General features: G+C 33.7%; 2 protein-coding genes across 2 annotated transcripts in view; both read right to left on the minus strand.

Moving 5' to 3' along the window:
- Nucleotides 1-5,009: 5,009 nt before the first annotated feature.
- On the minus strand, nt 5,010-53,848 carry nfatc2a (nuclear factor of activated T cells 2a). The gene is made up of 10 exons (XM_073822936.1): nt 53,565-53,848; nt 48,262-49,183; nt 46,301-46,469; nt 36,079-36,281; nt 35,817-35,989; nt 33,361-33,501; nt 20,706-20,761; nt 20,466-20,598; nt 19,270-19,986; nt 5,010-6,938 (listed from the first exon to the last, which is right to left on the minus strand). The coding sequence occupies exons 1-10, from the start codon at nt 53,686-53,688 to the stop codon at nt 6,883-6,885; spliced, it is 2,694 nt and encodes an 897-aa protein (XP_073679037.1). The 5' UTR covers nt 53,689-53,848; the 3' UTR covers nt 5,010-6,882.
- Nucleotides 53,849-70,998: 17,150 nt separating this feature from the next.
- Nucleotides 70,999-72,089, minus strand: part of atp9a (ATPase phospholipid transporting 9A) — an 80,840-nt gene continuing 79,749 nt past the window's right edge. Inside the window, exon 23 of the mRNA XM_073822752.1 lies at nt 70,999-72,006. Coding sequence (XP_073678853.1) covers nt 71,818-72,006 — 189 coding nt within the window. The 3' untranslated portion in view covers nt 70,999-71,817. The remainder of the gene's footprint in view (nt 72,007-72,089) is intronic.

Here is a 72,089-nt window from a genome sequence, read left to right on the forward strand (position 1 = left end):
CAAATAAATGCTGTTTTTCTGAGCTTTCTATTCAACAAAGAAAGCTGAAAAAAAATTGCTCAGCTGTTTTTAACATAATAATACATGTTTTTTTTTTTTAGCAGCAAATCAATCTTAGAATGATTTCTGAAGGATCATGTGACTGGACTAATGAAGCTAAAAATTCAGCTTTGAAATCACAGGAATAAATTAAATTTTAAAACATATTCAAACAGAAAGTAGTTATTTTAAATAGTAAAAATATTTCAAAATTGTAGTGTTTTTGAAGTACTTTGTGTCAAATAAATGCAGGTGAGGTGAGCAGAAGAGACTTCTTTAAAAAAACATTATAAATCTTACACTAAAAATAATGTACATACAAAAATGGGCAAAACTATACTGAAAAAAATATATTTATATTTTGACCATTTTATATATATTACATCTTTTGAAATATGTGACCCTGGACCACAAAACCAGTCTGGTATATTTGTAGCAATAGCCAAAAATACATTGTATGTATTAAAAATATGGGTGACATGTGAACAAATGTTTTTTGCTTATACTGCATGACAAAGAAAAACAAAATAATATTTTTAAAAAGTATGTTTAGGTAGCTCACCTGTGCTACTCGATGCCATGATAGTTATTGATGCTAAATTGCTATGGTGTTTAAAGTTGGGCTTAGCGCGTTGCTATGCGCTAAATTAACCTTCATAAACCTTTACTAATATTATCGTGTCATTACTTACAAAAGCTAGGATGGTACTACCATGGTATATTTTGGTAGGCCTGCTAGTGCTTTTTTATGCGGCAATGTTTTGAAAATGGCCTTAAATAGTTTGAAATGGTCTGTAACTTACCTCAAGCGTCCTACGAGTCGTTTATCTTGTTGAAATAAGCCGCCTTCGTCAAATTTTCGTCCAGTGGTATTTTGTTCTCTCCGTTCCAGCGCTTCCAGTAACTTTTTTACATCGTGAAATAACTTATTTCAAAACTGCACCAAACGATTCAGCGCGCGAGTGAACTGTGCAAACGATACAGTCAAAGCATCGAGTTGATTACTGAATCGTGAACCGATTTAGACCGTCCATTGAGAGGAACCGACTCACTCGCCGAATCGAACGTCGCACTGATTCTATTTTTGATTGGATGAGACACCTTCGGACCATACATTCAAAATTAAAACTATGACTAATATTACTTGGTAGAAGAATTGTTTACTCTTTACTCTTTAATTCTTATGATACTACATTGAAATACATTGGTGTTTATGTGATCTAGAGCTTGCTGTAACTGTTTTAAATTGTGAAATAAGTTATTTCAAAACTGCGCCAAACGATTCAGTGCTAGAGTGAACTGTCCAAACAATTCATTCAGAGCACCAAGTTGATTACTGAATCGTGAACCGATTCATTGAGAGGAACCAACTCACTGGCAGAATCGAACATTGCACTGATTCTCTGTTTTATTGGATGAGGCATTTTTGGACCGCACATTTGATGTTAAAACCATGACTAATATTACTACTTGCCAAAAGAATTATTTAATTTTCTCTCTTTAATTCTTATGATAATAAATGGAAATAAATTGGCGTTTATGCAATCTACAGCTTGTTGTAACTGTTTGTTACAAAACAGCGGCAAACGATTCAGTGCGCGAGTGAACTGCCCGAGCAATTCAGTCTGAGCACTGTGTTGATTATTGAATCGTGAACCGATGTAGACCATTCTCCCATTTGAATGATTTAACTTACTCAAAGAATTGAACATCATACCTGAGTGATTTAGTCTGAGTGCTGTATTAATTATTGAATCATGAACTGATTCAGACCATTCTCCCATTTGATCGAATTATTAAGAGGAACCAACTTACTTGCCAAACCTAATGTTTCAGTCTGAGTGCTGTGTTGATAATTGAATTGTGACCCGATTCAAATCATTCCCCCATTTGGTGGATTCATTGACCAACTCACTCGCCGAATCGAACATCGCCCCTGAGCGATTCAGTCTGAGCACTGTGTTGATTATTGAATCATGAACCGATTCAGCTTGTTCTCCTGCTTGACCAATTCATTGAGAGGAATTAACTCACTCGCCGAATCGAACATCGCACCTGAGCGATTCAGTCTGAGCACTGTGTTGATTATTGAATCATGAACCGATTCAGCTTGTTCTCCTGCTTGACCAATTCATTGAGAGGAATTAACTCACTCGCCGAATCGAACATCGCACCTGAGCGATTCAGTCTGAGCACTGTGTTGATTATTGAATCATGAACCGATTCAGCTTGTTCTGCTGCTTGACTGTTCGGGAGGCAGACACACTCTGTCAGTTTAAATCTAGATTAAAGACACATCTCTTTAACCTGGCTTACACATAAAATCATTAACACATTTCTATAATTCAAATCCGTTAAAGGATTGTTAGGCTGCATTAATTAGGTCAACCGGAACCAAAAACACCTTCCATAACACCTGATGTACTCGTTGCATCGTAAAAAGAATGGCATCTACGCTAATATTAGTCTGTTTCATTCTTATTCCGAGGTCACCGTAGCCACCAGACCCAGCCTGTATCCAGATCAGATGGTCACTCCAGTCCCCCGGATCCAGTCCGTACCCAGCTTAGATCATGGATCACCACCTGGAGATGACTTCAATAGCCGTGGATGTCAACCAGATGAGCTCCAAGGCGGATCATCAATAAAGACCTCGCCAACCTTGACGGCCATCGGCGCTACACCACAGGATCCTGATGAGTTCTCTACAATCAGACATTGGTACAAACTGTTGTTTGGTCTGGCCAGAGGAGAACTGGTCCCCCGACTGAGCCTGGTTTCTCCCAAGGTTTTTTTCTCCATCTCTGTCACCTGTGGAGTTTTGGTTCCTTGCCGCTGTCGCCTCTGGCTTGCTTAGTTGGGGACGCTTTCCAGCGATATCGTATACTATTTGAACTGAACTGACGATGATATCACTGAATTCATTGATGAACTGCCTTTAACTGAAAATTGATTGTTACAATAATGCGTTACTTACACACTATTGTGCTGTTTAAATACTGTGCAGTTGCTTTGACACAATCTGTATTGTAAAAGGCGCTATATAAATAAAGGTGACTTGACTTGACTTGACCGATTCATTGAGAGGAATTAACTCACTGGTCGAACCGAACATCACACCAGAACGATTCAGTCTGAGCACTGTGTTGATTGTTGAATCATGAACCGATTCAGCTTGTTCTCCTGCTTGACCGATTCATTGAGAGGAATTAACTCACTCGTCAAACCGAACATCGCACCAGAACGATTCAGTCTGAGTGCTGAGTTGATTATTGAATTGTGAACCGATTCAGACCGTTCTCCTGTTTGACCAATTCATTGAGAGGAACCGACTCACTCGCCGAATCGAACATCGCACCCGAGCAATTCAAACTGAGTGCTGTGTTGATTATTGAATCGTGAACCGATTCTGACCGTCTCCCCATTTGGCCGATTCATTGAGAGGAACCGACTTACTTGCCAAATCAAACATCACGCTCGAGCGATTCAGTCTGAGCGCTGTGTTGATTATTGAATCGTGAAACGATTCAGACCATTCTCCTGCTTGACAGATTTATTGAGAGGAACCGAATCAGTCACCGAATCGAACATCACACCCGAGCGATTCAGTCTGAGCGCTGTGTTGATTATTGAATCGTGAATCGATTCAGACCATTCTCCTGCTTGATAGATTTATTGAGAGGAACCGAATCAGTCACCGAATCGAACATCGCACCCGAGCGATTCAGTCTGAGCGCTGTGTTGATTATTGAATCGTATACCGATTCAGACCGTTCTTCTGCTTGACTGATTCATTGAGAGGAACCGACTCACTCGCCGAATCGAACATTGCACCCAAGCGATTCAGTCTGAGTGCTGAGTTGATTATTGAATCGTAAACCGAGTCAGACCGTTCTTCCGTTTGACCGATTCATTGAGAGGAACAGACTCACTCGCCGAATCGAATATCACACCCGAGTGATTCAGTCTGAGTGCTGTGTTGATTATTGAATTGTGAATTGATTCAAACCTTTCTCCTGCTTTACCAATTCATTGAGAGAAACCGACTCACTCGCCGAATAGAACATTGCACCCGAGCGATTCAGTCTGAGCTCTGTGTTAATAATTGAATCGCGAATCGGTTTAGACCATTCTCCCGTTTGACTGATTCATTAAGAGGAACCGACTCACTCGCCGAATCGAACATCGCACCCGAGTGATTCAGTCTGAGCGCTGTGTTAATAATTGAATCGTGAACCAATTTAAACCATTCTCCCGTTTGACTGCTTCATTGAGAGGAACCGACTCACTCGCCGAATCGAACATCGCACTGACTCTATTTTTTAATTGGATGAGACACGTTCGGACGACACATTAATTTTACTTGGCAGAATTGTTTACTCTTCACTCTTTAATTTATGATAATAAATTAAAATACATTGGCGTTTATGCGATCTACAGCTTGCTGTAACTGTTTTACATCGTGAAATAAGTTGTTTTAAAACTGCACCAAATGATTGAATGCGAGAGTGAACTGTCCAAACGATTAATTCGGAGTTTATTGTGTTGCTGCCGTTTAATAAAAGCAAAAAGTCACTCAAATCCATACTTCAGCGGTGGTATTTGTATTTCACAACTGGTGTTTAGAGGTGGACATTTTGAGTCGAGTGACTCGAGTCTTTTCTACCCGTTCACCAAAAGTCATTAATTTACGTTACTAAGCACCTTGTCTTCATCAATAAAAGTTGCATATATATATATAAATATTCTTAGCATTTTCATCACAAATACAGTTTTGCTTTAAACCACAGCTCACTGGTTTCAAAAGAGGAAATGTAAAGACATTATGAATTATTTGATTGCATGTTTTTAACTTTAACTTCATGTTTCAAACTTTATTTTAATATACAAAGACATATTAGGAAGAAGAATCTTGAAGATGAATGTATAAAAATTCACACAAGCAAAAGAGAATCTCTTGAAAGCTTCAGTTTTATTGCTCATGTTCTCAGCTAGTAGGCTTTATTTGACAAACAACATCAACACGTCGGTTAGACATGCTTAAACCAAAACATGAATATGATCATGAAAAGCTAATGAAATAAAAATAGAATTGGTCTCTCTTTTGGCATTGACAGTCTTACATTTATATATATATATACATATATATATATATATATATATATAAATTTTAAATGCGATTTGTCTTTACGCAGCAAAAGCTTTGGCAGTTCAGATATACCCAGAGCCTTGGTTATTATAAGATATTAAATGGCAAGAGAACAACTGATTCAGTTCATATAAATATTCTCTTCCTATTTCGACTATCGGATTCTAAAAAATAAAAATTATAGAAACAGTCTATACACTTTTAAGGCAATCTATTTACAGTAAAAAGAAAACGTTTACATTCTGAATATAGGTGTTTTGTTATGCCCACTGTACACTGAAAAAACAGCTCCATCAAAACATTAGCATCACTCTTTTTACAATGTGCTGCAAAAATAAATGTTAGATACTGTAATACTTAAAATGAATTATTAATTTATACCTCAGCCAAAATTGTAAAGGCATACAAAAATATACTTTTTTTAAGTGGGCAGGATTGCTTCCAAAAATATTTTCAGAAAGACGCTTGTCCAAAATTAGTTTGTTACTTCAATAAATGCACTTTTTGTCAGTTTCTATTAAAATAGGAAAATGAATGAGACACAATGTGTTACGGAAACATGCAAACAGTATCTACTGTAAGTATAAATACAGAAAATGATTTCCACATTTTGAATGTTTTACATTTACACACAAAATCTAAACACATATCATAAAAGCAAAGCAGTTGCGGTTTTAAAAAATCCTCCATGAGAGAGATCTGCAATACAGCTAATCTAAATTTTAATATGGGACAAGTGTTGTATATTCATAAGTAGAACAAATGTAACTGGTACAACCATGAGTATAAAAAAAAAGATAATCATACAGTTTTAGTGCAGGGCACAGGCTCTGACTTGACACAAGGTACATTTTTGGTTCGCTTGTTCTACATTTAGTAGAATGACAGCACTTTTGGAAAAGGCACAGATGTTAAAAACACAAAATCACAAAAAAGAAAATATCACTTCATTGGTTTCTTAGCTGTATTTGCTTAACATCTACATGAAACTTTAAATAAAATATCATTCGCTGACAAGAAGTGCATACGCTGTTTTTAAGAATTCCCTTCATGAACAGTGCATTTGCTTATAGTCACTGAAAATATTAAGGCTTTTTCATTCAGAAAATTTGGATTGATACAAAAACAACTAATTCCTAGTCAAATCTGTCAGCGGTTTGATGTATCCACTTTCCATTCAGAAGTATGTGCAAACCTCTTGTTTTGGAGAATATGACGGACGGTAATGGTTTAGTCTCGCAGATGATGAGGTTATTGCTCCAAATACACTAATCTGAGTGAGTTCATTTATGTGAGTCAAAAGGCTATGGAATAAAAAAACCCACAAGAAGGAAAAAACTGATTTAACTCCACCTGTCCAATCCAAACTGTTTACGAAGGCTCAAGGCTCTGACAACTTTGACATATGAGATCAACATTGGACGGGTTTCAAAAGTCAAATAATAGCAGGGAAATTCAATACCATGTGCACATCAACACGCTGCAGTTCCTGGAGTTGACTGAGATGGATGTTCGGGTAAATGTGGTCCATGATCCAGTTTTTGTCAGGGGTGACACTTGCCTAGGCCAGGGCATCGCTGCTGATGTTGCTGTTGCTGATCTCACATGTGGTGCCGAAGGCTGGGAAACGGTGATACGCAGGGCCACTGTGGACACTCCAGGGGTCCGGCGTGCTTCCCAAATAGGGGTTTCCTCTATGTCTGACCCCTGCCAGGCACTCCTGTCAGATCCTTCCTTATGATCTCGTTCACTACAGAAATGACAGAAAAGAAGAACGTGTTTAGAAATGAAAAGAGAAAACTTTTGTGCAATATTCAATAGTTTATTTAAAGGGATCGTTCACCCAAAAATTAAAATGTGGTGTTTATCTGCTTACCCGCAGGGCATCCAAGATGTAGGTGACTTTGTTTCTTCAGTAGAACACAAATGAAGATTTTTAACTCAAACCGTTGCAGTCTGTCAGTCATATAATGCATGTCAATGGTTACCAAATCTTTAAGAGTAAAAAAAACAATACACAGACAAAACAAAATTAAACCCTGCGACTCGTGACGATACATTGAGGTCTTGAGACATAACGATCAGTCTGTGCAAGAAACTGAATTATTTACCTCTGATCCATCGCAAGGTTCTACTTAGTTTCTAATAATATAAATACTGTTCAGTTTTTTGCACAGACTGCTCGTTAAGACCTCAGTGTATCTTCACAAGCCGCAGGGTTTAATTTGGCTTTGTCTGTGTATGTTTTTTTTTACTCTTAAAGATTCGATAACCATTGAGTGTCATTATATGACTGACAGACTGCAACGGTTTGAGTTAAAAATCTTCATTTGTGTTCTACTGAAGAAACATAGAGGCCTACATCTTGGATGCCCTGGGGGTAAGCAGATAAACATCCAATTTCGAACTATCCCTTTAAGTACATTTATAATTGACACATACTCTACCAGTCAAAAGTTTGTGAATAGTAAGCTTCACAATGTTTTTTAAAAAAGTCTTCTGTATGGAAGCCTGTTTCCACCACTGAATTAAAAAAAAAAGTTCTCACCATTTTGAGATATAAACTCACAATTGCGAGTTAAAAAATCAGAATTGCGTGATATAAAGTCTGAATTGATACAAATGTGCAGTTCTGAGAAATTAAGTCAAAACTGTGTGATATAAACTTGCAATTCTGAAAAATAAAGTTGCAACTGTGAGTTGTAAAGTCAGAATTGCATGATATAAATGTGCAATTCTGAGAAATTAAGTCAGAATTGTGTGAAATAAAGACGCAATTGCAAGTTATAAAGTCAGAATTGCATGATATAACCTCGTAATGAAAGTAGTCAAAATTGTGAGATATAAACTCGCAACTCTGTGAACATCTCAGTCTGTTTTTCTCCTCAGAACTGGACTTTATATCCAGCAATTCTGACTTTAAAATTCGCAATTGTGCATTTATATCTCACAGTTCTGTAAAAAAAAAAGTCAGAATTGCATTTATATGATGCAATTCTGAGATAAAAAGTCAGAATTGTGATATGTAAACTCGCAATTGGGAGAAAAAAAAAGTCAGAATTGTGAGATAAAAAGTCGCAATTACCTTTTTTATTTTTTATTCAGTGGTGGAAATGGGCTTCCATACTTCTGCTCACCAAGTCTGCATTTATTTGATCTAAAGTACAGAAAAAAACAGTACAATTTTGAAAATTTCTTTGATGAACAGAAAGCTCAGAAGCAGCATTTATCTGAAATAAAAGTAACATTATAAATATATGTCTTTATCATCACTCTTGATCAATTTAAAGCATCCTTTCTAAATAAAAGTATTAATTTCGAAAAATAGTGATGCTCTGATTGATCGGCCACCGATCATGATCGGCCGATATTGGCTAAAAATAGCTTGATCGGCGAACCCCAAAAGCGCCGATCAAAAAAGCCGATCACTTGATGTAAATTACTCGCGGGACTTTTTCACAACAGCAGAGCGGAGCTTACCAGGGGCAACATGCAACATGAGTACTAAATTATTTATTAGTTTTGTAAGGGTAGTCTTTTTATTGGGCATGTGACTTGTGCGTGTACAGAGCGCTTACTAGTTTTGGCGGAGAAGTTCAAGTTTACTTTCGGTTTCATTCTCTGCTATCTTCAGTGAGTGGTGAATGTGGGTGCTTGAATGTAAATGAATGTATCTTTCTATACCCGTCATATTGCAATAATGTCACCGCTGTATGTCTGATTGTTGTCATCAGTTCATGTTGGTGCTCGTGTAATTCACGTGCGTATGTTTAACGCCATTTTATCACATCGTAATTCTAATTAACGCACATAGATGTTACTGAGGTGAATGTTTATGTTTCCTATATACAGACGGATTCTGATATATGTTATTTAATTCAGCCTAAACCACATTTTACTACCTTTATCCTAATGACTGCAATGCTGGATAATATAATCCTTATATCATCTTCAAAAGCAGAGATAACAAGCAAAGAACATAGCCTAGACTAATGCGAGGTGCACTTTAATATAAATAAATCTCTTCCCCATGCGGCGCGTTAAGGCGAAGTGGCCACTCTATGCGTGTGTTTATACCACGCAAGTTTCTGAAGCATCCTAGAACCGACTCTCTGCACTGCATCGCTAAAGTTAGGCGCCTTTTTTACGGATAATAATAATAATCGTCTTGCTATCATCAAACCCTGCTGAAAAAAACAGCATATGCTGGTTAGGTATGTTTTGGTGCTGGGATGCTGGTTTTAGCTGGTTTATGCTGGTCCTTTGCTGGTTTATGCTGGTCAAGTTGCTGGTCAAGGACCAGTATAAACCAGCAAAGGACCAGCATTAACCAGCAAAGGACCAGCATAAACCAGCTAAAACCAGCATCCCAGCACCAAAACATACCTAACCAGCATATGCTGTTTTTTTCTGCAGGGAAGGCATCAGCAATTGGCGATATCTCTAACTATCGTCGATACACTATACTATCGTCTACAACCCTAACTTGGTGGTTCTTCAAGATCTTGACTGTAGCCTATTTCTACAGTTTTTTTCAATATAGAGTTAGTTTCATTTCTATAAATGGTGCAAACTCTGCTAGATTATAGATAAAGATTCCAATTCCCCTGCCATTCTGTGATCGGCAATCGGCAGATCATGATCTCGGTGATCGGTAATCGGTGATTGGCCCCAAAAATGCTGATCGGAGCATCTCTACTAAAAAAAAAAAAAAAAAAAGCTTTTAAATGGTATAGTGTATACTGTTACAAAAATGCTGATCTTTGGATCTTTCTATTAATCAAAGAATCCTGAAAAGAAACTCTACTCTTTTAAATATTGATAACAAAAACATATTTTAAAAAAAATGTTTCTTGAACATCAAATCAGCATATTAGAATTATTTCTGGAGTAATGATGATGATGCTTTGCATCACAGGAATGAATTACATTTTAAAATACAAACAGAAAACAGTTATTTTAAATATAGTACAAATATTTCAAAATTTGTACTGTTTTGCTGTACTTCGAATCAAATAAATGCAGGCTTGGTGAGCAAAAGAAACTTCTTTAAAAACATTAAAAATCCTACTGTTCAAAAACTTTTGACTGGTAGTGTATATTTAAATATTTAATATTTAATGAATATATTTATAATATAGATAATATATAATGATATAGAATTTATATGTATATTTAAATTTGATCATATATGGTTAAATGTGTTCATCAATAGTTGATGCAATGTAAATAAACCTAAAAATTAAGCAGTAAGCAATTAGAGGGATCATTAAAAAGAATTAAAAGAGGAAACAGGGGAAAACAATAAAAATCTAAATAATTTATTGTTACTGTGTGAATAATATGTGATCATGCAATCAATAAATAAGTAACTGTCGTCTTATTTTAAAATGCAACTTAATTACAAGTACTTAGTTTTTAGAATATGATTACGTAGTCCAGATTACATCTGCTGTATTCATTTACTACCCAGTTCTCCATCTCTACATACATATGTTACAAAAATGAACTTTTGCACATCGTGTAATAATCACTTTCACATGTTAACCTGCAATGACACTAAACAGTCACTAGGTGGAAGGGAATCATCTGACACAACAGGTTGAGCGAAGCCCTTGCATTGGCCATTACTTCCTGCTGTTACTCTTTTTTTTCTTTTTTCTTTTTTACAGGGGGGCATTAATGGAAACTTTTACTGCCTCTTCATTCTAAGAATAGCAGCAGGGTGCGTGGGGCTGTTAACACAATCACAACACCACCACACATCAACTCAAGTCTAGCCACAACTCAGACATGAACAAAGGTCACAGGTAAGATCAAATCAAATGAATTTGGGAAAACACCTCTAAACTCTGTATGTGTTAAGCGTTGAGCAAAACGATGACAAATTCAGTGATTCAAAATGATGAGAAATTGACAAGAAGTTGGTCTTATAAATGCACGTTTCTTTTTCCCAATCACCACAGTACTGCATGTGCACTGTAGCAGCATGTTCAAATAAGTTGGTTTAGGACAAGAGATTCCATTTATTACATGAAATCTGTTCACCGTTCACCTTTCACTCACTCAGTGAAGTTCAGCTGCTGAACTGCACACCGTCATGCAGACTTTGGTTTAAAAACTCTACAGCATGAAGATAATGTGGTTTAACCTGATTGGCCACATCCTCAGTGTTGTATACTATCAGGACAAGACACTTCGGCCTGGAAACCTAGAGCACAAGTCATCACTACTACAATACACAGTGCCATGCTGTTTGTAATGATGGATGTGCTGGAATAACAGGTGTAGTGTATAGATCCTTACAGTATGTCTTTGAATTAATGATAGCCAGTTTAAAAGGGTTCTATTATGCTTTTTCACTTTTTGAATTTTAGCCGGTGTGTGGTGTGTATGTTCGGGTATAAACGCGATCTACAAAGTTACAAATCTCAAAGTCCACTCCAAAGGGAGATATTTAGTTTTTAAAAAATCCATTTTTAAGAACTACAACGAACAGCTCCTTTGGACTACAGTGTTTATTTTCCAGATGCTATGATGTCACAACACGGTCCGTTAGAATATCATTCAAATAAGTCCCGCCTACAGAAATTTGAATTGTTGATGGGTGGGGGATTTGCCTAACTTTAGCGTTGTACCATGGACAGCCGCTTCTGGGATGTTTCAACGAACCGCAGGGTGGCTCGTATAAACGCAAGCATTGACTAAATGGTCCATGGACTGCTCCGGTAGCTGCGCTGGAGCCACTATGTTAACGTGTGCGGTATGGATGTAAACACAAGCATTGACTAGAGGGACAATCATCGGTTGCCGCGTCAGGCCCGTGCCGTAGACGTATGTAGTGTGTGGCGAGAGATTTATTCATCATACAGTGTAGATAGCTTCACTAGCCTTATGCTGGAGCTGGTTTCGGGCATGTAATAATTAAACAAATGAGCACAATAATGCTAATATCATGTATCGGCGATCTCGCAGGCTGACAATAGGACCAACAGTATTGTAGCGTATTATTTACTCACCCTCCATGCAGCCTCTCGCATCTCCCGGAAATCCGATCAAATTCAACTAATCAGATGACGACTTCAACATTACTGAAGAGTTTCCAGTTAAGTGTACCATATGCATCAGACGTTTAACCAACGTTCCGTGGGCGTGACGTCTGAGGCTGAGACTAAGGTACATATGAATGCAATCGGAAGTTGTATTAAAAATGATCCTGGCACTCTCAACAGCATAGACTAGAGCAGTGGTTTTCAATCCTGGTCCTGGGGACCCACTGCTCTGCACATTTTGTGTGTCTCTCTTATTTAACACACCTGATACAGATCATCAGCTCATTAGGAGAGAGATCCATGTACTTAACTGAGTGTGTCAGATAAGGGATACATACAAAATGTGCAGAGCAATGGGTCCCCAGGACCAGGATTGAAAACCACTGGACTAGAGTTCCACAGTGCTCCAAGTCGATCCATAATAAAAAGTGCCTCACGTGGCTCCGGGGGGTTCAGTAAAAGCCTCCTTTAGCGATCCGATGTGTTTTTGTAAGAAAAATATCCATATTTAAAACGTAAGAATCAATTTAATCTAGCTTGCGCAGTTGTACACGGAACTTGCTGCTTTGGGAAGGGCCTGGATGGACTGAAATGCCATCTAAGCTGTTTGCCAATCGTAACCCAGTGGGACTGCTAACCAATCAGATCACATTTCGTTTTTCGGAAGGTGGACATTCGTCAAACCCAGAACTAATCGAGCCATTTGTGCCAGCCTGGGGAGAAACCTATTGTGATAATGTAAATTATGTGAAAAATTATGCGTTTTTTCGAACCACCAAGCATGAGAGCATGTTCTAGTGCACCCCAAAACAAAATAAAGACTTTGTAAAAGAGCATAATAGGACCCCTTTAAATATTTAGCACACATTTAAATGCATAGTTCACGCAAAAATGAAAATTCTGTCAATAATTATTCACCCTCATGTCGTTGCAAACCCTTAAGACCTTTGTTCATCTTCAGAACATGGATTAAGGGTGTGTTCACACTTGTAGTTCGGTTCGTTTGGTTGATTTGGTCTGGACCAAAAAGGAAAATGACACATTTGATCCTGGTCCACTTAGCATTCACACTGGCATAGCGATATGTTTACAACCTGATTGGTTGGGTTGAATGACGTGCTGAACACTCCAAACAGCAGGAAAATGTGTGTTCAACTTAAACCACTTTAAGAGGAATAAACCTAATATCATCTGCTGGATTAAAGCGCTCATAAAGCTTATTTTCACCACAAAAAGCTCATAAAAGGCACTTTACCTCTTCGTTGCTCCATGTTTGCCCTGTGCTTATTTTTGTTTTGAATACACCGCCTGTTCCCTTTGTGAAATCATGTTGCATAGAGTCGCATCTTGTCACTGTTTTTGGTTCATTTAGAATTATTTGGTCCGTGTTGCATTTATATTTCATTCGAACCACACCAGAGTTTGTTTGAAAGTGGATCGAGACCCATCTTTTAAACGGTCTCTGTCCGCTTGTTTGGTGCGTACCAGGGTTAGGACAGCAGCGTTCACCCTTACTCAAATAAAACGCACTGTGAGCAAATTGAGTTCGTTTTAATCAAAGTGTGAACACACCCTAAGACATTTGTAACCCTGGACCACAATACCGATCATAAGGGTACTTTTTTTTAATTGATTAAATAAGCTTTCCATTGATGTATGGTTGTATTTTTGGCTATTGCTACAAATATACAAAATATATATGAAATCTGAGAGCTTTCAGAGTCTGTAAAAGCAGTTAGGACATAATAAAATAGTTCAAATGACATCAGTGGTTCAACCTTAATCTTATGAGAAGAAATTGCTGAATAAAATCATTTGATATGCTTGGCCAGGGCCTATTTTAACAATGTCCTTACTACCTTCTGTGCCTTGAACCTGGTAGTTGCATTGTTGTCAGGCACAGAAAGCTGTCGGATTTCATCAAAAATATCTTAATTTTTGTTCTGAAGAAGAATAAAGGTCTTACGGGTTTGGAACAACATGAGGGTGAGTAATTAATTACAGAATTGTCATTTTTGGGTGAACTATCTCTTTAATAATGAAACCCAATAAAGCAAGTTGTGCAATGCAATACTATGTAGTAACAAACATGCAACCAACAAGCTATAGTGCTTGGTCTTTGAAGTGCAACACCACAGCAATGTCAAACAGTAAAAATGCACAGGTTTTGGAAAAGGTATGCTTAAGAATTAGATGAAACACTGAAAGATTTTAACAAACAGTATTTGTTGTGGTCATAGCTTGCGTTAGAGGAGAAGGAACTCAACGTTCAAATGATTTCCCTATTTGAAGCTTTGATTGTGTAATACACACAATGCCACAGATATGAAAGTCTAAACTGAAAATAAACAGCTTAAACACAGCATGAAATGTTTAGACCAGCTCAGATACAATAAAGTTTTATGAATCATCTTGAATCACTAAATTTTAAAATAAATAAATACATAATTTTTATAAACAATCAAATATTTAATACAAAAATGCATTATTCAGGAAATTTGTAATTGCCGTGATCAGGCTCAAATTAAAACCGTTTTTCTTTTCAGTAGAATCTATAACAGCGCAATCAAGAAAGCCTTGCGGTTTTAATCGGGAGCTCTACGTGGATGACATCTGTTTTTCCCTCCGAGAGTAATGAAGAACAGACGAGAGGGGAATAAACTGGTGGCAGCGGGATGCTGAGGTGCTTTATCAGCGAGTAAAAAACTGAACACGAGGCCCTGCAGCCATCGCAGACTGCAGATCCGTATATGTAACAGCTTAAAAGAAGCTGGACTTCTTTGATAAGTAACAGCAGTAAGAAACTAGATTTCCTAGGTGCTTCGCTGAGCAATACTTGCTGATGTGGCTTTTAGCACATCGCTGCATGGCCGTTAGGGTGGTTGCTTGATGGTTTCGTAATGATCCGAAAGAAAAATCCCCAAACAATCAAAATCACTTAGAAATATAACACACATCTAAATGAAGTTTTCTTAGACACCCATGCAATGTACAGGACAGAAGGCTTATAGGGAAAGTAATGAAGGGTTGGCACACACTGATGGTTTTAGAGCTCTAAAGGAAGTGTACAGACTGAGCGGTATAATAAGTGAGTGTCTGGCTGGAGAGACCTTGGCCAATCAGAACGCTTGTTTACAAACCAATGTTGGAGGGCAAGACAGAGCATAGTAGATGACTCAGTCTCCACTATGTGTGCGCGCGCATATACTCAGCTATACTTGAGGACACTAAATGTGAAAAGTGTTCTTTTAGGTGTAGCGTTAGGCTGTAGTCATTATTTGCTTTATATAAAAAGAATTAAGTCTAAGGTACTGCATGTAAATGTGGAACAGGCTTTGCCAACATTGTGGGGACCAAATGTCTCAAAGTATAATAAAACCTGTAATCCACCAGTCAAAAGTCCTTATGATGGAAACGGCTCAACGAAAAAGTATGGTTTAGGGCAACAAAATTATAAGTAAATAGAAACTGAGTACCTTTTATGTGACACTGGCCCACAAATCCAGTCATAAGGGTCCTTTTTTGTGATGTATACATCACCCAAAAGCTGAATAAATAAGCTTCCCACTGATGTATGGTTTAGTTAGGATAGGACAATATTTGGCTGAGATACAGCTATTTTAAAATCTGGAATCTAAAGGTGCAAAAAATCTAAATATTGAGAAAGTTGTCCGAATGAAGTTTTTATCAATGTATATTACCACTCAAAGATTAGGTTTGATATATTTACTGTAAGAAATTTACAAAATTTTCAAAAAAAAAAAAAAAACTTTTGAGCCATATAATTGACTATTGCTACAAATATACCTGTGCTACTTACGACTGATTTTGTGGTTTAGGGTCACTTATGTAATTTGTTTAGGTAATACAACCAGGGGCGCAGCTCGCAATTTTGGGCCCTATGACAAAATATGAGGTTGGGCCCCCCCACCACACAAAAGCAGATCTCTGGGGGCCCCTAAAAGGCGTGGGCCCTTAGAATTGTCCTAACTTACAACCCCCCCCCCCCTTTGCGGCGCCCCTGAATAAAACACTGAAAATATGTCTTTCTGGAGACAAAACACTGTTGCCAAAAGATGGCGCCAACCCTGACTAAGGTTTATAGCAGAGCAAAGCAAGAAATGTGATGCATGTTGTAAAAAGTGAACAGTGAACAGACATGCAGCACATGATCTACAAGTTAGTGTGTGTGTGTGTGTGTGTGTGTGGTGGGTACTGACTAGCGCTAAGCGAATAATAAAGCCACAGTGTAAGCGTACAGGACAGGAAGAGTCTACACCACAGGTCTGACTGTTTGCCCTCCAAAACAGACCAGTTTAGAAAGAGCAAAACCAAAAGTCAAACTATCGAGATCTCCTTTCCTTTCAACTCTGCCTTCAGCACCATGTTTAACTCTACAAACTACAGATGCTGCTTATTTCGAACCCCACTTTCAAAGAACAAAGCTACATCTTATCAGGACAGCTTTTTTACAGCCAAAAATCCAATGGCTTGGCGCACACACGGGCCAAAACTGGATGCAAGTGATCTGAAACTAATGTGTACGGCTTACGTGCTCTATCTAAATTATTCCTGCTGCTCTCTCCAGCTGGAAGAACTTCAACTTTGTTGCCTCAGGCTTTGGTTCCAGCCTGGGAAGCCTAAGCTGAGCCAGTTGAACACTGGAAGATTGGCCAGCGTTGTACCCTAAAAAACTCTAGGCCAGCTTGGGTGTTTATATCAAGGGTAACACTTGTTAAGAGCCATGTGGAGATGAGCTAAAATCAACAGTTAAGGAAAACTAGAAAAAACTTGGCAAAAAAGACCAGTTTTGACTGGTGTGCATTTCTAGGTCGGTACCAGCCTAGTTGGTCAAGTTAGTTGACCACTATCGCTAAAACTTTGCCAGCAAAGCTGGTTGAACAAGTCTTGCTGGTTAAGCTTGTAAAGAAGCTGTTGATTACAAAAACTCTAGAATTCACACAAAAGATGTACCTAGCTTCCTTTTCTTGCTATTGAGAAATGCAAAACATGCATGTTCATAATGAAATAGATGAAGGTACAGTTTCTATACAGAAAGCCGACCACAGAAACCCTGATACCCCCTTCAAAAGCCACCATCGAAATTCTGAGTGAGACAGATGTATCTGCATGAGTCATATTACAACCGGTTGTGTGTGAAGGTCTTGGCAGACATCAAACGGTGAAATGATAGTGGGTGGATCGCTACACCTTGACACCTCTGCAAGAAGAAGCAACTGGGACTTTTTGTGGTCGTCGTCCTTCCTGCTCTCAGTGACCCGGACTTTGTCTGTACTACCGGCATCACTTCTTCAAAGCAAAACTGGAGCCCCAGGCTCCTTAACTAACTTAACCAACTAGTTTAAACTGGTTTATAAATCAGGCCAACCAGCTTCATTATAAACACCATGCTGAATGTTGCAGGGTCAATCCCACAGTTACAACTCTTTAGTACAATGAGCACAATGACAAAAACAGCTACCTCACACATTGCTTCTGCTAATAGTTGTGCCACGACAATACACACTACATTTTTAATGATTTTTGGTTGGAGTCATAAAGTGGTAAGTTAGTTACCACTTTACCACTCTTACGCTTTTGTCATTTCACCACTCCAAAACTGTTGCAAGAGCAGTCTGTTCTGTGTGGCCACTGTTATACAGAGGTGTTTACAAATCTCAGCAGTTTCTGCCTTGCTTTAAGGGGCCTTAATGAGGGAATTCACTGGCACCTTTATGGGTTTACCAGAGTGGTGTTAAACTCTAATGGGGCTATCAGAAATTCTCGTACATAAAAAGAGGGGATCAAAGGTTTAAGGTCCCAGGAATCTCATAGTAACTCTCTAATAATGTGTCTACAGTTGCAGCGTTGCTGTTTACTCAGGGAAACCCTATTAGAGTATGCAGAAGAAATTCCATCTTTGGCTCCCGGTCCCATCCGCTTCAGTTTTTCCATCCAACATGGCCCTTTCCCTTTCCTGCGGACTCCCACCCATCACTATCTTGTTCAGATCAGGCTGCTTTTCTGGATAAGTGCAGCAGCTGCAAATAGGAGTTCTGTCCTCCAGATTGGCAAGAGTGCAACCTATGGAAAAAAAAGCAAATCCTCTCGCGGATTCCCCCCGCAGTATTGGGGGGCGCATGGCCAAAAGGAAGCCCTGGCCAAGCATAACAAACAAAGAGGCTTTCCCCAGCTCTCCCAGGCAGCCCATTCCACAGTTTGACAATGGGTTGCCATGGTACATGTTTTGCGAATCATAACACTGTCAACATGTCCAAGAAGTTTTGGAGCTGTGCAGTTTTCTTTTCTTTTTTTTTTATTTGTGAGGTCGAAAAAGCACCCATTTCCTTGTCAGATACAGAGCGTATGGAACCCCCTGCTTGAGACATAATGAATCACAAGAGAAACTCAGACCCCCTGAATTCCCAAATTGCCTTACAGAAGTGACACTGGAATCTTACGCCTTCCTGTGCCAGTATTCTGCCACATCGTGGTTTGGCCATTTTCAAAGTCATTATATCTTGCCTGTGATATTTTGGACAAAATTGAGTAACAAAACAGAGGGTGTGTGTAAGGAAATGTGTAGCCGTATCCATCTAATTCATTCCTATTTCACTCTTCCTGAGTAATGGAAAGTGTATACTCCAAAGCCATGGGCACAAAATAGATCTTTCATTCATTCCACTTTATATAATACACACCGTCTCGTACTGTCCTTGGGTCATATGTTTGAGAAAAACTAAATGTTAAGACAACAAGAGATAGACTTGACAAGCACACTTCCTGCTATTGTTTGAAAGCAGACAAAATGTGCTCAGGGACATTTCTAATGGTGCACTAACATGCTGTCTGTCAAAGAATGGCTCTTCACAATGCATTCCTATGACCACATATTTGAAAGCATGTGTCACTTCAAGCATAGGCATTGACAGAAGCAGATGTAAGAAGCAGTTTAAAGCTTCCCAACCAGTATCCTTACTTTTACGAAATTACGAACGCCCTCCAGAAGAGCAACCTGTAGCTACTCACCATCATCAAGATAGGCTTGGTCCAAGTTCTCCTGCTTGACTGTGACTCGTCCAGGAGCGCTGGTTCTCTGTTCTTCCGCTGAGGAGCATCTCTGGGGCTCTACTTGGATGGGAGGTGACCTGTCTTTGGCCACTCTCTGGAGGAAGGGCTGTTGTTGGATGACCGTGGGGTAATTTTGAGGGTGCTGAGGTGCCTGGGCTGGTGCTGGTGAACGGTTTGCCCCTGGGGCTGGAGGACCATGCTGATTGTAGCCCTCACAATAAATGATGTGTTGATGTTCTGGGGGTGGTGGCGCGGGAGGATCTCCTCCTCCTCTGAGCAGGTGGTGGTTGGTGGGAGAAAACTGGATGATTGAGGAATGCTGGTTAGAAGGATGCTGGCCAGCTAGGTGTGAGGACTGGGCTGGGGAACCTGTGTGGACCAGAACTGATCGATGGGAGTCTGGAATCATAGTGGCCCCCGTCTGAGAGTAAATAGGACTGCTTGACAAGCTCTTTCCAGGACGGGAGTACATAATGGCTGGGCTCTGCTGCTGAAATCTGTGGTCCGGAGGGGAAACGCCCAGGCGAGTCTGCTGACAAGGGACGAGGCCAGGCACCAGGCCACTTTCTGGGGTGATGACACCACGAGGGTTATAATACTGTTGGGGAGACACCATGGAATAACCCATCCGACCAGATTCATATTCATCTACTGGCTCCGTCTTAATAGAGGGGACTAGGAAAGTAAATTGAAAGAATAACCATGATAACTATGGAGTATTCAAGGTGGACTTATCAATTTTAAACCTGGAATTAGCATTAATATCATGGAAAATGCTAACTAAATGTAAACTGAGGTCATGTGACCCTGGACCACAAAACCAGTCATAAGGGTGCAAAAAATCCAAATATTGAGAAAATCACCTTTAAAGCTGTCCAAATGAAGTTCTTAGCCATGCATATTACTAATCAAAAAAGATTTGATATATTTACGGTAGGAAATTTACAAAATATCTTTAACAGAACATGATCTTTACATAATATCCTATTGGTTTTTGGCATTAAAAAGAAAAATCTATAATTTTGACCCATACAATGTATTTTTAGCTATTGCTACAAATATACCCGTGCTACTTAAGACTGGTTTTGTGGTCCAGGGTCACATATAAGCATCTGAAAACCCTATAGATACAGGGGCAAAAATATTCAGCACACCTGGTAGAGGCATGTAGGTAAAATGCTGCGGTTGACTGCGCTTTCGTTTCCCATTTATTACGTAGAAGTTGACTTTGGCAGGATGGCAAATGGATGGGTCTCTATATGGAGGTACCTCAATGAATAGCAAGCTCTGTGAATGAGAGAATTATTTTATTTGATGCATCTATAAACAGTATACAAGAAGAGCACCCAACATAGGAAGTAGAGTTATTCATGTAAAGCAGGCACTGGACTTACCGCCTGACTTTTGTCTTTGTCAACTGTGGCTTCCAATTCCCAAATTTGCTGTCCATCTGGAAATAGAAAGATGAAAAAAAGTTGATTAAATTAGTTAAAATTAGGTTGCCTAAGTAATATCTATCTATCTATCTATCTATCTATCTATCTATCTATCTATCTATCTATCTATCTATCTATCTATCTATCTATCTATCTATCTATCTATCTATCTAGTGCCCTTACTTATATATTGTATTTTTCATTTTTATATATTATGTTTATTTGTATTTATTCATATTTTTTAAATTCTACCTTTGAATTTAATGTTACTTTTTTGTATTTAATGTTACTTTATCTATCTATCTATCTATCTATCTATCTATCTATCTATCTATCTATCTATCTATCTATCTATCTATCTATCTATCTATCTATCTATCTATCTATCTATCTATCAGGGGTGTTTCCTCTGAGAAGGCAAGGGAGGCCTCAAAATATTGGATGAGAAAAAATATACAATAGTACAAATATAAAACAATGCCAATATTACAAAATATAACATTAAAAGTGTATAAATCATTATAGCGGGAGTGAGTTTTAACAGACCAGAGTTTTTAAAAGCATGCTGTGACTTTTTTGGTATGATTATATGATTAGATATACACTATATTGCCAAAAGTATTGGGACACCCCATTCTAATGAACAGGTTTGACTATTGTAGTAATTTCCATGGGTACAAATCCTAATGTTTAAGCATATAATTTTATTCTAAGGTATTGTGTTCTTCTAATTTGATAGCAACAGCTTTGACAGGACCCTTTTCTATTTTAACATGACAATGCCTCTGTGTATAAGGCAAGGTTCAAAAAGAAATGATTAATTCTGTCAGTGTGGAAGAACTTAACTGGTCTGCAGAAAGTCCTAATACCAGCTGAACATCTCTGGAGTAACTTTAAATGCAGCCAAAAACTCATCACCAAACACCAATGACTTAAAACTATGGGTACATTCATTTTTGACACTTCCAAAACGGTTGCAACAGAGATGGAAAAACTATTTAAAAGCACATGAATTGTTTCCATCTTTGCTGCCACAGTTTTGGAAGTGCCTTTTTCTGTTTTAAAGAAGGGGTGTCCCAATACTTTTGTCCATACAGTATGTACAAGTCATTGGTGGTTGATGATGAGTTTTTGACTCAGGGTCTGCATTTAATGTCACACCAGAGGTGTTTAGCTGATATTAGGACTTTGCTTTCTGCAGACCAGTCAATTTCCTTTTTGAACCTTGCCTTATATACAAAGGCATTGTCATGTTAAAATTAAAGAGGGTCCTGTCAAAACTGAAGCTGTGAAATCAGAAGCACACAATCCCCTAGAATATCATTATTAGGGTTGGGAATCGAAGATCGATTCCGATTCTGGAATCGGATACTTAAGATAAAGAATCGGATACTTGTTATAACATTCAAATTTCGATTCCTCGTTTCGATTCCTGGGTGCATTTTTCCATCTGGCAATCTGCCAGGACCGTCCGTGGTAATGTAAACATCAGTCTACTAGATGGATCGCGGGAAGTGCTCAAAAGTGTGGCTGCACTTTGTAAAAACCGAAGACAAAGCTACCGCTGCACGCAAACTTTATTCCCGGATTTTTTATTCCCGCGCCCGCCCGCTCCAGCAGAAATATATGTTATTTCGTCCCACTGTCGCCCACATAAAAGTAAACTATAGCCCCACAGGAAGACAGGTATCTATTTCATCTCTTGGCTGCTATGGCTGCGTGCATGAAACAAACCCTCGCGCTAATGTAAAGGTAATGAAGACCAGAGTAATAGTAACGAACTCGCGTGTGCCTAATGTATTCATTCTTGTAAATCGGACTCGTACATTAGGCACGCATAAGTCCGCTGTTGATTCACAAACTATTCATGATTTCGGGGCTCTGATCCATAGTATTTTTGCGTGAAATTTCTAAATATTTCCATAGTTGTCAAAATGAATGTCTTGTGAGTGTCCTGCTCACCCATAGTGGTGGATCTGGTAAGGGTCAGTAGTGTTTATGCAAATATTAACACCAGCATAAACAGATTTAGAATGTATTCACTGTATTTTTCATTTGTTTGTTTATTTATAATAAATACAAAGAGTAGATATTGAGTCAGTCCAGTTAAAATGGACAGGTTTAGTGAGTGTTTTTTTTTTGGCATCTCCCTGTTGAATGTTTGAGAGGTTCACTTACTTAAGAAAAAGTACTCTGAAGTTGTGAAGAATGTCTGAATTAAAGAATTCAGGAGCTTTAAATCTGCATATGTGTATACATATTAAAACGTTAAAACTGAGCAGAGGGTTTTCTTTTAAAGTCAAAAGTATAGTTTTAATTTAAAGTTTCTTTGAATTTTGAGGGGTTTTTTATAACATGCAGTGGAAAAATAAAAAGGCAAAACAAATGTTTTGGTAATAAAAAAGGTTTAAAAATAAATGCCTTTAGAGGAAATGTCAGGCATAGGGGGCCTTGCAAAATTTACTCAAGAAGGAAGGGGGCACTGGTGTAAAAAATGTTGAGAAACCCTGTAATAAACTAATAGGTTGCAAGCAAGGTGTCACGAGCAACATATCTAAGCATCTGCAGTTGGTTCACCACGTCGAAATAAAAGAAAATAACTTTTGTTTGTTATTTGAGCTGAAACTAATGGCACTGAAAATAAACATGTTTGATATATTAATGTTCGACTTTTGTTGTTGTTTACTACTGGGAATCGAAAAGAATCGGAATCGATAAGTGGAATCGGAATCGATAAAATTCAAATGACCCTAATCATTATATGCTTAAACATTAAGATTTGCACTCATGGAAATGACTAAATTAGTCAAACCTGTTCATTACAATACTTTTGGCAATATAGTGCATGACTCGTTATGATTGGTTCATATGATAAATCCCGCCTCCCACGTTTGCGGATCTGTCTGAATGAGCAATATAATGTCTTTAATAGGAAGTTGTGAAAAAGAAAAAGTGAGTGAACAACTCACACAATTACATAACCACTTTGTTACGTCCAAATAAAGACTTGAAATGGCCTTAAAACTGATCTGCGGGAGTTTTTAAGTGAGTAACCGGGTTGGTGTGATTTAAAGTAAATTTCTGTATCTGTGTGTATTACCAAGCTTTGATAACTGATGATCTGAAGAACTCAAAAATAGTTAAAAGTTTCAATTTGAGAGAAAAAAAAAACGTCTTGCATCACACACAATGCAAGCTTTGAGTCTAAGTTACCCTCTCAGTTGTTTGGGCAAATACAAGTTTGGCCAACCAGATTTATGATGACAATATTTTGACCTTTCTCATTGGCACACACTGGTCCTTCCCCTTGTTTTTGATGACTCAACTCTGTTTTGACAGGTAAAGTGGGTGATGAGCTGCGGGTTCATCTGTCACATCCATAGATCATAGAGTTCTTACATAATTCCTCGCCTACAGACTGGTTCCCATACCATAGAGATTGCATGCGGCACAAATCAGTTAGATTTCTACCCACAGTTTTACCCCCACCCACTTCCTGAGACATAAATGCTGACCTCACGACAAGCTTAGATTGGCACGAGTTCTGATTATGAACACAAACCTCTCTCATCAACTTTATATAAGACCAAATGGTCTGCACAAAGCATCTCTAATCCCGAGGATCTTTCAAAAGAGTAATTATATAACAGCAACATTGCATTTGGTCTTCTGTGTTCAAATTCACTCACAAATGTAAAATGTATATCCATTTCTACACACATCCTCTTTTCTCAGGCATCACTGCTGACCTTATGAAAGTCGAAACACACTACATGTTCAGACTGGTAAAGTTTGCAATCAAGGGTAAATCAAAGACCTCAGTATTAACTCGTTTCTCATCAACTTTATCTGCGACCGAATGATCTTGTGCATCCGAAGGATGTTTTCCAAACAGGAATTACATAACAGCGCACGTTGCATTCCGTCTTCCACGTTTGAATTCATACTCAAATCCAAAAACCATAGTAATAGAAAATAAACATCTGCCAAAAAAATATCTTTAAACCAGAACAGAAAATAGCATTCCTGCCGAGTTAGTCACAAAACCAGGAAAGATTTAGCTCCGTATCACAGCAGCATGTGGGAAACCCCTCGTTGGGCTGCAAATGAGAGACGTGCGGCTCAAATGAGTCAGCACTAGCGAGGGGGATTCCACTTGCAGTGCCAGGACAACGTCTTAAAACTGCTTTATGATCAAACTGCTCCGTTTCACCCGCGACAGGTGATGAGTGCTTCTTCCTTGGCCTTTCTGTTTGTTTGCAGTTTGTTCCAAAGCTCCTTGTTCAGGATCCCATGGGTTTGTTTTTTACGTTTTCGTATAATTAGCCGTAAAAGCTTTGAAAGTGGAAGCCCAGCGAAATCAGCAAGAGCCAGCAAAACTCCAGCCAAAGACAGCTGTCTTCCATTTCAGAGGGATTTCACAGTCATAATGGTTTAGAACGCTCTGTCAAGATGAGAAGCCCTCCACAACAAAAGCAATACTTGTTTTTTACTCTTCTTGTTGACTTTTTAGAATAGAAACAAGGAAATGGTCCCGAAAAGTATTTGGACTTTGGCGAAACGATAAAAAATTCATGTATAAATGTCATCACATTAGATAACAAAACATCAATGCAAGTAGAATCTGCAGGTTTGAATTGTTTTATACAGTTGAGGTCAAAAGTTTATATACCCCTTGGTAATTATTTGACCAAAATAAGAGGAATCATACAAAATGCATGCTATTGTTTATTTAGTACTGACCTGAATAAGATATTTCACGTAAGAGACGTTTACATATAGTCCACAAGAGAAAATAATAATTGAATTTATAAAAAAATGTTCTTCTTAAAAATCCTTCAGGTCCCAAAAATTCTTTGGTTCATAGCATTTTTGTGTATTTGAACCTTTTCCAACCATGACTATATGATCTTGAGATTCATCTTTTCACACTAAGAACAACTGAGGGACTCATGCAACTATTACAAAAGGTGACACTCACTGTTGCTTCAGAAGGAATCACAATGCATTAAAAGCAAGGGGTGAAAACTTTTTGAATTTGAAAATCAGCGTAAATATAACTTATTTTGTCTTCGAGAAAACATATAAGCATCTTCTGTAGCTTCTTCAGTACTAAATAAAAAAAACATGATATTTAGGCAAAATAAGAAAAATGTACACATCTTCATTCTGTTCAAAAGTTTTCACCCTCTTAATGCATTGTGTTTCCTTCTGAAGCATCAGTAAGTGTTTGAACCTTTTGTAATAGTTGCATATGAGCCCTTTAGTTGTCCTCAGTGTGAAAAGATGAATCTCAAAATCATACAGTCATTCTTGGAAGGGGTTAAAATACACAAAAATGCTGAAAAAACGAAGAATCTGTGGGACCTGAAGAACTTTTCTGAAGAACGGCAGGCAGTTTAACTGTTCAGGACGAACAAGGGACTCATAAATAACTATTACTCAACAAAATAACAAAAAACACAGCTGTGGATCATTCAGGTAACAACACCTATTAAGAATCAAGTGTATGTAAACTTTTGAACAGGGTCATTTTTAGAAATTCAACAATTGTTTTTTCTTGTGGACTATATGCAAACGTTTTTATGTGAAATATCTTACTCAAGGCAGTACTAAATAAAAAATAACATGCATTTTGTATGATCCCTCTTATTTTGGTAAAATAATTAACATTTAGCAGATTCTGCATTAGTGTATGTAAACTTTTGACTTCATTTTGTTATCTAATGCATAGGTGAACTGTATAAACTATACTTTTTTATAAATAAAAATAAATATAAAGTTAACATCAGTAAAATAAAATAATAAATATCAATAAAAACGGCTATATAAATTCTAAATATATACAATTTAGTTCTTACAACATTACAAAACTATGTAAAATCTTTCAGATTAATATTTAACAGAACTGTAAAAAAAAACTAATCCTTTCAACGTCAAACTGTTGCTGTGTCATACTCGTCAGGATGTTAAAATAAACAGGAGATCTTGAATTACGTGATTATTTATCCACCCTCCTGCGGCTTTGCATGAATTTAACACGAAAACAATTATGCATGACCTTTAAGTGTTTAAATAATTTAAATCCGTTACAGAGAGAGAGGGGCTAGCTCTTATAAATCAACATCAAAAAGAGCACTTGATGAGTCACGGCTTTTTTCTGACAGACTAAACACTTTGGCTTCTACCAGGCGACTACACCTAAAAGATCAATAAACAGGGCTTTGCATCCTACCAAAACAAACAAAAAGCAGACGACACATTGCGTACATCAATAAAAGAGAATGTAAACAGCAGTAGTGAAGCAAATGTGAACACAATGGGTGAAAAAAACAAAACAAAGTTGAAATAAAAAGCAGCGACGGGAACTTTGAAGGTTGAAGGAGCACTTTCTAATCTCACAGCTGTGACTGGATTTTATTTGCAAAACTGCCGGGTACCACCTGTCCGAGGCAAAAAGCGGCATCAATAAGAGCAAGTAGTCAAAGCACACACACACACACACACACACACACACACACACACACACACACACACACACACACACACACACACACACAATCCATCTGCCGTTTAGCATGCATGAAAGAGCACAGTGTGTGGGAGTGCCATAACAATGACACCTGCAGGCAAAAGGCTCTGCCACCAACACCACAACAACCTCTGAATACACATTTCATACACTAAACACACATCTTATAAGACTTTCTAGTCTTTAAGGACACTAAACTCTATAATGAACACAGAACAACTTTTGCAGCTAATTTTTACTTTTATATTGTGATGGATTTCCCAACCACTGTAGTGGAAATCACTGTAAAGACTGGGGAAAGAAAGAAAAAAATGTATGTAAAAATGGAAACTAATTAGAGCTTAATCTCAACCAGATTAAGGTTGCATACATAACGAAAACTGTTATTAGAAATTATTCTGTTATTGACTGACATTCATGGATAAACGAGAAGTTCTTTGTAAACAGATGGGAAACGGTTAACATTTGAAAAGATTGGATAAAGAAAAGACACAACAGGTGAACAGGGTAAAAAAAAACTGATTTCATTAAGATTTTTTTTTTGCATATGCAAGTTTGCATATTTAAATATTATGTTTAAACATGCAAATGATTTATCTAATTACATATGGACTAGTTTACATACATTTCCAGAGCTGAAATCTGAACACTGACTCAATTTTGAACCAAAGGTTTTTACGGATATTTTGGATATCGTTTTTAACATTTTCACAATTTTTAGGAATAAAGTGTTGTATAAAATCAGGCAAATTATATAATATGAAGAAATCCCTTGGTAAAAACCATTAGAATATAGATAAGAATAAAACTGGTAAGTTTAAGTAAGTACAGCTTTTAATAATATGTTTTGTATTAGAAATCTACAGATGCAAATAGATAAAGTTATGGCTCTATGAAATCCATTTTATTTCTTATCAAATTTCATGTTAATTTTTTTTCTAAATTTTTAATCAATCAAAATTAATAAATTGATTTAATTAAAATCATAAAACATACACAATTTAACAGCAATTTATTAAACATTTAACAAAAAAATTTATTTTTAAGGCCCTATGAATTGTTTTATTTTTTACCAAATTCTAATTTATTTATTTTTTTCATATAAATTTTATAAATCAAAAAGAATTTCTATTTAATGAATTGATTTAATTAAAATCATGAAACTTACACTATTTAACTGCAATTTTTTTAATGTTTAACAAAAAAAATTTTTTTAAGGCCCTATAAAATCCATTTTATTTTTTACCAAATTCCGTTTTTTCCCCCTAAATTCAGTTTTTTTTTTATTTAAATTGTATTAATCAAAAAATAAATTCGATGTAATTCATTGATTTAATTAAAATCATGAAACGTACACAATTTAACAGCAATTTATTAAACGTTTAACAAAAATTTTTTAAGGCCCTATGAAATCTGTTTTATTTTTTACCAAATTCCGTTTTATTTTTTTCTTAAATTTTTTTTCTATAAAAATTTGATTAATAAATAAAAAAATAAAACATCGACTTAATTAATTGATTTAATTAAAATCATGAAACGTACACAATTTAACACCAATTTATAAAACATTTAGCAAAAAAGTCATTTTTAAGGCCCTATGAAATCTGTTTTTTTTTTTTTTTACCAAATTTCGTTTTTAAATCCCCCCCCAAATTCTGTTTATTTTTTTCTATAAAAATTTAATTAATCAAAAAATAAATTTCATTTAATTAATTGATTTAATTAAAATCATGAAACGTACACAAGTTAACAGCAATTTATTAAATGTTTAACAAAAATTTTATTTTTAAGGCCCTTTGAAATCTGTTTTATTTTTTACCAAATTGTGCTTTATTTTTTCCCTAAATTCAGTTTTTTTTATAATAATGTTATTAATCAAAAAAATTCTATTTAATTGATTGATTTAATTAAAATCATGAAACATACACAATTTAACAGCAATTTATTAAACGTTTAACAAAAAAATAAATTTTTAGGGCCTGTGAAATACATTTTATTTTTTTCAAATTTTATTTATTTATTTATTTATTTTTACCATATTCTGGTTTCCATTAATTTTCTGGATTCCGTTTTAATGCTTTCATTAAATGTAATAAATCAAAGGCATTTCTAATTAATTGATTTAATTAAAAATATATACACTACCAGTCAAATTTGAATGTTTTTTTAAAAAGTCTCTTTTGAATTGCATTTGATCCAAAGCACAGCAAAAACAGTAAAACATTGAAATATATTTACCTTTCAAATAACCATTTTCTATTTGAATATATTAAAATGTAATTTATTACTGTGATCAAAGCTAAATTTTCAGCATCAATACTCCAGTCTTCAGTGTCACATGATCCTTCAGAAAGCATTCTAATGTGCTGATTTTTTAAATATTTTTATTATTATTATCCATATTTAAAACAGTCGAGTACATCTTTTCAGGATTATTTGATGAATAGAAAGATCCAAAGATCAGCATTTATCTGAAATAAAAATCAGAATATTAGAATGATTTCTGAAGGATCATGTGACACTGAAGACTGGAGTAATGATGCTAAAAATTCAGCTTTGAAATCACAGAATAAATTACATTTTAAAATATATTCAAATAGAAAACAGTTATTTTAAATAGTAAAAATATTTCACATTTTTACAGTTTTTGTTGTACTTTGGATCAAATAAATGCAGGCTTGGTCAGCAGAAACATTAAAAATCTTTTGACTGGTAGTGTATTTCTGTCACAGTTACACTGAACTTTTATTTTAACAGTTGCTGTGAAGAAGTTTAAGTTTCTGTTTGTATATGATTCGGCAACATCATATACACACGCACTTCAGTATTTGTCTAGTAAACAAAACAATGCCTCTGCGTCATTCATTCACAAACAGAAATGCAGTCTTTTTGCGTCATTTTGATTTAAGTGTACTGACCTACTTCTGAATTGCTCATCCAAAATTTGCCAAATGATATTCCATGTTTTTAGCATCGCGGAAATCACAGGGCCCGATAAATTAAACACTTTAAAGTGTATTTTACTGTACACTTTGTTTTCATTCCACTAGTGTGAAACAGCCTAAAAACTGACTAGTGCATGAAAAAAATATTTTGCCTGTAATATCTTGCATCAACTTTGAATTTGTAGAAATGTGGTATTGTTTTAAAAAGCATGGCCAAAAGACGACACGCTACCGCAGTTTCTAAAGAGCCTTTCATTGGAAAAAATTGCACATGCCCTGAGTAGATGATGATTTCTGCTTATTTTGCCAACTCTGGAGGCCTCAAAGCTTACAGTCGTCAACTGAAAGCCAGAAAAAACTCCAGTTTATCCATTAGAGATGTTAAAAACAATAATGAAAATACAAGAAAAACTGGTAAGCCAATCTGATAAAGAGAGCCGGTAAGAATCAAATCTGTTTTAACCTATATTCAGATCCGAAATCTAAAACCTAATGCAAATGCGAGTGTAACAGATTAGAAAAGGTCACAATTCAAATGAAAGCCTCATGGTCTTTTGCAATCCACTGTCATTCATAAAGTCCAGCGGTGAGTTTGTGCGTGTCTGCAATGACGTCGTTTCAGCAGCTGTTCAGTTCGAGTATTTATTCTGTTGGTTTCAGATAAAACAATGACTCATGAATATGGAAACAGAATGGGAAAACAGCCATTTGGAGTTACGCTGCTTGTGCGCTGTGGATAATGTCTGATCAAATAAGCCAGACAAGAGCAACTCTACACATGTTTGTCAGCGAACACAAAGGCGACACACTCTTCAACAGAAGCGCCACCCGCACGCTGAAACAACAACAAAGAAAGGACAATGAGGCTTTGCCTCTTATCAGGGAAATAATGCAAATTGTTGATGGGTAAATTGTCAGCGTCGTTTGCTGCTCAGTGTGAGTCACTGAAAACAAACAAAAAGTGCAAAAACAGGTGCCTTATAAAAGCAATAGTAGAAGTGACAAAAAATGTGGTGCATAAAAAAAAGGGCGAGAGATGTTATTAACAACCCCATGAAAATGAACTTTTGACGTCATCTGTATTAATGTACTCCTAAATTTGGAAAAATTCACTTTTAGCAGATAAACGCCAATGTTATTTTAGTATCATTGAGATATTACTATAACTTGTATTGTTATTTTAAATCCTTTTTTTCTTACTATTTTAATTTGAGTAATGTTTGTCATTTTTAGTTTTGTTTTTAATACACGTCTATGTAGTTTTTGACATTATTTTTTAATGGATTTCTTATAAATTTTTTTTTTTGGTTTAGTTATTTTGGTACAGCGATTTTATTTTATTATTTTATTTTATTTTATTTTTTCAGGTAACATTTATTTTATTTCATGTAACAATTTTTTCATGGTTTTAATTTTTTTAATGGTTTTAAATCAAAATGATTTTGTTCAATAAAATGTCCATACTTGTTTCTTTTCTAACTTTATTTCCTTTTCCAACCACCTATTGGTTGCGATGAAGTTAACAGGATTTTTTGTTGTTGTATTTTTTTGTATTTAACCTGTCTATTTAGTTTTTTACATTTTTAATTTTTATTTAATTTTTTTTTATTTAATTTTTCAGTTTTAGTTATTTTGGTACAACAAGTTTTTACATTTATTACTTTTTTTAGGTAACATTTATTTTATTTCATGTAACAATTTTTTCATGGTTTTAATCAAAATGATTTTGTTCAATAAAATGTCCATACTTGTTTCTTTTCTAACTTTATTTTCTTTACCAACCACCTATTGGTTGCGATGAAGTTGATTTTTTCAGTTTTAGTTATTTTGGTACATCAATTTTATTTCATTATTTTAATTTAAAAAAAATTCAGGTAACATTTATTTTATTTCATGTTACATTTTTTTCATGGTTTTAATTTTAGTTACTTATCAAAATGATTTTGTTCAATAAAATGTCCATATTTGTTTCTTTTCTAACATTATTTCCTTTTCCAACCACCTACTTAAATTATAATTTAATTTATTTTTTATTAATTAAATTTTTCAGTTTTAGTTATTTTGGTACATCAATTTTATTTCATTATTTAATTACATTTTTTCAAGTAACATTTATTTTATTTCATGTAACTTTTTTGTTTTTGTTTCAATCAATTTTATTTGATTATTCTATTTTTTTCTGGTAACATTTATTTTATTTCATGTAACATTTGTTTATGGTTTTAATTTAGCTACTTATTAAAATTGTTTTGTTAAATAAAACGTCCATACATGTTTCTTTTCTAACTTTATTTCCTTTTCCTCCTACTGGTTGCTATGAAGTTGATTGGAATTTGTCATTTTTTGTATTTTTTGTTTTTAACGTCTATAGTTTTTTTTTTTTTTTTTTTTTTTTAATTTTCAGTTTTAGTTATTTTGGTACATCAATTTTATTATTATTATTTTATTATTTTTTTTCCCAGGTAACATTTATTTTATTTCATGTAACATTTCTTTATGGTTTTAATTTTAGTTACTTATTAAAATTATTTTGTTCAAAGTTGTTGTTCAATAAAATGTCCATGCGTGTTTCTTTTCTAATTTTATTTCCTTTTCCAACCACCTATTGGTTGTGATGAAGTTGATTGGAATTGGTCATTTTTTGTATTTTTAGTTTTTAACACACACACACACACATACATATACATATACATATACACATATATATATAGTTTTTAAAAATGTGTATTTAATTTAATTTAATATTTTATTATTTTCAGTTTTAGTTATTTTGGTACATCAAATTTGTTTTATTTTATTTTATTTTCTCAGGTAACATTTATTTTATTTCATGTAACAATTTTTTAATGGTTTTAATTTTACTTTTACCCTGATAAACACACAAATGTTCAAAGTTTTTGTTTAATAACATGTCCATCTGTGTTTCTTTTCTAACTTTATTTCCTACTTCCTTTCACTAAACCTGTTTTTCAGGGGGGAATTTCTGCAAAATCTGCAGAAATAAGTAAAATACGTGCAGATTCCATGTGGACCTGCAAGTGTAATCTTAACCTCTTAGCGTTCCAACGTTCCTCCCGAGGCGACATTTTTCACTCACTTAAATTTGACATGAAGGCTAAGAGGTTAAAGCACTTACCGTGAGTCTTCTCCATGAAGATCACTTTTGAATCTGCGCTGAAGTTCTGGCCGGTGAGAATCATCTGCTGGCCTCCAAGAACCGAACAGGCGTCCATGTCTTGCTTTTCTACCATGGGCAGCTCGTGGGCAGATCTCTGGGCTGTAGAGTCAAACAGACAGCAAACAGAGGATGTGGATGTTGGGACTAAAAGAAATGTATCAGGTTTCTATTTCTATACTATTTCAATTTTCCCCTTGAGCGAGCCACTTAACCCCAGCTTGCTCCACAACTTATCGATTTTGCAATCAATAAGTCACTTTGGCTGAAAAAAGGTCAGCTAAGTGACCAATAAAATGGTTCACAAAAAGACACTTAACCTCTTGTTTATAAAAATTAACACATAAATGTTTAAAATATATTAAGTTTGATTATTAAGATATTAAGTATATATATATATATATAAAATATATAATATAAGTATAAGTATAATATAAGTAATATAAGTAAAAAATATAAGTATTTTTTTTTTAATTAAAATATATATATATAAAATCAAAAGCATAATAAAATAAATGTAATAAAGAAAATATATATTGTTTATTTTTACATTAAATATATATTCATACTCTATATAATTTTATATATATATATATATATATATATATATATATATATATATAATATATTACAATTTGTGTGTGTTTGCATATAATTACATATATACTTTATTTTTTATAATATATACATGAATAAAATATATAGTTAAAATACCATTAAATAATTAAAATTAAATTAAAATTAAAATGTTTGTGTGCATATGTATGTATATATATGTATATATATATATATATAAATATATATATATATATATATATATATATACACACACACACACACACACACACACACACACACACACACACACACACACAATTTAATTTTTATTTGACATACATTTTTATATTAAAATATGATTAAATAATTCAAAAGCACATTAATATATATATATATATATATATATATATATATATATATAAACAAACAAACAATGTGTATATATAAAATATATTAGAATTTGTGTGTGTGTGTGTGTGTGTGTATAATTGCATATATGTATTTTATTTTATATATATAATATATATTAATAAAACAAATAATCAAAATACTATGACATAATTAAAAGCACATTAAAATAAAATCATATATATATTTTTGTTTTACATTAAAAAAATATATACACACACATACAAACAATGTGTATATATAAAATATATTACAATTTGTGTGCATGTATAATTACTTCTAAGTACTTTTTTTATAGTAATATAAATGTATAAAATATATAATTAAAATACCATTAAATTATTAAAATTACATTAAAATAAAAAAATATATACATTTCATATATATATTATTTTTAGATTAAAATATATTAATATTACATATAACTCAAATATTAAAATAATGAAAAGCATATTAATATGTATTAATATATATTTATATAATATATAACTAGAATACTACAAAATAATCAAAAGTATATTCAAATAAAATATAATTATATATATAACATAATTATGCTGTGTGTTGCTTAGGGGTGCCAACTAAATGATACAAGCAATAACACTAATAATCTTAAACAATGAACTTAGTATGCAAGTCATACAAAAGCTTAGGAAGCAATCATATTTTAGCTTAGGGAATTCATGTTTTATTTATTTGCATTGGAATTAAGAGGCTTTCAACTCTAAAAATGAGATGAAATTCATTAGCTTCAGCCAAATTAACATTACACCATGTAAACAAACAGACAGGATGATCCGGGCTTATTAAACAACCTCCTTATTTGCTTTAGGCTGAAGGAGTATTAAATCCTGTTTTACATGATGATAAAGTTTGTCGTCGCGATATTAAGGACACATGCACTTGTGAAACTTATCTGTGATTTAATATCCGCTAGCTCCTGTGATTAAGACAAATACGGCTGACCTTTGGACAGATGTGCGACGCGCCGTAATCTGAATTAACGAAGCGTGCTTGAACTCTTCAATAATACAGCGTGTTACCTGAGAACCGGGTCAGATACGTCTGCAAATACGGCAGCGATATATCTCAGCGCCTGACACGACAGATTTAACTTCCTAATAGAGAAACGGGGGTTGGGGAGCTGTAATTTATCAGGCTCATTGTAAATTCATTCCTCTTTTGCACAGTTTACTTTGGTTTGCATCAAACGAAACCTCACTGAGGAGGAAGCAGAGACAACCAGACACGGTGGCAGAATTTCATGCCAGTCAAAACCACCTGATATCTGATAAGAGCATGACAAATATTCACACAATGTGTTCAAATACTTGACCATAAACAGATATTACAACATCTAGCCACCAAACCTATCAGGTTCTTTACAGTTTCAAGTTCAACTTTGATTTAATTCAGATTTTAAGCACACTTTGGAGAGTGATTATACTCACAGCATTCGATGGGATGCGAAGCAATTTGCAGAGACACATGTTGGCCTCCTTGCTGGGGAATATGAACACGGAAAACCAGTCGAACACGTGTGTTTTTTCGCCCGATGTCCGTCTCTCCTTTTCGCAGCTCGATGTCTGCATTGCGAAGCTTGAGAATACCAGCGCAATCAATTCTGAGAAGCATTTAGAAGTGTTACTATGTGCACATTTAAAACCAAAAACTTGAGAACAAGGAAAAATCATCATCTTTAGGTTTACTCACATTGCTTTCATGTTATTCTTTGGCTCAAGAGGAATCTCCAGGACTTTGGTGCTGTGGATGATCTTCTCGTAGCTGGTGGTGGTGACGGTTTTGCCGGTAATGCGATGGACTTGATAGAAAGCGTGAGGCTTTAGGATTCGCTCGTCTGCCGTGCCAATGAAGATCTGCAAACCCAGCGGCTCCTTGCCTCTGTATCCACGTAACTGCATGGACAAGAGTGCAAAAAAAAGAAATTCATCAAAAATGCAGGAAAAATAGTAAATATTATTCTAATTTAAAATACATGTGTTTTATAAAATAAATGTAATTTATTTTTAATATATATATATATATATTTTTTTTTTTATTATAATATATATATATATTTTACATTTATATTTAAAAAATCCAATTCATAAAAAAAATACTGTGTTGACATTTCCTATTGAAATGATGGTCACTGGGTCACAAAAACACAACAAATACACTACAATAAAATAAAATTGAAACATTTAAAAATAGTAATATAAAAAATATAAATAACTAACTAACTATTAATTGCAATGAAATAAATGCAATTAATAAAAAATAATATATTATATAATAATATTACATTATATTTTTTAAAATGATGATCAAATCTGAATTTTCAGCATCATTAGTATAGTCTTCAGTGTCACATGATCCTTCAGAAATCATTCTAATATGCTGATTTGCTGCTCAAGAAATGTTTATGGTTATTATTAATGTTAAAACAGTTGTGCTGTTATTTTTTTGTGGAAACCATATACATTTTTTTCAGGATTCCATAATAAATTAAAAAAAATTCAGAATAAGAGAATTTATTAAAAAAAAAAGGAAAAACTACCTAATCTTATGATGAAAATGTACCTGTGGGAGCTTTTTCGCAAGGCGCGAAATACGTACCAAAAAGTACATATATCGCTGCAGTTTCGAACAGAAATGTACGCTAGAGGCAGTAAAACATGAGAGCTTCCAAACTTCATAATGGCAGTGAATGGCTGTTGAGATTTTGAAGCCCAAAAAAAGTGCAACCATCCATCAGAAAAAGTACTGTACACAGCTCCAGGGTGTTAATAAACGCATTCTGAAGCGAAGCAATGCATTTGCGTAAAAAAAAAAAACATATCCATATTTAAAACTTTACAACATTTATAAACCATTCCCTGCTGAAAAATACAGCTAAAACCAGCCAACCAGCCTAGGCTGGTTTTAGCTGTTTTTTTCAGCAGGGTCTTCAGCCTGGTTTTAGATGGGTTTTGGGCACTTTCCCAGCCTGGTTAGGCTGGTCTTAGCTGGTCAGGCTAGGAAACCACCAGCTAAAACCAACCTGACCAGCCTGGCCAGGCTGAGAGACCAGCTTAAACCAGCTACTTCCAGCTTAAACCAGCCAAGACAAGCCAACCAGCCTAGGCTGGTTTTAGCTGTTTTTTTCAGCAGGGTTATTTCTAGCTTCCGATAACTGTTGTAAGAGTGTTTATGAGAGAGTGGCGTTCCAGGAGATGACGTATGTAGGCGTAGCATAAGCTCTGGTGAGAATACAGTTGAGGTCAAAAGTTTACATCCTTCTTTCAGAATCTGTAAGATGTTCATTATTTTACCACAATAAGTGGAATCATACAAAATGCATGTTATGGTTTATTTAGTACTGACCTGAATAAGATATTTCACATAAAAGATGTTTACGTATAGTCCACAAGAGTTGCATTATAATAGTTGAATTCATAAAAATGACCCTGTTCAAAAGTTTACACCCCCTTGATTCTTAATACTGGTTTGTTACCTGAATGATCCACAGCTGTGTTTTTTTTTTGTTTAGTGATAACTAACTGAGGGACTCATATGCAATTATTACAGAAGGTTCAAACCCTCACTGATGCTTCAGAAGGAAAAAACATCCATTAAGAGCCGTGGGGGTGAAAACTTTTGAACAAAATGAAGAGGTGTACATTTTTCTTATTTTGTCTTCTGGGAAACATGTAATTATCTTCTGTAGCCTCTGAAGGGCATTACTTAAAGAAAAACATGATATTTAGGCAAAATAAGAAAAAAGTACACATCTTCATTCTGTTCGAAAAGTTTTTACCCCCAGCTCTTAATGCATTGTTTTACCTTCTGGAGCATCAGTGAGCATTCGAACCGTCTGTAATAGTTGGATACGAGTCTCTCAGTTGTCCTCAGTGTAAAAAAAGATGGATCTCAAAATCATACAGTCATTGTCGGAAAGGGTTCAAATACACAGAAATGCTGAAAAACCAAAGAATTTGTGGGACCTGAAGAATTTTTCTGAAGAACAGCAGGGAGCTTAACTGTTCAGGACAAACAAGGGACTCATGAACAACTATCACTAAACAAAAAAACACAGCTGCGGATCATTCAGGTAACAACACAGTAAGAATCAAGTGTACGTAAACTTTTAAACAGGGTCATTTTTATAAATTTAACTATTATTTTCTCTTGTGGACTATATGTAAACATCTTTTATGTGACATATCTTATTCAGGTCAGTACTAAATAAACAACACCATGCATTTTGTATGATCCTTCTTATTTGGATAATAATTAACATTTTGCAGATTCTGAACGGGGGATGTAAACTTTTGACCTCAACTGTATGCTAGTCTCATACAGCAAAGGAAAATCAGTCTCCTCTTGGCTTATACAAAAATCCTGCAACATTTTGCTTTACAAATCCTTGTTTTGCACTTCTAATTTATGACTGGTGTTTTGTTTTGCTCCCTCCTTTGCGTTTCCACTTTCGTCACTGCATTCGCCTACATCCTACGTCATCCACTGAAACGCCACTCTCTCGTGAACGCAAGTACGACAGTTAGTGGAAACTTGAGATCACTGTTTATAAAGTTACAAACATTTATATTTTTCTTACACAAATGCACCGATTCACTTCAGAAGGCCTATGTTAACCCTCAGAGTTGTGTGGAGTACTTTTTATGATGGATGGATGCACTGTATTAGACTAAAAAATCTCCACACCCATTCACTGCCATTATAAAGCTCGGAAGAGCCCGACATTTTTTTAATATAACTCCAATCTTATTCGTCTGAAAGAAGAAAGTCATATACACCTAGGATAGCTTGAGGGTGAGTAAATCATGGGGTAATTTTCATTTTTAGGTGAACTATCCCTTTAAAAAAAAAACTAATCATCAGCAGGATCTCAGATGCACTTATGCAACAAGCTTTTTTTAGCAACGTTTTCAGCGAAGGTCTGCTCTCCTGGTTGGGAAGCAAAGATCTGCTGGAAACATTAGCATTTCCAGAAACCTTGAACTTGAGCCAAAAGGGCGTGTGCCGTCTGCAAACATCTTCTCATCTCCTCAAACTCAACAGGAAACCCATCAGTCAGTCGTGAGCTCAAACTGTGGCAAGCTTTGTGGCCTAGGGATCCTTCCAGTCTGATTCAATTGATCGTGGAAGATAAATTTCTAATTTAAACCAAAATCTGAATGAGTCTGGCATGGCACTGTGGAAATCAGTGCCTTAAGTCCAAAAAAAAAAAACTGTGAAATTGCACAAATGCATCTTGGTTCGTTGTCTGAATTCCTGCACTGAAGGTTAATAATTCAGAAGGGTTTATAAATCCTGCCCGACACAGAGGCAAATGGGTCACATTTTCATATGCAAAACATGGCAAGCCCAATGAGAAAAACAACTAGGGCCTTGTCATTTTGTTGTAGATGGGCAAGATACGGTGCACAACAAAACAGCCTTTATCTTGCTGCATTATAAATTCACGTATTTCACAGAGACTGTAATTTAAGGGGGAATTTAAAGGCTTTGTGTAGGAAAAAGACTAGTTTTAATATAATATGAGGCTGAAAAGGCTGCTAGATCATTTAGGGAGCTTAACTTTTCCATTTAAACTACTTGTAATAAACTAATTGTAGGGACAATCCCTACAATTAGAGGTAAATGCATTGCTTAAGGGCACTTTGATGCTCTCTGCAAACACAAATTCAGTATTTACTTGGTATTGAACATGAAAGCCTTGTAAACGGCAATGCATTTCCTTGAAAATCTCAACCTCACTTTTATTTGTGTTGACAAAATCTGATACAATGAATTAAAAAAATATATAAAAAATATAAATAAATATGACCGGCACAAAAAATACAATAATAATAAAAAAAAAATTACAAATCAATAAAATGCAATAAAAGTTTAACATTTAAAACTAAAAATAATTGTACAATTTTATTATTTGTAATTAAATTAATGCAATTATTTTATTATTATTATTATTTTTTTTTTAAGAAAGTTTAAATATATATATATATATATATATATATATATATATATATATATATTTTTTTTTTTTTTATTTTTTTTTTTTTTATATTTAAAAAATGCAATTAATAAAAAAAAAGTTGACATTTCCTATTAAAATTCTGGTCAATTTGGGTCACGAAAATACAACTGATACAATACAATAAAATTGAAACATTTAAAAATAACAATACAAAAAATATAAATAAATAAATGCAATTAATAAAAAAAAATGACAAGCAATACAAATAAAAATATATTTTCAAAAATGTAATATTTAAAAAAGTTTAATTATAACAAAGTTTATATATATATATATATATATATATATATATATATATATATACATTTTTATGCAAGTAATAAAAAAACTGTGTTGAATAGCAACAAATAAAATAGAATAAAACGTAAACATTTAAAAATAATAAAACAAAAAATAAAAATAACTACAATTGTATTAACTGCAATTAAATAAATGTAATTAATAAAATCAAAATAACAAATAATACAAATAAAAATATATATTTTTTTATTATTGTGATATTTAAAAATATATAAAATTGCAATTAATAAAAATACTGTGTTGACATTTCCTATTGAAATTACGTTCACTTTGGGTAAAATAAAAAACAAACAAAATTAAATACAATTTAAAAATAAAAAAAAATACAAATAAATAAAATGTTATTAAATGCAATTAATAAAACCAAAATAACAAATAATACTAATATAATTTAAATGTAATATTTAAAAAAAATTAAAATATATTTGATATTTATAGTTTTTAAAATTGCATTTAACAAAAAGTGTTGACCTTTGGGTCATAAAAAATTACAACAAATAAAATACAATAAAATGTAAACATTTAAAAATAAAACAATTAATAAAAATAACTGTCAAATTTTATTAGTTGCAATTAAACAAATGCAATTAATACAATCGAAAAATAACAAGTAACAAATACAAATATATTTTGAAAAATGTCATATTTAAAAAAAAATATTTAAATATATACATTTTAGATTTATATATTTTTTAAATGCAGTTTAAAAAAATACTGTGTTAACATTATGAAGAAAATTACAACAAATAAAATACAATTTTATAAACATTTAAACATAACAAAAAATGTATTAGTTGCAACTAAATAAATGCAATTAATAAAAAAATATTTAAATTTATACATTTTATATTTATATATAAAAAAATACTGTGTTGACATTTCCTATTGAAACTTGGGTCACTTTGGGTGACGCCATATCGAAGAGCTTGCGTTTTCTTAAGCCTTCAGTTTGTGTTGAAACCACACAAGACAGATTATATGATAATTGAAAGTATTAGACACTTTCGAAATGACTACATTTCAGCTGCTTCCTTTGCAAGCGACTGATGGAAAAATTGACCGTCGTTAGTAGGTTCGTTTTTAATTTACTGAAAATATTCAAATCACTATGACATGACTGCACAAGCAGAGCCATGTGAACACTGAAAGCAGATGACACACAAAAACGCAAGTAACAAATTAGATGTGCACTCTTAAAAAAAAAATGTCTAGATCGGAAGGAAGCGTGCAGAAACCACAGAGCATGAAGATGCAGCTAAATTTACTCTGGAGTTCAAAAGCACATCGAGCAGGGCATGTGTCAACCCTCATATTGGGTGGACAACCTTGGTAAACAACAATGCTGCTTCAAGTATGTGGGCTGAATTGTGTGCAGTTGGAGCTAAAGTATTGCAGGTAACTTAGTAAACTAACATTTTAATTGGCTTTTTTATGAGAATATGAAGAAAGTTTTGTTTAAAAGCCATATCTAAGAAAGATGAGATCTCTTTAATATCTCAACTTCTCCTAAAGAGCATATTGACATATTTTCTTAAGTTTCCTGCTTCTCAGACGTTTCCCCTAAAAAAAAAAAGAGCTCAGATTTGTCAACATACTAAAGTCTGCTATTAACAAAAAACTGATGAGCTCATCAATTTCGCAACTCTCCCAAATTATTTCAACTATGCCATCCACGTTAATTTATATATTTTTATGTTTTCTAAGGGTGAATATAACTGCCACAAATTCATATTTCTTTTTTTTTTTTTTAATGATTGATTGTTAGAATATTGAAAAATATGCACATTTTTATTTTGGGATGAATGTGATATTTCATCCCAAAACAAATACATAAAACATGAATAAAAATAATATAAAAACATTTAAATAAAATAAATAAATAAATAAATAAAGTTTTCTGGGGATGAAAGTTATTTTTCATACCTAAATAAATAAATAAAGTTAAGAAAATTGATAAATATTCTGGAGGTAAACGTTATATTTGATCCCAAAATATACAAATAAACAAACACACAAATAAATAGATAAATAGAAAAATAAATAAATAGATAGATAAATAAATAATGTTTTAAGAAACTTGATTACAGTTATATGTCATCCCAAAATTAATAAATACTTTTTAAGAAAATTTACTAATATTCTGGGGGTGAAAGTTATATTTAATTTTAAAATAAATAAATAAATAGTTTTTTTTTTTTTAATGTATAAATATTTTGGAGGTGATAGATATATTCTATCCATCCATCCATAAATAAAAAAATAAATATATATTTGAAGAAAATTGATAAATATTCTGGGGGGTGAACGTTATATTTCATAAATAAATAAATGTTTTAAGAAAATGTATAAATATTCTGGGGATGAAAGTTATATTTCATCCCCAAAAAAAAAAAATTAGGTTTTAATAAAGTTGCTAAATATTCTGGGGTTGAAAGTTGCATTTCATCTCAAAATATATAAGTAAATAAATGTTTTAAGAAAATATATAAATATTCTGGGGTTGAACGTTATATTTTATTCCAAAATAAATAAATTAATAAAGTAAAAATTGATATAAAAATGATAAATATTCTGGGGTTTAAAAAGTTATATTTCATCCAAAAATAAATAAATAAATAAATAAAGTTTTAATAAAATTGATAAATATTCTGGGGTTGAAAGTTATATTTCATCCATAAATACAAACTAAATGAATGTTTTTAGAAACTGTATAAATATTCTGGGGATGAAAGTTATATTTCATCCCAAAATAAATAAATAAATAAATAAATAAAGTTTTAATAAAATTGATAAATATTCTGGGGTTGAAAGTTATATTTCATCCCTAAATAAATTAATAAATGTTTTAAGAAAAATCTTTAAATATAATGTGGTTGAAATTTATATTTCATTCCACAACAAACAAACATATAAATAAAGCTTTAAGAAAATTTATATATTGATATTAAATTGATATAAAATCAATATATTCTGGGGGTTATATGTCATTCCAAAATAAATAAATAATTAAATATTTTGTTAAGAAAATTGATAAATATTTTTAATATAAATATATATATAAAAAAAGAAATAAAGTTTAAGAACATTTGGTCAATATTCTGGGGGTGAAAGTTATATTTCATACCTAAACAAATAATTCAATAAAGTTTAAGAAAATTGATAAATATTCTGGGGGTGAAAGTTATATTTAATCTCTAAATAAATGAATGTTTCAGAAAATTGAACGATATTCCGGGGGTGAATGTCATATTTCATCCCAAAATATATAAATAAATAAAAAGAAAACATAAATAAAACAAATACATAAATTCAATAATATTTTATATTATTATATTTTTAAATACAAAAATAAACAAAAACACAAATGTTCACTGAAAAATATATTATTATTCTGAAATAAAACGTGGCCTTAAATACGCAACCTGTGATTGCAACTTTTTACTGACAGCATAAGGTTAAATTGATTTGGACAGGTGAATTCTATAAATACTGTCATCCTGCATGGAGCGTGTCTGTAAGGTACAGGTGAGTGAGTGCAGGCCTCACGAAGAGAGTAAACACGGCCGTTTCCATTGGCCATCTGAGAACCTGGTTGCCATGGCAGCTGGTGAGCGGTGAGTCAGCGGTGAGGTCGGAAAAGTAAAGTAGAGGAAGGAGCAGTCCTGAGTAACTCCCGCCACGTGATTGGCCAGAGCCGGCCTGCACTGACCACAGCCAGCGCCAGAGAATGGAAAGCATTAAACATTTTGGCTTCGCCGAGGCAGTCTGCAATCTTTAGCGGAGCGCTGACATCGGAAGGATGCTGGCCGCTCCGCTAACAAGACCATTAAAGATGGTTTACACTGAGAGAGCAAAAAGCAACAAGAGGGCTTTCATATAAACTGTTACCCGAGCAACATCAAACTCTCAGCGGTAAACAAACTGAGCAATATCATGTGTCTTCAGAATACAGCTGCCATTACTGCGTCTGTAAAAGCTCTGTGTAAACACAACTTCCTGAAGACAGTGAAGCAATCGAAAACAAATCTGGAAGCAGCAAAGACTTCTTACTCTCTAGTCTCTATGAAAAATTACCAGAAACCAGCGCTAAATAAATAAATAAATAAATAGTTATTTAAACTATATACAAAAAAAAAATAATAATTATATATATATATATATATATATATATATATATATATATAATAAAAATGAAAATAATTGTAAACTCAAAATAAATGCAAAAAATAAAATAAAACATGAGAATATACATAAAAATATATATTTTTAGAAGTTTTTAGAAAATGCAAATAATAAAATAAAATTCATAAAAAATAACTACAAAATAACTAACAAATAAAATAAATACACACACACACACACACACACACACACACACACACACACATATATATATACATATTTATATATTTACTATATGTGTTTATATTTAGAATGCAATTAATAAAATACAATTAAAGAGGTAAAAAAATATATATAATAAATAATTAGTAATAAGTAGTATAATATATAATGAATAATAAAAGTAATACAAATAAAGAAATATATATTGTTTGTTATTTAGAATGCAAAATTTATATATGTTTCATATTTATGATGCAATTTATAAAATAATTAGAGGTAAAAAATAAATAAATAAATATAAATATATATTAAATAAATAATTTGTATTATATATAATGAATAATAACAATACACACACACACACACACACACACACACACACACACACACACAATTTTATATATATATATATATATATATATAAATTGCAAAAACAAATTAATGCAATAAATGAAATACAAAGTAAAAAGTAATTAAACTATAAAATATAAAAAAAAAAATTGTATTTAGAATGCAAATTTGTATATACATTTTTAAATGAACTAATGTTATATAAATTAAAATGATTTGTAATGTAAATAAGTAAAAGTACATAAATGCAATAAATAAAATACTAAATTTTTTATTTTTTATATTTTTTATATTCATAATGTAATTAATAAAATAAAATTAAAGAGGAAAATAAATAAATACAAATAAAATAAATATATATTAAATAAATAATTAGTAACTATATATAATATTATTAGTAATTAGTAAATATATATAACTCATAAAAAAAATTAGAAATTTTTACATGTTTTATATTTATGTAATGCAATTAATCAAATTAAATTAAAGAGGTAAAAAATAATAAAATAAAGATATATAAAAAAACACAGTAAAGAAATAATATTAACTACAAATAAAAAATAAAAATGCAATTAATACAACTGCAAATGTAAAACAAATAAAATAATATATTTAACTTGTTTTTTTTTAATAATTAGAGTTAGGGTTTTCAAGGAAAAAAGGGAAATAAAGTAAAAAATCCCTAACTGTAAGCATGAGCAATAACAATAGCAATGCTCTACAAATGAATGAGTGCGTTCATTTGTGTGAGGCTTGATAAAAGCACGGACAACACACAGGCGAGCAGAAGGCCATTTTCATAGCCCTGACCTGGGGCGAAATCACCTCGCGCTGCATAATGACTAGGAAATACCTTCACACGCACGTCTAGTGAGACGACACTGAACGAACACCCACCTGGACCACCGGGTGTCCTCCAGTAGGGGCTTTGACCGCCCCACGGCTGCCCTCGGTCTCGTAGTGAGCCCTGTGGTGCGGTTTGGGCTGCACCTCGATGTGGAGCTCGTACTGATCGGTGCGGCTGGGCAGAGGCCACTCCAGCGGGGGCAGGGAGGCCACGGGGATGCTGCCACAAATGAAAGATGATAGTCATGCTCATTTGCTTCACATATCCCATTCGTAGCATGAAAGGAGCAGCAGGTGCATGAGCCACGGAGGGTTTTGCAGAACATGACATCTTATATAAGTAATAAGACTCTACCACTGATACCAGGCTGAACTGGAAACATCTTTATAGTTTAGGGTCAGTAAGATTTGTTGATTTTAAATATTACTTTTATTCAGCAAGGGACGGTAAAGACATTTATAATGTTACAAAAGATTTCTATTTCAAATAAATGTTTCTTGCGTAGCAAATAAACATACGAGAATGATTACTGATGGATCGTGTGACACTAAGTACTGATGCTGAAAATTCAGCACTGGATCACCGGAATAAATTATTGTTATTTGAAATTGTAAAAAATTTTTTACAATTTGACTGTTTTTACTGTATTCATATCAAATAAATGCAGTTTTTGGAGGCATAATTGCCTTTTTTCAAAAAACACAAAAATCTTACTGACCATAAATTTTATTTATTTTTTATTTTTCTATGATATTAATATTATATACAATTTATATTAATTAATTTTTTTTAAATATTTAAATAATTTAATATTTCAAATTATTGGAGGCATAATTTTTGGGGGGCAAAGTTTTTTTTTTTTTTTTTTTACCAAAAACAAAAAAAAAACTTAGTGACCATAAACTTTATTTATTTATTTATTATTTATAAACTTTATTTATTTATTAACTTTATTTTTTATTTATTTATTCATTATATGATATTACTATTATATTAAATTTATATTTATTTAATTGTTTGGTTTTAATATTTAAGCAATTTAATGTTTAAAATTATTGGGGGAATAATTGCCTTTTTTTAAAAACATTAAAAAAAAATCTTACTGACCATAAACTATATTTATTGTTTTTTATTTTATATGAATTAATATGATATTAAATGTATATATATTATTTTTTTGCTTAATATTTAAATTATTTAATATTTAAAATTATCGGGGGCATAACTGCCTTTTTTTCAAAAACATAAAAAAAAACTTACTCTATGAAGTTGTTAATGTTTATTTATTTAATTGTTTTGTTTAATATTTAAATGATTTAATATTTAAAACTATAGGGAGCATAATTGCCCCCCCCCCCAAAAAAAAATCATACTGACCATAATTTTTTTTTATTATGAATGATATTAATGTTAAATTAAATTAAATTAATTTTCTATTTATTAAATTGTTTTGCTTAATATTTATATAATTTAATATTTTAAATTATTGGGGGCAAAAAAAAAACTTTAAAAAAAATCTTAACGACCATAAACTGTATTTATTTTTGTTATTTTTATTTGATGTGAATATTACATTACATTTATATTTATTTAATTGTTTTGTTTATGTTTTAAATAATTTAATATTTAAAATTATCAGGGGCATAAATGCCTTTAAAAAAATTTTTTTGCTTAATTTGTAAATAATTTAATATTTAAGATTATCGGCACAAGTCTGCTTAGCCAACAGATAATAAACAAACATTTTCAGACATTTTTAAACAAATATTTTTATTTCTTTTAACGCAGAATTTGTTTTATTAAATTTTATAATGTATATGTTTGCATATCGGTCAAATATCGGTAACTGATAACCTTATTGGTATAGACACCCATATTAGGGGTTACATGTACCATGAAAAGTGTAAATAAGTGCCAATTTAACTGTAATTTTGTATCTTTACCAAACTGTAATGACAACAAACTATTTTTAAACCATGCATCGAAAGAAAATAAAGCCACAAATATTTACCTGCATATTCCAGGCACCAGCTGTTTAGGCCAGATTTGAGGGATTACGAAGAACGGTTCAGGGCCAGGTTTGGACTTCATATCCTGGTCACACGACACCAGGTAACTCTCAGTGTGGTTCTCAGGGTAAAGCGGGTAGGCCTGCTGGTTGGTCTTCACGATTTTGGTAGGAATGGAATTTGCTTGGGCAGCGCCGAAGCCATTCATGACCCCAGAGATGTTGTTGGAGCCATAATGTGGGGCGTGATGCTCCTCGTGGCCACCGTGGGGTGACGGGCTGCGCGAACGGGCCACCGGCACCAGATTCCTGTACATGTCGTAGGTGCGTTTGCATAGAGGGGAGGTGGAACGTGAGCCGGGCCGGGGCGAAGGAGAGCGCGGCCCCACGAAGCCGTCCTCGGCCAGGCTGGTTCGCGGAGAAGTGCCCGGACTGGTTCGAGGGGAACCCGTGTGGACGCCCTGGAGCCGTGGGCAAAGTTCTCCAGCCGCTTGGCTGTTGCTGGGCGAAACACAAGGGGAAGCCCAGGGCGAGAGGTTCTCCGAGTGCCAGGAGGTGGACGAGTTGCTGCTGGCAGGACTCAGGCACTGCGGCTCCCGGTAGGCCAAAGGGTCGTGGCCAGGCACGGTGAGACCGGGACTGGGGCTGGTGTTTATGAGATGGTTCTGGATCGAGTCTCGACCATGGTTATAGTGCTCGCGGGAGGGCGTGATCTCAATTCGTGGGCTCAGGGCCTGGCTGTTGGGTCTGGCACTATCCGGGAAAACTCTCGGCTCCAGTTGCTCGTAGCCTGAGAGACCTTCGGCGCTGAGCTCGGCGAAGGAAGCCGCACACGGCTTGATGCCGTACGCCTGAGCTTCCTCCACAGGATAGGAGAGGCTGGGAGGAGAGATGAGGTCTTTGTGCGAGGAGATGCTTTGGTCATCTGCAGCAAACAAACAACAGACACAAAATGGGTGAGAGTGTCCAAAAACTTGGTAAACAATGTGCAGTCTACTATTTAAAATCAAATCACAGCGTTTTACACAATACAGATAGTTTCAAAGCAGCTTCACAGTAATAAACAAGAAAATAACAACTAAAAGGTGCACAAAATACAATTTCAACTGTTAAGCAGGTCTAAAAAACAAAAGCGTCAATTTTCGGTTCCATGTTCAGTCAATTAAGTTCAACATTTGAAGTGGATCAAGAAAAAGTTTATCAAAGTTGTCCTGAGACAAGAACAGGTTTTAGGACAACTTTGATGAAAGGTTTTGATCCACTTCAAATGTTGACTACTATAGTATGAATGTTACAAGGTTTATGAGTTATGAAACAAACTCAGCTCAACTACTGTATAAAGCAGCTGTACAAAGTCAATAGAGGCATCAGTGCAGGGTAGTAACTGATTTCATGCAATCTGGAAATAAATATGGATTTATTCACCCTCAAGCCATTCTAGGTGTATATGACTTTATTCTTTCAGATGAATACAATCAGAGTGATATTAAAAATGTAAATGCTCTTCCAAATTTTATAATGACAGTGAATGGCTGTTGAGATTTTTAAGTTCAATAAAGTGCATCCATCCATCATAAAAAGTGCTCCACACAGGTTCATGGTTTTAATAAAGGCCTTCTGAAGTAAATTGATGCATTTGTGTAAGAAAAATATCCATATTTTAAACTCCATAAACCATAACCTCTAGTTTCCGCCAAAATCTAAAAGGAAGGGATAGTTCACGCAAAAATGAAATATAGTCCAATTAAGTGCATCCATCCATCATAAATAGTGCTGTACACTGGTTCAGGGTGTTAATAAAGGCCTTCGGAAGTAAATCGATGCGTTTGTGTAAGAAAGCATCCCAGGTGTATATGACTTTCTTCTTTCAGACGAATACAATTGGAGTTACATTACAAAATGTCTTGGTTCTTCCGAGTTTTATAATGGCAGTGAATGGCTGTTGAGATTTTGAAGTCCAAAAAAGTGCATCCATCCATCATAAAAAGTGCTCCACATGGCTCGGAAGGTTAATAAAGGCCTTCTGAAGTGAATCAATGCATTTGTGTATGAAAAATATCCATATTTAATACTTCACAAACCACAATCTCTAGCTTAGGCTAAATGTTGTACGTGCTTTCACGAAAGAGTGACGTTCCAGCGGATGACGTAGAACATAGGCATAGCGTAAGCCCTCTTGAGAATATACTGGTCTTATGAGAACCAAGTTTTTTTTACATCAAAGGAAAACCAGTTTCGTCTTGGCTTATATAGAAATCCTCTGACATTTTTCTTTACTGGAACGCCACTCTACTGTAAACGCATGTACGACAATTATCAGGAACTAGAGATTACGGTTTATTATGTATTAAATATAGATATTTTTCTTACACAAACGCATTGATTCACTTCAGAAAGCCTTTATTAACACCCCAGAACCATGTGGAGCACTTTTTATGATGATTTTTTGGTCTTTAAAATCTTAACAGCCATTTACTGCCATTATAAAGCTGGGAAGAGCCAGAACATTTTTTTATATAGCTCCAACTGTATTCGTATGAAAGAGGAAAGCCATATACACCTAGGACGGCTTAAGGGTGAGTAAATCATGGGGTAATTTTCATTTTTGGCTGAACTATCCCTTTAAGTAATCATATTCCAAAATGTTGTATTTGTAATTGGATTAAATTACATTTTAAAATGTTTTTAAACGTTTTATGGACTACATGATTAAATGTCATGTCAATAAATTTGCCATACATGCTTCTGAATGCCACACATGCTTCTGAATTTTGGGACAACCCCAAGTAATCCAAGAGTAATCAGAATACATTACCTGAAATGAGTAATTAGATTACATTACTGACTAGGAACAGATTGTTAACAGCTGGTCTGGTAATAGAGTACTTTGGGCAGGACATTCAAACGCTCACCTATCATTCATTGACCCCAAATATGGCTTATCATCTAAAATACGTAAATAGTAGCAACTTCACATGGCCACTCAATCTAATGTTAACCGAAAAATGTGTGATATTTAACAGTATCGCGCTCACTGCATGACAGATGGAGGCGCCGGTGCGGTCACTTTCTCTTAAAATACTCTGTCATTTTTGCTCATACAGATAAAAGTAATACATCTTTCTAATCTGTGAAGACTAAAGACTCTACGTTTGTTTGTGTGCACTCACAATAACAACAAAACATTGCACTTTTATAAAATAACGAAAGCAAACTCTGTCTCTGACCTTTAATGCGTCAAAATGAAATAAATAATCGAAACTCTGTTTACTTGTCTTACAGACATGAAAAATATATCTATAGAGTGTGAAAGGTCTACTTTCAAATGAACCAATTCAAATAGAAAACAAATATTCTCAAATGATGTAACCCATGCATACAGGCGAGTCAGTGTTGCCAACTTCATTTCTTAAGCCCAAAACAAAGAAAGGACTAGTTTATCAATTAATTATTAAAATGTTAATGCAGCCTCCTTACTGTTTTTCCCTGACACATTCATAATCATTACTTCTGCCGGTGTGCTGTGGCAAGCTTTATGAATGCACTTGAGCGCTTAGTCTATATAGGCATTTGAAGTCTCATTATTATGATTTAAATGGTTTATTATTAAACGTGCAATTAGTGGATTAATGCTTAAAATGAACAACTACTAGTCGACCAGAAGACTAGATCTAGTTGCAAAGTTTATTAGTTATGTAGCAAACTCAGTTAATCTATAAAGCAGCTCTACAACAGTTGATAAAGTCATTATTAAGCTCAAGTCAATCCAATTTTGTTCAATAATTGTGCAAAATTCATCAAATTATGAAACAAGCTAAATTCAGTTATAAGTAGCTCTACAGAAGGCAATAGTGCTGTTCTTCAGTTCAGTTCAAGTCTGTTTAGTTTTGATTCAGATTCAATAAAAGTTTTTAAAATAAGTAGTTGTACTGTATGCAACACTAAACATTTCAAAGATTGTTGTCACATGACAATATATTCTGAAAGTGGTAAACAGCAGCCTTGCATCCAAACGTATTTTTGACAGAGTTTTTTTTTTTTAAGTCTTTTGTTTAATAGTTATAAGCCATGAACAAAATCAACTAGCTAGGTGGTGAACAGTATTTGAAAATTGGACTAAATGTACAGGACATGAAACTTTGCGAATTACATAATAATGATTACAAGATGTTCATTACAACATTCATTGCAAAATATGCATACAAATACGTCATTGGCTGTGGCTGTATTTGTTCACTCCATTTTTAAACGTGACATTATAAAAATAAATTCAAATGTGTGAGGAGGACTTCAACAGTAGCATGTAGCATCATTTAACAACCTAGCTTACAGAAGGTCTCTCTTTAAGTTATGATTCACAGTTAATTCCTCTATAGAGAAAATGAATACAATTTTTCCTTTCGGAACCTGACTGTTGCACTCTATGGAAATAAATAGTTGTTTTGCATTTCTAATCAAATTTTGTGTATAACTTTACACTGACGTTTCTACACATTTGGCACTCCGATCAACTAACTTGGTTTAGATGAGTTCTGATTTCATCACACTGGAAAATAAAAGGTCAAGTTGTCAAGTCGCATTGCATTATGGGATACAGTATTCTACGAAATGTGCTCTGTAGTATTCTACACACTTTGATATATGAAGTAGGTCTTTCTGTGAATGCAGAAAATTTGCATTCTGTCACGTCTTGCTTTGGTATAATGTGTGAAGTTGCGTTAGCAAGTTTAAGTGCCATTACCATCATGTACAACATCAAAACTATAAATGAAATGATCACACTTTGAGATGATAATGTACATTCATCAAAACTGAATTACATTTCTGAAGTCGAAAATGTCATATTATAGATGAGATGTGCTTGGAAGTGTTTGAAAAATGCAATTGTTGTATAAAATCTTTTGTTTTGATGGAAGTATTCTGAGCGTTTGTTGTAGAGTGGAAGGGAACAAGATACAAAAAAGTGAACAAAAAAATGAAAATAAATAAACACTTAACAACTAGAATGACGCATAATAAAAAAAAATTGAAATATATATATATATATGATATAAAATGATTACATTACATTCTAATATTAATATGTCCATATCTTTAATATTTTGCAAAATTTTAAAATCCTCCCAAGGAAGCGTTTCTGTCCCCATACAGTTTTCACTGAGATATAATATTAAATATACATTCATGCACACATACAGTATTTCATTTTTAAGACTTATTTGCAATAGTTTTATCATCTACACATTATTATACTGCTAATTGTATTCTTCAGCACACATTTTACACACAAGTTTAGTGAAACAAACCTTGAAGCCCCGTTGTGGATCCATACTCAAAGAGATAGTCAAACTCCAGCTCATCCTGACAGTGCACCTGACTGAGCTCCTCGGCCAGTCCTAACGCAGCCTTATCGCCGTAAAAAGAGCTCATCTGTCTCAATCTGATTTATTTACACCGCAGCAACTTCATAAACGCGTCGAGACAACGCCGGCTGTTTTAGACGCGGGGGTCCGAGCGCCCAAACGCATGAATGAGATCGAGCGACAGACGCGTGCGAGTGCAAGTTCAACTTCCGCCTTAAACTTAAACTTCACCCACACCCCCGTTTACAGTATCGGCGACAAAATCAGAACACGGCCATTATTATCGAACAAAGTGATCAGGAATGAACGCAACAAAACAGACAGGACGCGTTTGGTGCCTCGGGCCGCTCGAGCACAATGTAAATAGAGTGACAGTTTAAGTAGGTTTGTGTGAGTGTTTGTCGTGCTACAGGTAGCATGAAACAGTCTGTCAATCAGAAGGAGGTGATAAAATGGATGACACGCGCCTCCTGTTGACAGGTACAAGTTATAACTGCGACAACAAAAGCAAACTAGTCCTTGATCTCAGATCAGCATCGGGGCGAGTGTGAATCCCGGCTTCATCCCGTAAGAACTGCTGCCCCCGGGTGTTCATCACTACACAATACGACACGACGATCAAATAAACTACATACAAACTTGATACTGCGATAGACAGAACAAATATAGAATATAAAAGATATTTGATAGTCTATCTATCTATCTATCTATCTATCTATCTATCTATCTATCTATCTATCTATCTATCTATCTATCTATCTATCTATCTATCTATCTATCTATCTATATCTGCCTATGTATGTATCTATCTATTTATCATCTGACTATCCATTGTCTGTCTATTTATATTTTTATCTATCTATCTATCTATCTATCTATCTATCTATCTATCTATCTATCTATCTATCTATCTATCTATCTATCTATCTATCTATCTATCTATCTATCTATCTATCTATCTATCTATCATCTATCTATCTATCGTCTGTATATCTATCTATCGTCTGTATATCTATCTATCTATCTATCTATCTATCTATCTATCTATCTATCTATCTATCTATCTATCGTCTGTATATCTATCTATCTACCTACTAACTATCTATCTATCTATCTATCTATCTATCTATCTATCTATCTATCTATCTATCTATCTATCTATCTATCTATCTATCTATCTATCTCTCTCTCTCTCTCTCTCTGCCTGTCTGTCTAGCCATCCAGAAATGCTGTTTTGTAATTTTCCCCTGTGGTCACTGTTATCAAATTCAGTTGCATAATGTACATAATTCCTTAAAATATCAAACCACTTTCCACCCCATCAGACGGGACGCTCCCTCTCTGACCTGAGGATTTTTTGGAACCAAAGTGGAAAATAACCCGCAATTTCAGACCCACAGTTATTCCAGACAAATCCACGCTTTTATAGCCCGAAATGACACGATGTGATTATTTACATGGTGGCAGTATCTAGGGTTATTCAACATTACCTGAACTTTCCATTGCAGCATCATCTATGAATAGCCAAGGAGTCTGAATTTTATGTAACTAATGATATTCAATACTCGTGGTGAGTCATGATGAACTATACGAAATACTACTATCCTTACTATTTCTGCCACATCTGCATATAGTAGTATGCTGGTACAGTATGCCAATCCAAATTCGGCTAGCCATTTATTACTATTATTAAATCATTATGACTGTAAAAGCTGTGCTTACATTTTATGTTTTCTGCATTACAATGACATTTCAGACAGGCTTTTTAAAACCAAATGCACCCTCTCTCTCTCTGAATAAAATCCTCCACACAAACACAAATAAAACTCAACTTAAGCAACTTACTATGAAATACTTAACAGTGACTTTAATGCATGAGAATCATAATTCTAAATCTAAAACAAGACCAAAACAAGTAATAAGTTCATTCATTCAAAAAAGGAACATGTTAAGAAGCGTAAACGATTCCATTTTCAAGTGTCAATATTGCATGTATCGATGTCATTAAGAGTTCCCTCATGACGTAACTGCACTTTACTGTACATACTGTAATATGCTCAACATCTTCTTAGTGTATTACATTACAAATGACCTTCATTTCAATTACATCGCATTTAGCATGAACAGTTTAGCCATTAGAAAACGTTAAAAATCAAATTATTGATTACCAGTAATTCACAACACTTCAGCACCCGGCATCCATACCTTGATCCATCGACCTCATGCTGTGGAAGTGCATCAGTCTCCAAGACTCTCTAAACATTTGGAAAATATACAAAAAATGAATTCAACAGTCCAGAAACAGCCTTTGTGTACAGTTCATAGCAGAGGAAAAAAAGTCTGAGAACGAAAAAGCAAATACTCCGTTATAAGTGCAAAAAAAAAAAGAGTTGGTGTGCAATAGTAGTCGAGCTCTGTGTGGTATGAACTCCTTTGCCTGCTCTGAGGATTGACTTGAGTATCAAGAGCGGCTTCCTTCCCCGGCTCTGGGTGTTTATAATGGGCCAATGCTGTAAAATAACGGGATTCCCTCAGTGTTTCCTCCTGTTTGTGCGCTCTGCCATGGAAACCTGGAGCGGCTCCATCTCGGAGACTCAGGGCTTTCCTGCAGAGCGCGCACTCAGGAATCCATGACGTCTCCAGCCTCTGCGCCAAGGCATTTCTGCGGCTTCTCTCAGACAGTGGCGCACAAGAACTTCATTGTGGGCTTGAAAAAATTAGCGTTCAGGGGAAGAGGAGGGGGAGAAAAATGAAAACAGGAGCGATGTTTAAGCAGATGCATGAAAGAGACGAGGTACACACAGCGGGGCTGTGAAGGGACAGGGCTCATTAAGTCTCAGCAACTTACAACTTTACTGTACATTCAGAGTCGTATTGGCCTCAAGTATAAGTTGAAATGGCCACAGAAAGTGTATGCGAATGGCATTGCATTAGCCTAATAAGATTTCAAAAGGAATTTATTTTAACGAAAGAAAGCGCAAACACACATTTCACAAGAGAAACATCAAAAGAAGTTTGTTAGATCCTAAATTACAACAATATTCAAAATCATTACTATTGAAAATAAATAAATAAATAAATACGCTTTAGGACTAGATTTAAAATGCATCAGGAAAATATTTTATTTAATTAATATTTGTATAAAAACATTTGAAATGTTTAATGTTAATTTATTAAAATATGCATACAAACAAAAATCATTTTTGCTTCAAAAATACATTTAAAGTGAATCAAAAAAGTTCACCAAAGTTGACCTAAGACAAGAACGGGTATTGTTTTGGTTTTAGGAAAACTTTGATGAAAAGTTTTGATCTATTTCAATTGTTGACTACTACTAGACTTTAAATTATAACATTGTTCAAAAGCATTAAAATTAAAATGTATTATAAAAAAAAAAAAAAAACCTTTGGGACTAGTTTTTTTTTTAATTTTTTACATAAATGCATCAAAAAATATTTTTTTTTATAAAATGTATATATTTAAAACATTTGAAATGTCAAATTTTAATTTATTAAAATATCTATAAAAACAAAATTGTGTGTGTGTGTGTGTGTGTGTGTGTGTGTGTGTGTATAGATTTTAAATTCTAATTATAACAACGTTCAAATGTTCATTACTATAAAAAATAATAATAATAACCTTTGGGACTAGTTTTTACATAAATTAATAAAAAAATAATTCTTATTTTTTTATATAAAATGTATATATTTAAAACATTTTAAATGTTTAATGTTAATTTATTAAAATATGTATAAAAACTAAAATCATTATTTTTACACACATACACAGAAATATTACTTTAAGTATGTGTGCATATATAAATATTTGTAAGATTTTAAAATGTTCAAAATAATTAAAATAAAAAATAATAAATAAATAACATTTGGGACTAGTTTTTACATAAATGCATCAGAAAAAAATATATTATTTAATTATTTTTTATATAAAATGTATAAATTTAAAACATTTTAAATGTTTATTTAATAAAATATATATAAAACCAAAAAATATTATTTTTCACACAAATACCCAGATAAATGTTACTATATAAATTGTGTGCATATATATGTGTATGTGTGTGTGCAATCTTTAATAATGTATAATAACACTAAATAATTACAATAAAAATTGCATTTTAATGATGATAGATAGATAGATAGATAGATAGATAGATAGATAGATAGATAGATAGATAGATAGATAGATAGATAGATAGATAGATAGATAGATAGATAGATAGATAGATAGATAGATAGATAGATAGATAGATAGATAGATAGATAGATAGATAGATAGATAGATAGATAGATTGATTGATTGATTGATTGATTGATTGATTGATTGATTGATTGATTGATTGATTGAACATACATACCATGTATTTAAAAAGGGACAAGGATTAAAGTTATGGTTAAAATAAGACAGTTTATACTCAGAAAATGTACCATGGAAATGTGGCATGGTTTATTTATGAAGTTTTTTTTTCCCCTTCTAATCCCAAATATTGGGCTACTCTTGAAATTCATCCAGAGGTTTCAAAGTTTATTTGACATGCTTAACTTGGATAGCGGTGAAATGTTTCTGAAAAACTCTTCAACCTTTTCATTTTTTAAACAAGGTCATAAAATCGGGTTTATTTATCAATATACACATTATCACATAATTCAAGATCTACTTCCCTCAACCATATCAGTGTGTTTAGCAATCAGCAACTCGGTTCACTCTTAAATCACAAGTATTATGGCCTAATGAAAGTCGAAATGCTAAAAAGTACCAGGTTACATCAATTAAGTGCAACTCGGTAAACCTAAGCAGTAAATGTTTCAAGGAAATCTAATGTAGCACATTAACAGCTTCTCCCAGTGCCCAGATGAAAAAGCTGCTGCATTCGGGGATGGCGAACGGATGCCAAAATAAACTGCACGGGGCTGTCGAGTGAGCCTGTTTGGCTAAACTCTGTTGTAAAGTTTATCCCGGAAAATTCTGCGATATGATACACTGACTTGTTTAAACATTCGAATGAATGAAGTGCTGCTCTCGCCGACCGTATCCTACACCGACCTCTGGAAAACGTCTAGACACACACAGGCCTTCATTATCAATTCAGCGTGCGCCGTTTCATAATTGAATTCGATTATTTTAACATCCACACATCTTGCATAAACTCAAACAAAAATGGTCCACTAGTGCTTTTTCATCAGTTGCATCAGTGACGTGATGTGCATAGGAAACTGTGAGCATCAGATACTTTCAATTGACTATTGGAGGTGTAAAGGAAGACTAATGAAGCTTGGAAGGATTTTGCGAGCAAGCGACGTCTAGCAGATGTACATTCCTTCACTGTTACAGCACTCTTATGCAACCCAAAATGTGAATGAGTAAATTAATACGGCACAACACATCCTTCCAGACGACAGGATTTGCAGTTCCATCTTTTTGCTAGGGAGACACACTTTTTCCAGGTTCACAGCACAGTTTCCATCGCCGTTAAGCGGCGCTGTGCCGTCTGGGTTACAGCAGCACATTTGACTTTTCCAATAGCAACGTTAGTATTCGGCCCGTCAGCTTTCATATGGAAATGGCTCTTTATATCACGTCCCATGGAGAACTTAAGGCATGTTTCGGAAAAGGGAAAATCTTCAGGCCATGTGCTCGATCGCTTCCAAAACTTTCTCTGCTAACCTGTCATTTTTCCCATTTTGCCCTGTTACCTCATCCAGGGTCACTGAGAATATCATACTATCCCTACTATGCAGTATCTTTGTGTATTAGTTTGCTATTCTAAATTTAGTTTCCCTTATTTATTAATTGGAATAAGGTGCACTGATGAATTGTTGAAGACTATTTCTGCAATATCTTTGTATGTTAGTATGCTTTTATGCTATACCAAATTCAGTTACATATTTATTTATTTGTAGAGTGTTTTCACAATGTGTCTTTAATCGGCCATATTGGTGGCACTGAACATAAACAGTACCACTTGAACCATACCGCTTAAACTGAACGAAACTCACATATTTTGATTATTGCTGCTGAGAATGGACAATTATTGTTCTGCTTTGGGCTGTGCTAAACAGACCAGGAAGAACATTCAGAGTACTAATAGACTGCCAAAGGTTATAACAAATTAAGGAGGAGCGTGCAAAAAAAGGCGTTTGTGGTTGGCCAAACTGAACCTAGACTACCAGGGCAAGAATCTTGACAGCATTTTCTTATCATTTCCAGTCAGGTAGGTGCAATTTTATGCTGATATCTTATTAATTAATACTGCTTGTATGTATCTTGTACCTGTTAACTTTAATTTGTCAAAATATTGCGCCCTTTCCTGCTCACTAAGCCCTTCTCTATATGATTTAGCTGCAGCTTCCACACATTTTTTGCATGGTTTAGACAGCATAAATTAGCAGAGCAATGTATTCAGTAGTACATTAACTGTGCAATCTGTGTAACTGACCATATCTTGGCATAAGTGCAAACCCTCTATAAAAGCAGTAATCTGCGTTAAGGAACATTTTCTGAATTATATGCATATGCATGTACATCATTTCTAATATACCATTAATCCTGTGTATTCGTAAACAAAACATTCATGAATCCTAGGCTCGTCTTGCCTAGCTCTGCGTGAACTGTGTGTATTCCGGTTCAACACAGGGTATGTCGAAAAACTTCCATCTCATTTTCTCCTCCAACTTCAAAATCACCCTAGATCGCTTCAGAAGTACCGACCCAGTGTTTACAAAGTGAACGTGCACATAAGATCAAACACCCTTTACAAAAAAAGTAAAACAGTGATGTAGGGCGATTTTGAAGTTGGAGGAGAAAACGAGATGGGAGTTTTTTGACATACCCTAAGTGTCTTGAACCAGAATACACAGAGTACACACAGAGCTAGACAAGCCAAGCATTTGAGGTTAAAAACTATATAAATTGTAATTTTTTTTTAGACCCTGGGTAAAAACCGATGCTACCTCCGCTTCTAAATTACAGGTTTGAAACATTTCTAGCTGGTTTTGCTGCTTGATATTGCACATTGATGTGTTTTGCCATATTATTTTAATATATTATCTTAAAGGATTTAAGTTTAAGTTTTTTCGAAGTTGAAGAAGAAAATGAGATGTAAGTTTTTCAACATACCCTAACTGTATTGACCCGGATTACACAGACTACGCATGCGCATCGCAGAACAAGACAAGACGAGCATTTGAGGTTAAAAAGTATATAAATTGTCAATTTGTTTAGAAAATGACAGATCGTTTTGCTAGATAAGACCCTTCTTCCTCGGCTGGGGTCGTATAGAGCCATTTGAAGCTGCATTTAAACTGCATTTAGGAAGTTCAAGCTCAAGGCACCATTGAAGTCCACTATATGGAGAGAAATCCTGAATTGTTTTCCTCAAGAAACATAATTTCTTTTCGACTGAAGAAAGAAAGACATGAACATCTTGGATGACAACAGGGTGAGTATATTATCTGTACATTTTGTTCTGGAAGTGAACTAATCCTTTAAGTGCAGAAGTTATACTTCTTATTTTTCTACTGTGGCTAATATATCGGAAGTCTCGCACACTGACAGAAAACAGCTTACCTCTGCGTTGAAGAATAAGGTGGATAAATGTAAAAAATTAAACGCTCTTCACTCAAGTTGATGCATTTTCCATCACATACAAGACGCGTCATGTCCGTGCCATACGTGAATATGAGGCACGCGATTGGCTGTCGGTTGCTATGCACTTGGCGTATACAGTGGTGTGAAAAAGTGTTGGCCCCCTTCCTGATTTTTTTTTTTTTTTTTTTGCATGTTTGTCACACTTTAACTTTAAACATAACTGTGGTTCAGTTTCTCTAGCCACACAAAGGCCTGATTACTGCCACAACTGTTTCGCAATCAAGAAATCGCTTAAATAGGGACCTGCCTGACAAAGTGAAGTAGACCAAAAGATCCTCAAAAGCTACACATCATGTTGAGATCCAAAGAAATTCAGGAACCAATGAGAAAGAAAGTAAGTGAGATCTATTAGTCTGGAAATACATCTGGCGTAAAAGTAACAGCATTTCAGAAAAAGAACATCATATCAACAGTAAAATATGGTGGTGGTATTGTGATGGTCTGGGTCTGTTTGCTGCTTCTGGACCTGGAAGACTTGCTGTGATAATGGAACCCTGAATTCTGCTGTCTACAAAAAAATCCTGAAGGACAATGTCCGGCCATTTGTTCGTGACCTCAAACTGAAGCGAACTTGGGTTCTGCAGCAGGACAATGATCCAAAACACACCAGCAAATCCACCTCTGAATAGCTAAAGAAAAACAAAATGAAGACTTTGGAGTGGCCTAGTCAGAGTCCTGTCCTGAATCCTATTGAGATGATGTGGCATGACCCTAAAAAGCTGGATCATGCTCGAAAACCCTCCAATGTGGCTGAATTACAACAATTCTGCCAAGATGAGTGGACCAAAATTCCTGCACAGCGCTGTAACAGACTCATTGCAAGTTGTCGCAAACGCTTGATGGCAGTTGTTGCTACTAAGGGTGGCCCAACCAGTTATTAAGTTTAGGGGGCAAACACTTTTTCACACAGGGCCATGTGGGTTTGGATTTTGTTTTCCCTTCATGATAAAAAACATCATTCAAAAAATGCATGTTCTGTTTACTTATGTGATCTTTGATTAATATTTAAATTACTTTGATGATCTGAAACATTAAAGTGTGACAAACATGCAAAAAAATAATAAATCAGGAAGGGGGCCAACACTTTTTCACACCACTGTATATATGTAAGCACATAGTTTTACGCCACAATACAGGGTTAATGCCAAGAAAACGATGATAACAGGGATTCATAACAGATGCTAACTCTTTTTCTAAATTACAAGTATGAAACTTTTCTCCATCCAGGGATAAAAGCAAGGTTTAGAATGACGATAACCCGGGGTTAAGCCTTAATCTTGGGAAGATTTGTAAATATAATATGTCTGGCTTACGGTGTCATTAGTTTCTAGCCATTTTAGCTGTTGCATTACAAAACAGCTGGTTTTGCTGCTTGACATTGCAGATGGGTGTATTTTACCATGTGATTTTAATGTACAGTCGTGGCCAAAAGTTTTGAGAATTACATAAATATTGGAAATTGGAAAAGTTGCTGCTTAAGTTTGCATATATTCCAGAATGTTATGAAGAGTGATCAGATGAATTGCATAGTCCTTCTTTGCCATGAAAATTAACTTAATCCCGAAAAAAAACTTTCCACTGCATTTCATTGCTGTCATTAAAGGACCTGCTGAGATCATTTCAGTAATCGTCTTGTTAACTCAGGTGAGAATGTTGAGGAGCACAAGGCTGGAGATCATTATGTCAGGCTGATTGGGTTAGAATGGCAGACTTGACATGTTAAAAGGAGGGTGATGCTTGAAATCATTGTTCTTCCATTGTTAACCATGGTGACCTGCAAAAAAACGCGTGCAGCCATCATTGCGTTGCATAAAAATGGCTTCACAGGCAAGGATATTGTGGCTACTAAGATTGCACCTAAACCAACAATTTATAGGATCATCAAGAACTTCAAGGAAAGAGGTTCAATTCTTGTTAAGAAGGCTTCAGGGCGTCCAAGAAAGTCCAGCAAGCGCCAGGATCGTCTCCTAAAGAGGATTCAGCTGCGGGATCGGAGTGCCACCAGTGCAGAGCTTGCTCAGGAATGGCAGCAGGCAGGTGTGAGCGCATCTGCACGCACAGTGAGGCCAAGACTTTTGGAAGATGGCCTGGTGTCAAGAAGGGCAGCAAAGAAGCCACTTCTCTCCAAAAAAACATCAGGGACAGATTGATCTTCTGCAAAAAAGTATGGTGAATGGACTGCTGAGGACTGGGGCAAAGTCATATTCTCCAATGAAGCCTCTTTCCGATTGTTTGGGGCATCTGGAAAAAGGCTTGTCCGGAGAAGAAAAGGTGAGCGCTACCATCAGTCCTGTGTCATGCCAACAGTAAAGCATCCTGAGACCATTCATGTGTGGGGTTGCTTCTCATCCAAGGGAGTGGGCTCACTCACAATTTTGCCCAAAAACACAGCCATGAATAATGGTACCAAAACACCTTCCAACAGCAACTTCTTCTAACAATCCAACAACAGTTTGGTGAAGAACAATGAATTTTCCAGCACGATGGAGCACCGTGCCATAAGGCAAAAGTTAAGGCAAAAATTTGGGTCCATGGCCTGGAAACTCCCCAGATCTTAATCCCATTGAGAACTTGTGGTCAATCCTCAAGAGGCGGGTGGACAAACAAAAACCCACTAATTCTGACAAACTCCAAGAAGTGATTATGAAAGAATGGGTTGCTATCAGTCAGGATTTGGCCCAGAAGTTGATTGAGAGCATGCCCAGTCGAATTGCAGAGGTCCTGAAAAAGAAGGGCCAACACTGCAAATACTGACTCTTTGCATAAATGTCACGTAATTGTCGATAAAAGCCTTTGAAACGTATGACGTGCTTGTAATTATATTTCAGTACATCACAGAAACAACTGAAACAAAGATCTAAAAGCAGTTTAGCAGCAAACTTTGTGAAAACTAATATTTGTGTAAACTTTTGGCCATGACAGTATTATCTTAATTATGAGCACACTGGTTTGAAGTACAAACAGCTGAACTTTGTTATTCTTCTCGTTATTTTTCTACAGTGGTTAATGAACCGGGCATCTTGCACATACACAGATAACGGCTTACCTTCGTGTTGAAAAAAAGAAAAAAGGTGTATAGTTTCCAATTGGAGCAGCGAAACTTAAATCTGTTTCCACCTTCTATTCCAGATTATCCAACAACAATTGAGCTGTCAGGTTCAGGATTTGTCTCCAGGGCGACTGAGAGGAGTGGTGAGTGAAATGAATGAGAATCAGATATCTGTCAAACATGAGTAATGATGGGCTTTTTAACAATGTGTCAGACAAAACAACACAATCAGTTATTTCACATGCAATATCTCATGACTCTATCTATCTATCTATCTATCTATCTATCTATCTATCTATCTATCTATCTATCTATCTATCTATCTATCTATCTATCTATCTATCTATCTATCTATCTTTGTGTTTATATAACAAAATTATTATTTATATAAATGGTCGATTATTTATTAATAGAAATGGAACAAAATTACTTACATCCACAATAGATATTTAAAAAAATATATTGATATTCTTTACCATAACCCGTGCCAACCAACTTTCTATGTGAACACATTTTAAAATGCAATTTATTCCTGTGATCAAAGCTGAATTTCCAGCATCATTACTCCAGTCTTCAGTGTCACATGACCCTTTAGAAATCATTCTAATATGCTGATCTGCAGGATTCGTTGATGAATAGAAAGTTCAAAAGAACAGCATTTATTTATGTATTTTTTTTTTGTAACAATGTACAAGCATGTTCAAACCAGTTTTTGAACAGTAAGAGTTTTAATGTTTTTAAACAAGTCTCTTCTGCTCACCAAGCCTGGATTTATTTAATACAAAGTACAGCAAAAGAGTCAAATTTTGAAATATTTTTACTATTTAAAATAACTGTTTTCTATTTGAATATGTTTTCAAATGTAATTTACTCCTGTGATTCCAAAGCTGAATTTTAGCATCATTACTCCAGTCACACGATCCTTCAGAAATCATTCTAAAATTCGGATTTGCTGCTCAAAAAAACTTTTATTATTAATATTATGTTAAAAACAGTTCAGTAGATTTTTTTGGGTTTCTTTGATGAAAAGAAAGTTCAGAAGGGCAGCATTTATCTGAAATAGAAATCTTTTGTAACATTATAAACTTCTTCAACATCAATTTTGATCAATTTAAAGCACCCTTGCTAAATAAAAGTATCTATAATTTCCTTATAGTGCATAATGTTACAAAAGCTTTTTATTTTAGATAAATGCTAATCTTTCTATTCATCAAAGAATCCTGAAAAAAAATATTTCTGAAGGATCATGTGACACTGAAGACTGGAGGAATGATGCTGAAAATGTAGCTTTGAAATCACAGAAATAAATTACATTTTAAAATCTATTCAAATAGAAAACAGTTGTTATAAATAGTAAAAATATTTCAAAGTTTTACTGTTTTTGCTGTACTTTGAATCAAATAAATGCAGGCTTGGTGAGCAAAAGAGACTGATTTAAAAAAAAACATTAAAAAACTTTTGACTGGTAGTGTATATAATAATTTCTGTCATTCTTTTGCTAAGTAGCTATCTAATAAGTGTGATAACATAAACAATGCATTCAGCACAATGAGTGTGTTTATTATTATTGTGCCTAGAGGTGTGGTTATGATCACAATCACAAGTGAAAACTCTTAAGTCCGTCTCTGTCAGCCGTAGTGTGTGTGTATAAATAGCTGTGCAGGGGTGTGAGAGCCGCTCACACATGTCTCTCTTGAACTGATTTATCATCTAAATCCTCTGTCCATGCACACAATAGAATACAGCAAGGCAAGCCTGGATCTGTCATAAGGGCCAAGGGTTTTACATGACATAGTGCTGACTACAAGTTAAGCTACTGTAAATACTGAACTCACACTGTTGACCCCACAGAAATTAAACAAACAGTATGTGACCCTGGACCACAAAACTAGTCTTAAGTAGCACGGGTATATTTGCAGCAACAGGCAAAAATACATTGCATGGGTCAAAATGACCAATTTTTCTTTTATGCCAAAAATCATTAGGATATTAAGATCATGTTCCCTGAAGATATTTTGTACATTTCCTACCGTAAATATATCAAAACTTAATTTTTGATTAATATGCATTACTAAGGATTCATTTAAACAACTTTAAAGGCGATTTTCTCAATATTTCGATTTTTTTTATTTTTGCACCCTCAGATTCCAGATTATCAAATAGTTGCATCTCAGCCAAATATTGTCCTATCCTAACAAACCATACATCAACGGAAAGCTTATTTATGCATTAATCTTACATCCTAATTTCCAAAAATAAACCATTATGACTGGTTTTGTATTCCAGGGTCACATATATGTTGAAACGAAGTATAATTTGTGGTCCCATTATCTGCACGTCTTGTTGCTTACATGCTCGTCCTCTTCCTTTGGGTCTGATCTGGCATGCATGCACACAGGCAACCCGTGTCGGATAATAAAGACAATCTGGCTGAGCTGTGCGTCACGTGTGCACTGTAACGTCTGGCACGCCGCAGAATGTCCCACATGAGAGACCAGTAATGATACGCTTCACTCAGAGCTCATTTCATCAGCACCACATTAAGGATGGAGAATCGGGGAGGAACATGAAAAGCACAAAAGTTACGATTCAAATTTGGGCCAAAAGCACAGAGACGGCTGAAAGTTTAATGAAGGGTTTGTCCTGGTGATTTATTACTGTAATGCATTTAATACTTCTGTCAGCTCTGCTATGATGAATGTCATTTTTGAGACTCCCCCTTCTGGTGAAACATGATACATTTGTGTAAAAGTATCTTAACATACAAATAATGTTTGAAACATTCTATAATATTGTGCGGTTTCAAATACTATTATTTCAAAATAGTAGGTAATAAAAGTAAAAATGTTAGCATTCCAATCTGGATGGACGCCATAAAATAATTATGAAAACAAATTATTTTATATATAAATACATAAACATACACATACACACACATTACTGGTAAAAATAAATAATTTTAAAGTAACAATTAAAAGTGACAGTAAAACCGTTTATACAATTATAGAACTAACTTAAATAAACTTTCTAGTCATCAAAAAAATCCTGCAAAAAATGATCATGGTTTCGACAAAAATTTGCAGCAGCACAACTGTTTTTAACACTGATAGTAATCAGAAATGTATTAATTTGAAATGAGACGTATTGGTAAATTGTGAGTTTTAACATTAACAGTATTTATTTATTTATTTATTTTAAGACTTTCATTTATTTCAAGACTTTTTTTTGTTATATACTTATATATGTGTGTGTGTGTGTGTATATATATATATTAATTAAAATAAAATATAAAATGTACTAAATATAAAAAGTATTAGTAAATGTTAAATAAAAAAAAATAACAGTGCATTTATTTCAGTAAATTGTAAATTTTAAGCAATAAAATGAAATAAAAATAATGAAAATAAATGAAAAAATATATGATTTACACACAAATATGAAGCACCCTAACTGTTTTTAAAATTGATACTAATAAGAAATGTATTAATTTGAAATTAAAAGTATATATCATGTTGAATTTTAATTTATTTTAACTTTATTTCACTACGTATTAATAAATGTTGAATTTAACATTAACAGTATTTATTTATGCATTTTCCAGCACGATGGAGCACCGTGCCATAAGGCAAAAGTGATAACTAAGTGGCTCGGGAACAAAACGTTGACATTTTGGGTCCATGGCCTGGAAACTCCCCAGATCTTAAAGTAAAATTTTATTTTAACAATATTTTTTATTCACTAAAAAATCAATAATATTGCAATATGCAGTAAATATAATAAGTAGTAAATGTAGTAAATATAAGTATTAGTAAATGTTGAATTTAACTTGTTTTTGTTTTAAATTTTCTTTGTTTATGGTATTTCTATAAAAAATAGTAGGTAATAAAATCAAATAAAAAGTATGAAAAAAAACTATATATATATATATATATATATATATATATGTATGTGTGTGTGTGTGTGAAAAAAATCCAGATTTTCACAAAAATATGAAGCAGCACAACTGTTTTCAAGATTGATAATAATAATTGTTTCTTGAGCAGCAACTCAGCATATTAGAATGATTTATGAAGCATCATGTGACACTAAACAGCTTTGCATCACAGGAATAAATTACATTTTACAGGATGTTCAAATAGAAAAGAGTTATTTAAAATTAAAATATTATAATCACAATATTAGTCTTACATGTATTTTTAATCTAATAAACAGTGAGGAGAAGTCTTCTTTTAAAAAAAAACATACATATATTACAGAAATTGTACTAATAAACAAGCAGAGAATTGGTTAAGAAAAGATTTTTATTTGAAACACCTCTTTATCCTGAGACACACTTGTCCCTTTTTTGTTCTGCAAGTATTAGAGTGCAAATTCCAACACAAATAAGAAAAATTAATAAATAAAAGCAACTTTTGTTATTTACAATTCAGCAGATTACATTACCAAACCGAAAAAATACTTTCATATAAACATAAAAAAACACAAACAGGTAGTCAGGTGAAGAGAATGGCATTCGCGCTAAATCTAGGTCCACATCACAATCGGTACAAACTCTGATCCATGCAAAGAGAAGCCAAACGCGACGAGAGTCGGTCGCTTCGACGGAATAAAGTGTCTGAAGGTGAAAGAGACGAATTGGCACGGTTACTAAAAACACAGACACCAACGTAGTGATCAATGTTAAGTGCACGTCACATTCGGGAGCATTTACAGAGACAAACGTCGGCTTTTAAGGACACCTCGAGGAGAAGATTACAAGGTTTAGTGCGGACTGATGCATCATGGGGTTTGGCCCTGTAAACCAGTGATTGAGAGCAGTCTGTGCTGTAAGTGTAGGTGTACGTACAGCTCATAGTGGTCAGATGGGGTTCAGTTCAGAGTGTGTCACCACATGAGTGGACAAACACACAGACGGACGCGGGGATGCTGAAATAGCATTGTTTTTTATGGCACCGTATCATTCGTGCTATTCAGAAACCCTGCAGCGGAGGTTGGTTAGTACGCAAATTGGTTAGTATGCATTGCTTCCAGTTGACTTAGTCAATTCAGTGCCTGATCACACACTCAAACTAGCACAAGAACAATCGGAAAATCAATCACACGTTTAATAACAATAGTAATAGCCATTCGGTAACACTTTACAATACGATTCCATTTGTTAACATTAGTTACGTTTCATTAACAAGATTTCTACTGCATTTGGTATTTTTTGGTCATTTAAACATTTACTTATATTTAAAATTTGAATATACGGTATCGTATAATTGGACAATATATATAAACATTAACAAATATTAATAAATACTGTTAATGGTAAATTCAACATTTACCAATACTTACTATACACAATACATTTTATTTTATTATATTTAAGGAAAAAAAATTATATATATATATATATATATATATATATATATATATATATATATATATATATATATATGATTTTTTTTATATAATTTTGTAAAATATCTATATATTTATTGATTTTAAAAATAAAATGTAATAATTATAATAAGTACTAGTAATTGTTAAATTTAACATTAACAGTATTAATACATTTATTTAAAAAGGGAAAAAATCTAATAAAAATGATATTTACCACTACTCACAATATTTAATAAATTTTATTTTAAAATGTCAACAACTTTAAATTATGTGTATATATATATATATATATATAAATTCATTTTTATATATAAATTCATTTTTATATATAAATTCATTTTTATATATAAATTTATTATATAGATTTTTTTAATGTACACATTTCTTGATTTTAATAAAAATAATAAAAAGGTAATAAATATAATAAGTTATAGTAAATATTGAATTTAACATTATGTATTAAGTATTTATTAATCTAGTTTTATTGATAAAAAAGAAAATAATTTTTAATTATTAAAATCAAGACATGTGTACAAATAAATGTAAAAAAAATATATATATATATATATAAATTCATTTTTATATATAAATTTATTATATAGATTTTTTTATATTTATGTATACATTTCTTGATTTTAATAAAAATAATAAAAGGTAATAAATATAATAAGTTATAGTAAATATTGAATTTAACATTATGTATTAAGTATTTATTAATCTAGTTTTATTGATAAAAAAGAAAATAATTTTTTAATTATTAAAATCAAGAAATGTGTACAAATAAATGTAAAAAAAAAATAATAAAAAAAATAAAATAAATAAATAAATAAATATATATATATATATATATATATATATATATATATATATATATATATATATAAATTCATTTTTATATATAAATTTATTATATAGATTTTTTTTTATATTTATGTATACATTTCTTGATTTTAATAAAAATAATAAAAGGTAATAAATATAATAAGTTATAGTAAATATTGAATTTAACATTAAGTATTTATTAATCTAGTTTTATTGATAAAAGAAAATTATTTTTAAAATTATAAAATCAAGAATGTGTACAAATAAATGTGTGTATATATATATATATATATATATATATATATATTCATACATACATACAACATTAACAAATATTCATGAATACTGTTAGTGTAAAATTTAACATTATTAATATTACTATATTTTATTTGAATTGATTATGAAAATTGATATAAATGTACGCAAAAAATATATATATATATATTTTTTTCTTTCTATTTTTTGCATACATTTAATTTTACACATTTCTTGACTTTAATAATAAATTCAATACATTTAAATAATATGTATTAAATCATATTAATATAGTAAGTATTAGTAATTGTTAGTTAATATTTGTTTATGGCTGGAAGCTTTATTAAAAAAAATAAAACAAAAAAATAACCACACACACACACACACAACACATACTACATATATATTCAAATATACATATACATATATATATTATCATTAACTAATGGGCCTTATTGTAAAGTGTTACCAACATTTAGTGTTATTTTTTTATTTATTTATTTTTTTGGTTGAACAACAGAAACGTTCTGTCTTTTACCTGATCAAGTCACAAACATCAGCATATTCAGTAGTTTTGGAAAAGAAATAAAAAGGTACCAAAAACACCATCAAATAAGTTAACCTCATTTTCCCTTTTCCCCTTTGTGCAAATTTTTTTTCCTTTTCACACGAGAATACAAACAAATCTGAACTTGTAATCAAGACGCATAATAGCAATAGGATTATTAATCTCATGGAAAAAAGTTCCCTGTTGTCTCATGTCATCATCTTGTGTTTAGTCTTCCTCTGGGAGAGTGATTCACTGGAAGTTAAACGCTAGAGAAATGACATGATTCAGAGCGAACGGCGCTCTGCGTCTGGCCTCGTAACACACAATCGTCCATTCTTGACTGCCCAAAACAAATGAAAAATCAGACGTGTTATTTTAGCTTCGGGGTGAATCAAACCTGAAGTCCCAGCTGTTTAGTTAGAGGTTAGAGAGCTAGCGCTGGTCCCGGGAGGCAGTGAAGGAAGGGCTCAGGAGGTCAGTTTGGAGTAGCTGGGAGGAGAGAAGCGCCGGCGCAGGTATTTGAGGATGTAGAGCGGCAGACAGCTGATCAGAGTGATGGCCGTCACCTTCCACACAAACGACAGCGTGGCGATGAAATACACATCTGTCAGGGACACAAATGAAGATGATGTTAGTGTGTGGGATGTGCTCAACATCTGCTCATGACGCAATCACACATACTCTAGTCAATACTGGCAGAGTTTCTCGATCTGGCAAGGGCTAATCTGATTGGCTGGCA

This window comes from Garra rufa, chromosome 18 (genome assembly GCF_049309525.1).
Source record: "Garra rufa chromosome 18, GarRuf1.0, whole genome shotgun sequence".
Lineage (NCBI taxonomy): Eukaryota > Metazoa > Chordata > Actinopteri > Cypriniformes > Cyprinidae > Garra > Garra rufa.

Excerpts from the sequence above, each read along its gene's own strand:
- nfatc2a (XM_073822936.1), bottom strand. The coding sequence starts at position 53,688 with ATGAGCTCTTTTTACGGCGATAAGGCTGCGTTAGGACTGGCCGAGGAG. Across the intron at positions 49,184-53,564 it reads ATCCACAACGGGGCTTCAAG|ATGACCAAAGCATCTCCTCG; the intron begins GTTTGTTTCACT and ends TGTTTGCTGCAG. Across the intron at positions 46,470-48,261 it reads CTGGTGCCTGGAATATGCAG|CATCCCCGTGGCCTCCCTGC; the intron begins GTAAATATTTGT and ends CATTTGTGGCAG.